This window comes from Vicia villosa, linkage group LG5 (assembly GCF_029867415.1).
Source record: "Vicia villosa cultivar HV-30 ecotype Madison, WI linkage group LG5, Vvil1.0, whole genome shotgun sequence".
Taxonomy (NCBI): domain Eukaryota; kingdom Viridiplantae; phylum Streptophyta; class Magnoliopsida; order Fabales; family Fabaceae; genus Vicia; species Vicia villosa.
Window position 1 is genome coordinate 32,849,082 of NC_081184.1, and position 72,089 is coordinate 32,921,170.

The window sequence follows — 72,089 nt, forward strand, 5'->3', positions numbered from 1 at the left end:
ACCTGAAGGTTGATTCTTCGCTCTTCCCCTCTTCGCACTTCTCCGCTTCTCTGTTCTTTCACGTTCAGACTTCTCTTCTTTTAGGTTCTATTCCTCTTTTCTCACAATCCTTTATTTTGTGAAAAATAAAACTATTCCAATTAGTAATAGGGCCTACCAACACACACCCCCTCTTTACTAATCACAGCTTAAGCCCAATTGCTTAATTCTCACAATTCTCAATAATTCCAAATAATTCTCATAATTCAATCAAATTAATTTAAATTAAATTACGAAAAATACGGAGTGTTACAACTCTCCCCCACTAAAAGAGTTTTCTTCGTCGAAAACATACCTTAGGCAAAGAGTTCCGGGTAGGAATCCTTCATCTGACTTTCTAGTTCCCAGGTCACATTTCCACCTGCTGGTCCTCCCCAAGCTACTCTGACCGGTGCTATCTCTTTGCCACGCAATTGTTTCAGCTTTCGATCTTCGATCCTCATAGGCAAAGCTTCAACTGTCATATTATCCTTTATTTGCACGTCATCTACTTGGATCACATGAGATGGAACTGCAATGTATTTCCTCAACTGTGATACGTGGAATACATCGTGCAAATTCGCAAGCGTTGGTGGTAATGCAATACGGTAAGCCATTTCTCCAACCCTCTCTGTAATCTAATACAGACCAGTGAAACATGGAGACAACTTCCTTGATTTCAGTGCTCTACCAACACCAGTCGTAGGAGTCACCCTCAAGAACACATGATCTCCTTCTTGAAATTCAAGTGTCCTTCGTCTTTTATCATAGTAGCTCTTCTGGCGACTCTGAGAAGCTTTCATCTTCTCCTGAATCATTTTAATCTTCTCTGTAGTCTCTTGTACAATTTCTGGTCCAATCACCGTACTCTCACCATATTCATACCAACACAAAGGTGTTCTACATCTCCTACCATACAAAGCTTCAAATGGAGCCATACCAATGCTCGAATGAAAACTATTGTTGTAGGTAAATTCAATCAACAGCAAATAACTCTCCCATGCACCACCTTTTTCCAATACGCAGGCGCGCAACAGATCTTCCAATGATTGAATTGTCCTCTCAGTTTGACCATCAGCCTGCGGATGATAAGCAGAACTCAACCTCAATTTAGTACCCAAAGCCTTATGCAAACCTTCCCAGAATCGAGATGTAAATCTTGGATCCCTATCTGACATGATACTCGAAGGGATACCATGCAGACTTACTATCTTCTCGATATACAATTGAGCTAACCTCTCCATAGGATAATCCATTCTCATCGGTATAAAGTGTGCAGACTTTGTCAACCTGTCCACAATAACCCAAATAGCTTCACAATTCTTCACCGTCCTCGGAAACCCAGAAACAAAATCCATAGATATATTATCCCTCTTCCATTCAGGAATAAATAACGGTTGCATAGCTCCATACGGCTTCTGATGCTCAATCTTTGACTTCTGGCAAGTCTAACAAGCATAAACAAATTCAGCTATTTCCTTTTTCATTCCAGGCCACCAAAACAGCTTCTTCAAGTCATAATACATCTTGGTAGCACCAGGATGAATACTCAATCCACTATGATGTCCTTCCTCAAGAATACTTCTTCTCAATTCGGCAACATCAGGAACACAAACACGACTGCCAAACCTCATTATACCATTCTCGCCGATTCTGAATTCACCTCCCTCACCTTGGTTAATCAGAGTCAACTTATCAACCAACTCTACATCAGTTTTCTGACCCTTTCGAATTTCCTCCAGAATACCACTAGTCAACTTCAGCATACCCAATTTAACACTGTTAGGAGTGTCTTCGCATACTAAACTCAAATCTCTGAATTGTTCAATTAAGTCCAATTCTCTCACCATCAACATATACATATGCAAGGACTTCCTACTCAAAGCATCGGCAACAACGTTTGCTTTACCCGGATGGTAATTCAGCCCAAAATCATAATCCTTGAGAAATTATAACCATCTTCTTTGTCTCATATTTAGCTCTTTTTGATCAAAGAGATACTTTAGACTCTTGTGATCACTAAATACTTCAAACCTTGAACCATACAGATAATGCCTCCATAGTTTCAACACAAATACTATTGCTGCCAACTCTAAGTCGTGAGTCGGGTAATTCCCTCATGCATTTTGAGTTGTCTCGACGCATAAGCGACTACCTATTGATTCTGCATTAGTACACCTCCTAATCCCATCAATGAAGCATCACAATAAACAACAAAAGATTCAACCGAATTCAGCAAAATCAAGATCGGTGCACTAGTCAACCTCTTCTTCAACTCTTGGAATCCTTCTTCACATTTCGAATCCCATATGAACGCTTGAACCTTCCTAGTTAACTTAGTTAAGGGAAACGCTAACTTTGAAAAGCCTTCAATGAACTTTCTATAGTAACCCGCAAGACCAAGAAAACTACGGATTTTAGAAACTGACTTTGGAGCTTCCCACTGAGACACAGCTTCTACCTTTGTTGGATCCATGGCAATACCATTCTTGGAAATCACATGCCCAAGGAAACTTACTTCTCTTAACCAGAATTCACACTTCAACAGTTTAGCATACAACTTCTTCTCTTTCAGCAATTCTAATACCACTCTAAGATGATTTGCATGCTCTTCTTCATTCTTAGAATACATTAAAATATCATCTATAAACACCACTACGAACTGGTCGAGATAAGGATGAAAGATCCTATTCATATATTCCATAAAAACACCAAGTGCATTGGTAACTCCAAATGGCATCACAGTATATTCGTAATGACCATACCTTGTTCTAAATGCAGTCTTATGAATATCGTCTGTCTTCACCCGAATCTGATGATATCCCGACCTCAGATCAATCTTACTGAACATGCACGCCCTAACTAATTGATCCATTAAATCATCAATCCTCGGCAACGGATACCGATTCTTGATAGTAACTTTATTCAGCTGTCTATAATCCACACACAGCCTCATCGAGCCTTCTTTCTTCTTTACTAGTAACACCGGTGCACCCCACGGTGAAACACTAGGGCAAATAAATTCCTTCTCAAGTAACTCTTCCAATTGAATCTTCAATTCAGCCAATTCAGATGCTGACATACGATAAGGTGCCATCGACACAGGACTAGTTCCTGAAATTAACTCAATAGCAAATTCCACTTCTCTCTCAGGTGGCAACTCTCTAACATCTTCTGGAAAGACTTCGGGAAAGTCGCATACTACCGGTAATTCACCACTCACCACTTTCTCTTTCACTTCCATAGATGCAATCAACATAAACACGGCAGCCCCGTTTTTAACCGCTTCATCTACCTGCCTAGCAGTCATCGCCAAACCCTCTACACTCACATCTTCAGTAAAAATAACCGTCTTCATGAAGCAGTTGATATGAACCCGATTGAATTGCAACCAGTTCATTCCCAAAATAACATCGAGTTGTTCCAACGGAAGGCACACTAAGTCCATTCCGAACTCTCTACCAAAAATATCAATTGGACAGTTCAAACAAGCAAACGAAGTAGTCACTGAACCCGACGCAGGAGTGTCAATAATCATACTTCCATTTATATTAGATATTTCTAAATTCAACCTTTTAGCACAGTCCATAGAAATAAAAGAATGTGTCGTGCCAGTGTCTATAATCGCAATTAAAGGAGTGCCATGGATAAAACACGTACCTTTAATCAACTGATCCTCTGGAGTAGTCTCGGAACCAGATAAGGCGAACACCTTACCACCAACTTGATTCTTCCTCGGCTTAGGACACTTAGGACTAATATGACCCTCTTCTCCGCAGTTGAAACAAGTTACAGTATTCCCTTTGCACTCAATAGCAATGTGACCTACCTTTCCACACTTATAGCACTTCTTTTCTTCACTTTTGCACTCGTGAATGCGATGTCCAGGTTCCCCACACTTAAAGCACTTAATAGGGGCACTAGAGTCTCCCCCACAAGGCTTCTTCCAGCCTCCAGCTTTCTGGTTACCTTTACCATATGGTTTACCACGGTCCATATGCTTCTCCCCTTTCTTGTCGACCAACTCGCGAGAGTGCGACGACTTCAGCTTAACATTGTCCTCTTCAAATATTCGGCTACATTCAACCAAATCAACAAACCTGCGAATCCTCTGATATCTGATACCCTGTTTAATCTCGTCGCGGAGACCATTCTCAAACTTAACACACTTCGAGAACTCGCTAGCCTCATCATTGGTGTAGTGGACATAATACTTCGTCAGCTCAACAAACTTGGAAGCATACTCCGGCACGATCATGTTACCTTGTGTTAGCTCCAAAAATTCAATCTCTTTCATGCCCCTAACATCCTCAGGAAAGTACCTCCGCAAGAATTCTCTCTTGAACACAGCCCAAGTAATTGCAACACCAGCCGCTTCCAGTTCATCCCTACTAGCCATCCACCAATCATCAGCTTCTTCAGACATCATGTGTTATTATAACATTGGACAATCTTCCATTCATGTTATAATAACACAAGTAGCCTAATGCAATGCAACTATATGCATGTGGTACCAAACATGGGATAACCCATCTCACCGATCCACCATCGTCAAGGATATGGCGACACCTACTCATTAATTCCACACAATGGGAATTAGCTACCACTGATCCACCATCGTCAAGGATCAGCCACATAATGATTATGAAATGCATGTATCAACCATAGCATGCTCGTCATTAACATTAATAAACCAAATGTCATAATCATCAACCAACACAATAATCAATAGCCACATATGGTTCATGCTATCCACAACCATACAAACACATATTTTACATCGATAATATATGTATATCAACCACCAGTTACAACCACGGCATCACAATAGATAAAACATTCACCATTGTACCTGTACGCATAAACTATCACCACCAATTAAAATCGAGAGTTTAATTATAAAATCGAGTCACTACTCAACACAATTTTATTGTATAAATCATTTAACTAGCTTCGCTATGCTCGAAACGGCACCAAAATCCGATTTACGATTTAAAAGTTAGGAGTTTTTAAAGTTAAGTGAAAGTTAGGAAAATCTGTGGAACCCGGTTCCTCCCCATCTGGGAACCGGTTCCTGAAACCCTTCAGAAACACATCTATGGTTTTTGTACCAGGAACCGGGTTGTCCCTAAGTGGGAACCGGTTCCTGCTGAACAAAATCACCTCGTTTTGGGTTTTTACTACGGGAACCCGGTTCCTCCCACATGGGAACAGGTTCCTGACGCTGCTGTAGCAGAAAAACTCCAATTTTACAGCATCGTAGTAACCCGAATCCATACCAATTCGCACCCGAATGTATTATAACATCAAACAGCAATCACAAACACAAATTGGCACATTTATAACACATTTCAACCATTCAATTAACACCATACATGATCAATACAAACATTATTAATCAATTCCCCAAAACCTAACATTCTACAACCTAAACATAACTCAATTGATACAAACAACATGTTCAATTCATCCTACTACCTATAATCTCATAATAGAAGATAAATGGAAGAGTCCCCCCTTACCTGAAGGTTGATTCTTCGCTCTTCCCCTCTTCGCACTTCTCCGCTTCTCTGTTCTTTCACGTTCAGACTTCTCTTATTTTTGGTTCTATTCCTCTTTTCTCACAACCCTTTATTTTCTGAAGAATAAAACTATTCCAATTAGAATAGGGCCTACCAACACACCCCCCTCTTTACTAATCACAGCTTAAGCCCAATTGCTTAATTCTCACAATTCTCAATAATTCCAAATAATTCTCATAATTCAATTAAATTAATTTAAATTAAATTACGAAAAACAATATGTACTTAACCTCTAGGTACATGGTTCGATTCCTGCGGGAGGCAAAAACAATATTTCCTGGGCAGCCGATAAGCGGACCTAGGGGGGATTATTGATTAAGCCGGTAACATGCTCGGTTGGCCGACACGGTTGATGCGTGCAGCGGATATCGGGGTGTTACATACCTTAAAATCCACTTCAATGCTTGTCAGTGAGCCTTTCCAGGACTCGCCATGTACCTGCTTACAAGACTTACTGCATATGCTATATCGGGTCTTGTACAGACCATAGCATACATCAAAGAACCAACTATATTAGCATATAGGATGTTATTAATATAGGATCTTTCAACATCATTACTGGGACACTGATCAATACTCAGATTGAATTGAGGGTTTGTCGGAGTCACAACTGGCTTCGAATTCGACATACCAAACCTTTCGAGAATCTTTCGTAGATATGCCTCTTGAGATAAGCATATCTTCGACTTCTTTCTATCTCTTCGAATATCAATTCCAAGAATCCTGGAAGCGGCTCCCAGATCCTTCATATCGAACTCCTTATTGAGTTCAGCCTTCACCCTCATTACATCTTCGACATTTTTGCTTGCTATAAGAATATCATCCACATAAAGCAACAAAATAACAAATGAATTACCAGGTCGAAATCTGAAGTAAACATAGTGGTCGAACTGACTTCTAATGAAACTTATGCGTGCCATGAACTTGTCGAATCTCCTATTCCACTGTCGAGGAGATTGTTTCAGCCCATATAAAGATCTCTTAAGCTTGCACACATAATCTTCCTTTCCCTTTTCGACATATCCTTCAGGTTGCCTCATCAGGATCGTTTCATCTAAATCACCATACAAGAACTCAGTCTTCACATCCATCTGTTCCAGTTCAAGGTCGAACTGTGCCACCATGGCAAGCAACATTCGAATGGACCTATGCTTCACAACAGGAGAAAACACATAATTGAAGTCGACACCTTCTTTCTGAGTGAAACCCCTTGCGACCAACCTTTCCTTGTATCTTTTCGACGTCACTCCTTCAATTCCTTCCTTAACTTTGAAAATCCATTTACAGCTGACTAACCTGGCTCCAGCAGGTTTCTTGATCAGATCCCAGGTGTGATTATCATGAAGAGATTTCATCTCATCATCCATGGCCTTCAGCCATTCAGTCTTATTTCGACTCTTCATAACTTCCTTATAATCTCTAGGTTCATCATCAAGAACCTCACTGGCAGAGATTAATGCATAAGCTATAAGATCTGCATACCCAAGTCTCTGAGGTGGCTTGATGACTCTTCTTGACCTATCTCTCGACAATAGGTAGTCATCGACAGTTTCCTCAACTTCCTCGGCATCTTCTGCTTCTTCTTCGACTTCATCAGGGATATGCAATTCAGCATCAACTTGCTCCACCTCAACAGGAATCTCTACATGCTCCAGCTCTTCTGCACTTCAACCATCATCATCATCATCAGTTTTCTTGAAAGCCATCTCAGCTTCATTGAAAACTACATCTCGACTGGTGATACACCTCTTGTGACCTGCCTCTAGGCACCATAGCCTATAAGCTTTGACTCCTTCAGGGTATCCCATGAACATGCATTTCAGAGCTCTAGGTTCGACCTTGTCTTGCCTAATGTGAGCATAGGCTACGCAGCCAAATACTCTCAGTTTGTCGAGATCTGGTGGATGTCCCGACCAAACTTCTTCAGGTGTCTTCATATCTAACGCTGTCGAAGGACATCTGTTTATCAGATATGTTATTGTCGAAACGGCCTCAGCCTATAACACCTTCTTTAATCCAGCACTAGTCAACATGCATCTGTCTCACTCCAAAATAGTTCAATTAAACCTTTCAGCCAAACCATTTTGCTGTTCACCTGCAGTAGTTCTATGTCTTGCAATACCAGAGACAGCACAAAAACTGTCGAACGCCTCATTGCAAAATTCAAGTCCATTGTCGATTCTCAACCTCCTGACCTTCCTGCCAGTCTGATTTTCTACCAGAGTCTTCCAACTTTTGAAATTCTCAAAAGTTTCATCCTTAATCTTCTGGATGAATACCCATAACTTCCTGGAATAATCATCAACTATGGATAGAAAATACCTTGCTCCTGAATGTGATGGACACCTTGCAGGCCCCCAAAGATCAGCATGGATGTAATCAAGGGATCCATGTGTTCTTTGTTTGCCTTTGTTGAACTTCACTCTGCAAGATTTTCCAAGTACACAGGGTTCACAAAATTTCAGCTTCTCAACTTTGTCTCCACAAAGCATATTTTGTTTCCCTAATTCGACCAGGCCCCTTTCACTGACATGGCCCAATCTCATGTGCCAGATTTCTGTCTTTGACAACGGTTTCATGGATGCAACATTTGTCGAACCACTTACAACTTCAGCCTCAAGGGTATACAAGCCTTGTTTCTTCACGCCTCTCAAGATTTCCTTCGACCCCTTCATGACTCTTAGGATACTTTTCTCTCCTTGGAAAACATATCCTTTCTTGTTGAATTCACCAAGAGAAAGTAGATTTCTCTTCAAATCAGGAACATACCTGACTTCAGTCAACAACCTTATTGACTCATCATGGAGCTTGAATCTCACAGATCCAACACCTGCAATTTTGCAAGCCTTGTTGTTTCCCAGCAATACTGATCCACCATCTTGATCACATAATTCCTCGAACAAGTCTTTGTTTGGAGTCATGTGCCAAGTGCAACCTGAATCCATAATCCACTCTCTTCTCGAGTCACTGCTTGAAACCACTAGAACGTCAGATGATTCAAAATCATCTTAAACAATGGTTGCATTATCATTATCCTTACCTCCATGATCTTTCAGGCGTTCAGGGCACACCTTTCTCGTGTGACCCTCTTTCTTACAATGATAGCATCGAATACCAGATGCTTCGCCACTATAAGACTTCGACTGGATTTTGCCCTTCTTCTTGTCGAACTTACCATCCTTTCGCAAGATTTGTCCTTTAACGACCAAACCTTCACCAACAGTCGAAGGTTTATGCTCTTTTTGTTCGTTCAAGTCCTTAGAATACAGGGCTGATTGAACTTCTTCAAAGGTCAGGGACTCCCTTCCGTACAAGAGAGTTTATTTGAAGTGAGCATGTGATCGAGGCAAAGAGCACAATAGTAACAACGCTTGATCTTCATCATCGATCTTCACATCAATATTTTCAAGATCCATAATCTGCTTGTTGAACATATCCAACTGCTCAACCAACACTTTATCTTCAATCATCTTGAATGAATACAAAGCTTGCTTTAGGTAGAGTCGATTTACCAGCGATTTGGTCATATACAAACTTTCAAGTTTCACCCATAACCATGATGCTGTCGTCTCCTTTGATACCTGTATGAGAACCTTATCACCAAGGCTCAACAAAATTGCATTGTGTGCTTTCTCGATCATATTCGTCTTCTTCGCTGCCGTCAGTTCTGCATTCACGGTTGCCTCTCCCTTCAACGCTTCCAAGCAACCCTGCTGAACCAGTAGGGCTTTCATCTTCAAGCGCCACAAACCGAAATCATTCACTCCGATGAACTTTTCAATCTCATACTTTGTTGAAGGCATCTTCTCCACGCTCACCACACCAATTTGTTGTGAAAAACGATGTCAAGAACAAAATATAATAGAGAATTAGGGAAGATAAGAAGAACACAAGAATTGGTTATAACTGTTATTCTTTTACTTTCTCTTAGAAAACAAGATTACAAGTTTACAAGAATAACCAATAACCTCTCTCACCCTAAATTAGGATTTGCTGTGTGCAATGATGAGAGACTAGTATGCTATTTATAATAAAACCTAACATACTAACTAATGGGCTTTTTCCACAAGGCCCATTACACAAGCCAAGTTAATAAACAAGCTAACTTAACAAATTAGGGTTTAAACACTAAACCTAATTTGACATGCTAACAACCCTAGCATCTTCGACACCAGCATGTGAGCAACCTTCGACTTCATGCTTAATCCTGTCAAACCAAGAAGCTACCCTTCAACCATACAAGAGTTCGATCCAATATCTCACAAATTGCTTATATTTTTTGGGATTCAGAGATATGCATTTGGATTTATATATCAATATTTACTTGTACTCGTCCATACTAATTTATAAATAAAAAACTAATATTTATATTTCTTATGAAAGTTTAAATGTTTGTTTTATAACAAGATGTAAAAATAATTTTAGTTGTATGTGTCAATAACATTGACACATCCTCTTAATTACATAAAAATAATTTTCACTCTTCCATGTCACAAGATTTTCACTTAAGAAAGTGCACAAACTAATGATGATCTATTATCTAGAGTTAACCTTTCTTAGTTGACTTAGTATAGGCTTCAAGACCCACACTCCCAATTTTTTCAAACAAAATTTCTCTACCACACGTTCCTTTCAAATATTGTACAATTTATAGTGCAACTAGTAAATAAGTTTATGCTGGTGGGTGCATGAATCAGCTGACTAAGCTAATAACAAAAGTAACATCAGGTCTAGTACGAGAAAAGTATATAATTTTTTTGGCTAATATCTGGTTTATTTCCTTATTAACTGCAATATCTTATTTTGCGTTTACTAACTTTACACTTGCATCAATTGGTGTATTCACTAGTACAAAAATGATTGAAAGTTGTATGACATTTATTAAGGAAATTGTCAAAGATAACACACATGTGGTTATAATGTTTGGCCGTTGTAAAGGTTGGTTCAGTGTACAAGAGACAATGGACCATAATGAGGAGAGACCAAGGAGATACTAACGGGTCAAACTAAATAGAGGTTGGTGCGATATCGGAAAGTTTCAAGCCTTTTGTATGCCTTGCACCCATGTCATGGCGGCATGTTCATATGCCGACCAAGACCCTTCCAAGCTTATATCCCTCGTTTATAAAGACATTAATGTATTCAATGTGTACAAGAGTAGATTCCGAGTGGTAGAAAAGAAGGTTTATTGGCCTACATATCAAGGGACATAGTTTGGCGCAACAAAAATATGTGAAGGAAGAAAAACGGTCACCGTAACAACACGCATATTCAAACTAAAATGGATACAACAAACAAAATGGTAAGATTATGTAGTACGTGTCGTAATCCCGGACTCAATCGAAAAAATTGTCCTAATGTTAGAGCAAGCTGCGAAACATAATTATTGTATGCACTCTTGATATGTAATTTATTTTTTGTAACCATGAAATTTCATATTGAATACAACTTTCGGTTATAACAAAACAAACAGAAGCATGCATAAAACAACAACACGAAAAACAAATAAAATGACTAAACACAAGAAAATATCTAAGAGATTACAACCATCAGAACAATATCATCTGAATGATACATAATAACACGACAATCATACTGTCAGTTCTTACTGACTCCCACACACGATGTACTTCATTACGTTTGAGCATTGAAACAAACCTATCAATTCTTCTAATCTTTTCACCGTCTAAGAATGTCTCTGTATAACCAACAGATCAAGCTCCTCTCAAGGTGCTCGAAAGTCCTAGTGTTTTAAAGTTGGATCTTCATCGAATGCTTTAATGGTGAACAAAAAAGATGAACACTTCTTTTAATAATGTGAGGCATTTTAAAAAAATATTTAAGAATAAAATGAAAAGGTGAATGGAAAATGGCGGAGAATGAATGACCTATTTATAAATTAAAAAATATTACAACATAGGCATCATGGGAATGACACCTCCTCTTAAGACAGCAATGCATGCGCCAGAGGGAATGGCGTAAGGGTATTGCATGCATAAGAGGCATAACATATGGGTTTAATTTTAAGTGCATGCGCCACTGTGACGCCTTCTCTTGGCTGCAAATTTTTTTATTTGAAATATGAATATTTTGATTATTATTAGAAAATGTTGGTTATTAAAATAATAAATTTGAATAATTTAATTATTTTAAAAAAAAATCAGATTTATTGATTAAAAGTTTTTAGTGCTGCAATTCTCCCTCGTAATATGTATTTCGTCAGCGAAATTCAAAAACTATCCTTATATCAACTAATATATCTACTTAGAGGCTAGAAAGTTTACTATAGTTAAAAAACTAAACAATTAAAACTAGTTCATTATCATAAAGACCTACACCCTAAAACATATATAAGATTCAACACAACCCATGGTTATTCAAAAAGCATGATTATGTAAAAACTATATAAGTCATAGTTTCATAACACACTCAACATTTGAATTAAGGGAAAATGAGTTATGCTTTTACACTGTCAATCAATCATGATCATGTATCTCATCAAGTTATACCGTTATTTTTAAATTACTGAGATGACATGACAGAATGATATATTCTCATTGGATGATAGTGTAAAAAAAATTTAGACTGTCAGTGCATCTTCATTAAACCCTTGAATTAATTTAGAAGCCTTATTATCAAAGTTAGTTCTTAGTAAAGTCATATTTACACTACTACGAAAAACCCAATTAATAACGGTTGGGAAAGATATATAACAACGCAGGCCCAGACATTGTCATGTAGAGTGTCGTTGAATGTATGATACTTACTATCACGACCCAATATCCGTTGTAATAAACTTGAAAGTGCACTACCTATCACAACGGTTTTCCAAAATACCGTTGTGATAAATTTAATGGTTATGAGTTCGATTCCCAGCTGCGCCGTGTTGATATTTATTTTTTTTGGAAAGCGCGTGAGATATTATAACGGTTATGATTATACCTGTTGTTAAATTCTCTGCATAATTAACAAATATTATCATGCTTTTATAATTAATCCCATTTTTTAACCAGTATTATTGTTCACCATATCACAACAGAAAATAAAACTCATATTTGTGATAAAGTTATTGGAATAATGTTAATTCTATCATATTCAATTGTACCAGAACAAACAATCTATAGTTTACACATTACAAAACATCACATAATTCTAACTTGGTGTTTTGGTGTCTTGTTTCTTGTTGTCTTGACTTTAAAGACCTATAATTTCAAAATAATTATACTTGTTAGTAAAAAAACTTGGAAACTATAACATACATGAATATATTATGAATAAAGAATAAATTATGTACTTGTTAATTTTTCTAAATGCCTTCTTCATGATCGATTCGAATAACATGGACAACATCTTCATCAACTTCATCATATGAGGTAGGAACTTGTGTTGTGTAAGGTGTGGACGAAATATCAAGACTTTCATCACTAAGAGGAATGTATTTTCCTTGGAGAATGATTGATTATTTCCCCGACATGTCCGATAGGTCGGTAACATAGAAAACTTGTATTTCTTAAGAAGCCATGATGAATGGTTCAGTCATAAAAGATGCCTTGTGTCATACCCCAAAATTTGCCCACCACATTTTTATACTCAAGCTCATTTGAGTATCAGAAGCTCAAGACTTGACTGACTGTACACTCTCCTAAACAACAACCCTCAAGTTAGGGTTTTGATCTTTTCAAAGTAAAATCAAGTTCTGACAATTCAAGTGGACCTCATAAACTCCCATATGCCTCAAAGGATCCTCATGCCAATTTTCAAGCTCTGATTCAAAAGATTGCTCACCCAATGGCCCAAACGATCAATAATCGACTGATTGACCTAAAAGTCAAACTATGGTCAAACCACAGTCAAAACTTCTGATTTTTGGTCAACATCAACATTCTAATTTTATATTCATCATTTGATCAAAGGTTGATCATCATTCATCAAGAAAAGATCAAAAATCCACAAAAGTACAAAGTTTCTAAATTAGGGTTGTCATAGGAGAAAGTCAACTAAACTTTGACCACCCATAACTCCCACATGAAACATCAGAAATTTTCCATCCAAAGCTCAATTTGAAGGAAATTGAATTCTCTACAACTTTTTCTCTCACATGCCAAGTCTAAAAATGCTTCATTTGAGAGGCATGGATCAAAAGATTATAGGTCCTTTTTGAAAGTCAACCAAAAGCAGTTTTTTGTCAAAGCCAATATCATCAAGATAAAATCCTCAAATGGAAAAAAGTTCCCAAAGTGGCTTGTAGAAAACATCTTGAGGTTTCCAAAAAGTCCTAGAAATCCTCCATATCTTAAAAATTGAGAGAGATATGCCTTATCAAAGTTGGGAAAATTTGAGTGAAAAATGTGAAACAAAAGTGGTTCAAAATGAGTTTTCTTGCAAATGGGCCCAAGTTTTTAAGATCCAATCTTGATCCTCAAGTTATCCAAGACATACAATCCAATTGCCACGAATTTTGGAAATTTATTTGATTTTGTAGGAATCTTTATTCATTTAAAAGTGATGAAAATCATGTAAATCAAAGGGAAAAATCAAATATTTGATTGGGAATTCACTTATAACCAAATCCAATCATCATCAATGCCCCATAAACAAAATAAATTCGTGCAAATTGGAATAGATATGATTGGAACAAAAGTTGGTTAGTTTTAGAAAGATTTCATGAATCAAATTTGCATAACTTGTAAACCAAGATTCAAGTGGATTTTCTTCAAGTTTGTTAACCTAAAAATACTTGCCTATATATTCACAACTAAATCAGAATGCAAGGGGAGGAGGATAAGGATTTGCAGCCTAAGAAACGCGTTCAAAAATTCTTAAAATTTTCTTACAAACTAGGGCAACGTTGTGCACCTCCTTGCTACCGTATTTCATCGTTCCTGGTAATCAACTGAGCTTCTTTGATACCTCAGGAAGCCATACCACTCATCCCTAAGCTTGGGGGCCTCGCGAATCATCCCTATTCTCCACACGGTTTGCATTTATTTTCAACGTTTCTTTTTTAACAAACTCATGCGTTTTCAATGAATCATAAGCATATATTCTGGCTCATAAGACCGTTTAGAACGTATTTGAATCACTTGTTTTGAGGTTGGACGCAGGGATAACGTGATGCCATGGTTAGGGCATTAAGCTCATGCCCTTTCGTTCTCTATGTTTCAAGGCGATTCAGACCATGAAGGTTCCATATTCATGATGAGAAGGAAATTGTAAGTGGATCCGGGCTTTAATATTGTTTAAATTCACGTGTTTTCTTGAGTTTTGATTCTGCAGGAATTCGAAGGAAAAATTCGCATGAAAATCTGCAACAAAAATCCCAGCAAAATCCGCAGGTAATCCCTGCAAAAAGGGGGAGGAAGAAGACGACACACGTGGAGCCACACGGTGGGTCGGTCAACCAAAGTATTCTCTCTCTCCCACTAACGCCACGCGTGGAGCTGAACTACTGGTTGGTCAAAGCGTCAACCATCTTTGCCCTCATCCGATTGGCTGCACGCGCACTACCCAGGGCCCACGTTGACTGGTCTTTTGATTTTTTTTGGGTTTGTTGTATTATTCATATATATATTAATTACAAATGGGCATAATAAATGAATGAACTTGTAGGGCAGTTGGCAAAAGGAGGGGGATGTTATCACATAGTGCCTGGGTTCGATTCCGCCCCAGGTGTGTATTTTTAACATTTGTTTGTTCTCGAATTCAGCACGTACGGCCAAGGAACGTCCACGATGCACCATCATGCGCAGACCCTTGGATCTCCAGCGATCAAAATCTAAAAGCCATCAATCTGCAACCCTACCATGGAGCTTCATGGAGCAGCCCCACTGGATCAGACGCAAAAAGAATGGACTCCTCTTGTTGGGCCTGGTTTTGTGTTATTCACATCCTCTTTCCATACTGCACCCCCAGGTTTATTAAAATCACTATATTTCTTTTTTTTTCCTTTCTATTTCTTTCTATTAATTTGTTTAATTTATTTTGCATTAAAATCAATTATTAAAAATACAAAAAAAATTAGGTTAGGTTATAATTAGTTAAATAACTTTAATTAATTTATTAATCCAACTTTGGTTTAATTATAATTAACTTTAATTTAATTAAATTAATAGTGACAATTTAGACTTAGAATTATTCTCACCTTTTTTCTAAAACTCTAATTTCAATTCGCGATTCTCTTCTCATCTCAAAACTCTTGAATGTCGCATGATTGCTTAAATTCCGTCTTTTATTTAATTATGTTGTTATGTAATTATTTATTTAATTATTTAATTTCCGTATTTTAAATTCTAGAAGGTGTATAGGTCGTCCATTCAATTTTTATGTAATAGTAACTAGGGTTTATTTTCTCGCACTTTAATTTTCGCATCTCCCATTTTTTGGTTATGTACCCCCCAATCCCGTAGCCATGTAATAGCGTAGGATTTAATTTCCGCACTTTATTTTTCTGTAAATATATTATCTGCGTGGTTAGTAAAATAGGGAGTGGCAAGATAATTAAATTGAACGTAACTTACTAATTCAAGATAAATTTCCGAATACACTCACATGATTGCTACACACACCCACCTCTAAGGTAACACCTCTTATGTTGCCTTCTCGATCAAATAGTCAAGTCCCTTCGAGCGTAGAGACTCCTTAGCCTGTTGCCTTCGATAAAATCATCATAGTCCCTCAATATAAAGATCATAGTCCCTTCGAGTTGCCTACGATAAATATGATCTCGTCCCTCGATGTTGCCTCGATAAATGATGATCTTCCCTTCGAATGCTAAGGAGTCTTTACATGTTGCCTAAATGACTATTATATCCTTCCCTTAGACTACCTGCCCTCTTTATGGCAAGGGACAGTCTTATGGCGAACGATAATTCTCGATGACCCTTTCACATCCAATTGAAAGACTTCCTGCCCTCTCATGGTATGGATAGACCCTTTCGCCCGAAAAGCTAAAAGAACGATCTTTCAAACTTAGGGTAGGTAGTTCTTAATTGCTTGCTCCACACTTCAAATTCCTTTTCATAATCTCTTTTCAAAATCAAATTCAAAAAGACTACGCTTATTTACAAGCTAAAGTTCTTCTTCAAAATCTTTTCCAAACGTACTTCAAACATTTCAAACAATTCAAAAGCGAGCTAAGAAATTAAGAGCCCATGGAAAACCATGGATGCAAAGGGTGCCTTACACATTCCCTTTATATAACTTACCCCCCGAACTCAATCTCTTTCAAAAAGGTTTTTTTTTCTGTTCTTTTAGCCTTTCTTTAAATTGGATAAAATAAAAGTCGGTGGCGACTCTTGCTATCCGCACATTTCAAGAAAGTCAGTTCACCGTATTACACCTTGCCAAGGTCGACCCGAGTGAATCCTAAGTTATCAATGTGTACACCATTACTATTATTGGGAACCCACTTGCATTTAAATAAAGCCACTTTAAAAATAACATAATCAATCTCCCAAATTTCATCAATGACACCATAAAACGCGATAGTTGCCAATACAGGATTCTTATCTTTCGAACTAGAGAAATACACCGATTCGGCTTCAATCATAACCCCACTATTTTTCATTGTACTACGATCATATTTTGATTTTGTATAAATGGTATAATGACCAATATCGTATGCAGTCCAAGTAATGACACAAAATTTTGGCTCGTACAACAATCATTTAAGTATCTCGGATGCACTGTGATCATTAGATACACTTTTATTAAACCAATCTATGAATCTCTTGTTATGCTCTATCAACAACAACTTGTCACTCATTCGGGGATATCTTTTCCTCAAAAGTCTTTTGTGAGTATCTATGAAATGTTGAACTTCATTTATACCATTCAATATATAGAAATGTGCTTGAATAACTACATCCCGAGCCATTGACTTAACATTTAGACCTTGAATACCTCTTCTATCTGTGTGATCAGCGTGACGAGACTTTGGAATGCCTATAGAATCGAATTCTGATAACTAGTTTGTACAAAGCTCGACAGCTTCTTCAGTGATGTACCTTTCAACAATCGAAGCTTCCGGTCGATGATGATTCTTCCTATATCCTTTAAATATCTTCAAATATCACTCTATTGGATACATCCACCTTAAATAAATTGGACCACAAAATATGATTTCTCTGACTAGATGAACAAGTAAGTGAACCATAATGTCAAAAAATGATGAGGAAAATACATCTCCAATTGACACAAGATTATGGCAGTCTCATCTTCTAATTCATCTAACTTTTTGAAATCAAGAACTTTATTACATATAGCATTGAAGAATAAGCACAATCTCGTTATAGTTACTCTCATATTCTTTGGTAGGATCCCACATATAACAACTGGTAGAAGTTGTTGCATCAATACATGACAATCATGAAATTTAAAACCAATTAACTTGAGATTTTTCATTGATACAAGTTTCTTAATGTTTGATGAGTAACCTTCCGGAACTTTAATACCTTGCAAACACTCGCATAAAATTTTCTTTTCCTTTTATAGATAGAGTGTGACATGCTGGAGGCAAATAAGTTCTTTTTCCTTTCTCAATTGGAGTCAAATGTTTTCGTATACCCATCGCCTCCATATCAAGACGAGAATTCTTACTATCTTTAGTCTTGTCTGGAATATTTAGAAGCGTGTTAATTAAACTATCACACACATTTTTCTCCACGTGCATCACATCAAGATAATGTCTAACATCAAGACTTAACCAATACGGAAGATCAAAGAAGATGGACCTCTTTTTCCATATATTTTTTGCAACTGCCCCTTTTTATCTCTTCCTGAAGACAACATTAATGTGTTTCTTCTGTTGATAAACTTCATCCCCGGTTAAAGGTTCAGGAGCCTTATCAAACTCTTGCTCTCCATTAAAAGCCTTCCGCAATCTACAATAAGGATGACCGAGTTTTAGAAATTTTCGATGCCCAAAGTAAACGATCTTTTTTCCAAACTTAAGTTGGTGATAACAAGTATTATCTTCACAAATAAGACAACTCAAGTTGGTGATAACAAGTATTATCTTCACAAATAAGACACACTTGATGTCCTTTGACACTATATCCATCCAAGTTACCGTAAGCAGGAAAGTCGTTGATTGTGCAAAATAACATTGCACGCATCTTAAACTTTTCCCCAGAATATGTGTCATCAACTTCAACGCCTTCATTCCACAAGAGTCGTAAATCATCAATTAATGGATTTAGATAAACATTTATGTCGTTACCAGGTTGTCGTGGTCTAGAAATCATCATACTTAACAGTATATACTTGCGCTTCATGCACAACCAAGGAGATAAGTTGTAAATAATGAGAAGAACAGGCCACAAAGATTGATTAGTGCTCAAATTACCAAAGGGGTTCATTCCATCGGTGGCAAGCCCAAGCCTAAGGTTTCTTGGCTCAACTCCAAAATCCGGAAATAACGAATCAATTTTCTTCCATTGCAACGAATCAGCTACATGGTGAATGTTTCCATTACAAGTCCTTTCATCTACATGTCATCTAAGATTCTTTGCGTCATTCGAATTAGAAAAAAGTCTCTTAAATCTTGAAATTATTGGCAAGTACCATAACACTTTAGCAGGAGGATGCTTCCTACTAACATTGTCATAGTCATTATCATCACCTTTGTTGGCCTTCAGCTTGTAACGCGACACACCATATTTCGGACATTGATACAAGTCTTCATACTCTTTACTATATAATATGTAATCATTAGGGAAAACATGTATTTTGATATACTCTAGACCCATTGGACACAATATCTTCTTGGCCTCATAACAACGATCAGACAAATTGTTATCTTCTGGTAACATTTGTTTTAGCAATTCAAGTAATTTCGTGAAACTTTTATCTGACCATCCATTTTTTGCATTCAGATTAAACAACTTTAACACCGCCAACAATCGTGTAAAATTTATGCATCCCTTATATAAAGGGGTGTCTTTATCACTACATAAGGTATCATAAATATGAGCATTCTTAAAAGAAAATTCCCCAATATCACGGAACATATCCTCTAGTTGATTCTCCATATATTCATCCATCCACTCTTTGACTTTGTGGCGCCCGACTTCCTCTTTATCCACCTCACTATGCCACATCCTTATTATATAATTTTGACATATACCATCACAACAAAGGTGCTGGAATATTTTGTTCTTTGTATATTTTGTTCTTTGTACCCTTATTGATATTCGTGCAAACAACAAAAGGACAATAAAAGATACCATTATTGTCCGGAAGATGTTTATCAGTGTATTCAAGGAATTCAAGAACTCCATTCTCATAAATCGGACATAATCTATCGACTTTCATTCAACTACGATCCATAACAACTTCTAAAATTTATTATACACGTATAATAATGTGAATGAAACAACCAAATCTAAACCTAAAACATATGAAAAATGCACTCTCATACTGACTTGACCATTTATACAAAGAAAAAAAGGAATGATGATGTTGAAGAGTACCGTACTTTGAAGCTGAAGAATCTTATGCACGTAAGGAATGAAGATGTTGTAGAGTACCGTACTTCAAAGCTGAAGAATCAAATGAAGGAAGAGGGTGAAGATTTGAGCATATACAACATAAACCAAGAAAAAACTAATGAAGATGTTGAAGAGTATCGTACTGGAAAGCTGAAGAAACAAATGAACGAAGAGGGTGAAGATTTGAGCTACAAATGAATGGATACGGAGAGGGTAAACATTACGCCACCTCTGTCGTCTCTGATTCGCTTGTTCGCCTAGGGCGTCTTATGAAAGAAATATGAAATAATTTTTTTAATTTATCAATAAACCCTTTAATCGCGGTTGGACAAACCAACTGTAGTGGAAACTTAAGTCCTCTAGCAATGGTTGGTGTATAAACTGTTTTTAAATCATTTACAATTTATTTTTTAAACAATGGAGATAGGTGACACACACTTAGGGCATGTTTGTTTCAGCTTTAAAAAAATAGATTTTTTTGTATTTTTTTAAATAGATTTTCCGAAACCGGTTTTTCAAAATATTACAATTTTTTTTAAATTCGATTTTTCTAAGATGAAACACTAATTTGGACATGTTATAACATAAACATACATTATTGAAGACCAAAACTTAGTCAAAATCGCAATTTTTTTAAAAAGTTGTATTTCAAAAATGATTTTTATGAAAGTCTATTTGAAATAGCTTCAAAATTAAGTGATTTTTTGAAATTTTGATATCTAATTTTTTTTCTTCCATAAATAGATGAAATACCAAAAATCGCATTTTAAGAATAACTATTTAAACTAAATTTTCATTTGAAACTTTTATAAAAAGTTTCTTTGTAATAAAAATTTTCACAAAATTTTGTAACACTATAAAAATCATTTTAAAAAAAACCAAAACAAACGGGCCCTTAATGTACTCGGAAAAATGGAAAAAAATGTAGTAGCTGAGAATCGAAGTGTGCTACACATTATTTTTTACTATGGTGTTTAAATTCAACCGTCATTAAATTACTGTTTATAAATCAAGCAACTCACTGAAACTCATTGAATACATTGTAAATACAACGTTGTTGTTTACGCGTTTTATAATAGTGTTAGTTATAGACTCTCTGGAAACAAACAACATAAGATACATAAAGTGATAAAGGACAAGAAAAGTTACACAATGCATTAACTCAATTTAATTTAGTCACTAATATAATATAATTGTAAATTTATGTACCATAATTCACGTTATGGATTATAAAACAAATTTGCATCTGACATTAGTACTACATGTTAGTATTTGGACAAATCAAAGAAAATGAAAGTTAACAAAAAGATATGAGACTATGCTTTGTTTTCTTTTAAAAAGAATAAATTTACAAATTGAAATCAAACTACCTCTATATGAAACCCAATAAATTGTATTGTTCATCGTGTTTCTAACTAACTACAACATTTCTTGCAATTGATGGAATAAAAAAAATCAATACTATTTAAACTAAATATTTATAGTTGTGCAAGAATTGCGCATCTAGGAAAACCAGTATCAAGTTTTACCTAAGGGTGTGTATGGTTGGTTATTTTCAAAAACCAAACTATAACCATTTTAAAAGTTTGGATTTATAACCATATCAAAAACTGGTTATAAAATCGGTTATAAATTTGGTTATGATTATATAACCGTTTTTTTAAAAAACAAATCCAATTTTGAAAAAAAATTCCGAATTTTTTTTTCAAAAAAATTTATTTATTTTGAGAATTAAAATATTTGGATTCGAATAATAACCGGATTATAACCGAATCCAAAATAATTTAACCGGTTAATAATCATTTAATTATATCTGGATTATATAAATGGATAACCAAACCATTAATAACTAAACCGGTTAATAACCATTCAATTATATCCGGATATTTAAAAGTGGTTTAGGTTTGATTATAAATTTAGACATCACAACCGAATATTTTGCACACCCCTAATTTTACCTATTTATCATTTCATACAAACAAAATCAAGAAGTAAAATCGTGACAAAAAAAATATTCAAGCAATATGTTTTTCTTAAGAATCTCATTCTCCAAAATATGAACTCATTCTCCTTGTGACATTTACTCTTTATATGATATTAGGTCTACATAGGATATTTTCAACAAGAATGAGAGCAATTCCATGGGTCGTGATGTTCGAGGTATGCTCCGATTCCTTCAAATTCGTGTTATAAATTATGTATGTGATAGGGAGATTAATAGAATAATTGATTATTAGTTAAATGAGTTTTATTAGTATTTTTATGTATTGGGAGTATTTTATATTATGATGTTTTCTAGAATTAGTTGGGCTTTAATTAGTTATTGGGCCTTTAGTTACTATTCACTACTATTATATATATACTCATTTAGAGATGGAAAAATTATCAATCAAATGAAAAAGTCTTTTATTTCCTTTAATTCTATTTTGTTATTTTAGTGTTCTTCCCCTTTCCTAGTTTAAACCCTAGTTTAGAGCCTTGGTAGGAATTGCTTCCTATCAATTGGTGTTTTCATCATGTACTCAAATCCTCCAATGAATTACCCTTATCTCACACATTCATCTCATCAATGGAGCATTCCTCCTATCTATCCCACAAATCCCTCTTTCACAACTCCTACCACACCTTCATTTCCATCCTTTCCATGGAAACTTTTCTCACCCTATTACACAAATTCATATGTTCCAACACCATCACCAAGTTTGTATCCAAATCATGGGTATTCACCACATCCACCTAATCCTAACCCATATTCATCATCTCCTTATTCATACTACTCCTATAATTATCATCAACTACAACCAACAAAAACCTTTTACACAATTAAACCAGATTTTGAAAAACACTTGCAAGTGTCTCACCCCTCTTTTAAAAAAAGAAACTAAAAAAACAAATTATGCTTAGTGCTGTCAGAGGAGGAATGACAACACATCTTCCATTTTCAAGGATTCTACCTGACTCAGCCCTTATTCAGTTAACTCTTTTCGTCACCAAAAAGACCAAACCCAGAGTCTTTTCTCCTTCGAGTACAAATCAAAACCAAACCCTAGCGTTCTGTTCGATGATGGCCGAAAAAGGAGAAGGTCCAGCTATCGCATCCTATCTCGACATAGCATCTATAGAAGAACTCCAGAAATCTGAAGAAATAGAGTCCGTGAGAGAGATCTCACCACTGGAGCTACCACCGGTGTCAATCTATAAACCCCAACCACCGTTCACCGCCACAACCATGAGAGTCTCATCTCCTCCGGCGGCGTCGCCTCATCTCGACGACCACCGCATTTCCACCACCGGCTACCGTGATGCCGAGTCTCTCTTCCGCTCTAATCCCACTGTCGAAATCCGAAACACCGAATCTGCAACTCGTAAACAGATCGACGACAAGAAAGAGGAGCTCCTTCAACTCGTCGGTAACCGTTACCGTGATCTCATAGACTCCGCGGACTCCATCGTCAACATGAAATCTTCATGTAATGCGATTTCCGCCAACATCACCGCAGTTCACGATCACATCCGTTCTCTTTCTCAATCTCAATCGCAAACTAAGCTCCATTCGCAGTCCCGAGCCTGGACATACGAAATTGTTTGCCGTGTGAAGTATCTCGTTGATACGCCGAAGAATATATGGGGTTGCCTTGATGAAGGTATGTTCCTCGAGGCTGCTTCCTGTTACTCGTGCGATAAACAAGTGCATCAGCAGTTGTATATTGATTCCGATGAGCATAAGATCTTGTCCAATTTTCCTCTTCTTCAGCATCAGTGGCAGATCGTTGAGAGTTTTAGGGCTCCGATCTCACAGCGGAGCCGTGACCGCTTGCTGGATCGTGGTCTCCCCATTGATGCTTATGCTGATGCCCTTGCTGCTGTAGCTGTTATTGACGAGTTTCAGTCGGAGAAGGTGTTGAACTTGTTTATAGAATCAAGGAAGTCGTGGATATCACAAGTTTTGGGTAATGCTGGTGCTGGTGATAATTCCTCTTTGGTGTTTTCTGTCTTGTGTGATGTGTTGGGAATAATTCAGGTCAATGTGGGTCAGGTGGGTGAGTTGTTTTTGCAAGAGTTGAATAATATGCCCCTTTTCTACAAGAGTCTTACAAATAATTGGGAAGAGCATTTGGCTGTCAAGTACTTCTCTGTTGAGGGTCAGCTTGAGTTTAAGGCTGTTCTCTTTGTACCCAAGAGGGCACCCTTTGACCTCTTTGACACCAAGAAGAAGCCAAACAACATCAAGCTTTATGTCCGCAGGGTCTTTATCATGGACAACTGTGAAGAGTTAATTCCTGAGTATCTTGCCTTTATTAAGGGTATTGTTGATTCTGAGGATCTTCCTCTTAACATTTCAAGAGAAACATTGCAGCGGAACAAGATCTTGAAGGTCATCCGCATGAACTTGGTGAAGAAGTGCCTTGAACTCTTCTATGAAATTGCTGAGAACAAGGAAGATTATAATCAGTTTTACGAGGCTTTCTCTAAGAATTTGAAGCTTGGTATCCATGAGAACTCTCCATTCTTGAAGAAGTTGAAGAAGAAGGATTACAAAGTGAATGATGATGAAACAACAACAGAGAGCTATTGGGAAAGCATTGATAATGAAGAACCTGAACAAATTGGTGGCAAAAAGAGGAAACCACATAGGATAGAACTTGTTGGAGTAGTATGTGATGCTTACCTTGCTGCTACTTTTGTCAATGCATTTGTTAATGTTGGGTTTGGTCAGGATAAGTTAACGATTGTTGCATTTGTTCTAAAAGTGGTGAAGCAGTGTGTGAGCACTGAAGTTGTGGAAACTGAGTATATTAGATTTGGAAGACATCATCCGTTTAAGCAATGGGATCCGGGAGTTATTTTAGAACCTTGAGGACAAGGTTCATGTGAACCCCGCGGCAATGATAGGGAGATTAATAGAATAATTGATTATTAGTTAAATGAGTTTTATTAGTATTTTTATGTATTGGGAGTATTTTATATTATGATGTTTTCTAGAATTAGTTGGGCTTTAATTAGTTATTGGGCCTTTAGTTATTATTCACTACTATTATATATGTACTCATTTAGAGATGGGAAAATTATCAATCAAATGAAAAAAGTCTTTTATTTCCTTTAATTCTATTTTGTTATTTTAGTGTTCTTCCTCTTTCCTAGTTTAAACCCTAGTTTAGAACCTTGGTAGGAATTGCTTCCTATCAGTATGTTTTATCATAATCGGTACAATTTTACTTACTAACAGATGACACAAATTTTACTGAAATATTATATTGTGTTGCAGATATTTCCGAATAATATTAAAGGACGAATCGGAAGCATAGCCACATTGGTGACCTGATTTGATGCATGACTATGCTCCTATTATGTTTACAATTTCTCGTGAGTTGGAGCTCATGTGCTAAATATATTATTTTTTAGATTTATTTATTTAAAAGAGTAATGATAAGTATTAGTATAAGATAATCATTTTTCCATTTTATTTCAAGAAACTTATATGTTTACTTTGTAATTATAATTTAATTATAATTAAATATTTTGATCTTATTTTTAAGAGAAAATTTATTTTTTAGATTTAATGAATAATCAATGTATTTTGACTATATGATGGATCATATTCATTGATATGTTTTCGGTGGTGGCAAAGGAGGATTATTGGTCTGTTTATCAAGGGGATATTGTTTGGCACAATGACCAGATGAGAAGGAAGGAAAAAGGCTGCCCTAACAACACCTGTATTCGAACCGAAATGGATACGACAAATATAATGATTCGATTATGCAATACATGTCGTGAAACCAGCCACAATCGAATAAATTGTTTCAATATCGGGTCTAGCTCTGCAACATAATTTTTTCTGTCAATTTAAATATGCATTTTATGTTTATTGTAATGAAGCAATTTCAATTTTAATTTCAATTAGACTTTCATTTCATATTCCACTAATCATTCAGATACAACTTTCTTAATGCAACCATACAAACAACAACAACAAGAAGGAAAAAAAATAAAACAACTGAATACATCATAATAACTAAGAGATTACAACCATTAAGATAATTTCAGCTAGTCCAAACATCATCATAAGAACGTCATAGTCATTTTCACGGGTTTCCATGCGCCAGATAGTGTGGCACCTCCTGTAACACCCCTTTTCTAACCTCAAATAAATAAATATTTATAGAGTATTAACATGCATATAATAAAAGGGCGTCACATGTCGTTTTCACCGCAATGAAAACCCATAACAATTATGCAAACATGCACTGATCATTCCATAACACAATTTGAATCTTCATGTTTTCATAAATATGCATATCGCATGCAGAATAAAAGTAACTTACGAAGTTTAAATGAGTATATCCCATGCTATATTCATCTACCAAATCATATAACATAATCAATCCAGAATATATATACATGTCATATGAATTCAACATTTGGCAACACAGTCATCCACATTATATCCAAAATATCAAGTCAAATACCATAAAGACAACATTATCCAAACTTTAAAACATGAGTTCAAATAAAACCCCCTAATGTTACATGACCAAAGCATTTGACTCACTACCTAATCAAAACGATAAACCAAAAGCTCCTCGGCTAAATCCTCGGACAAACTCACAACTCGTCGAAACCTGCACGGTGTCACAATGAACATCATTCAAACAGATGGGGTGAGAATTCACATCATAATGAATATATACAATATGTACAATGAATATATCATACAATAATATTATCACATCCTCACATTTCATAATTGAATAAGTTCCACAATTATTACACAAAGCGCAATTTCCAATCATTACAAAAACAATTCACATCAATTCAAGTAATCACATAACACATGCAATGAATGTGACTCAATGCATGTGGTACCATGTGAGTATTAAGCTCAACGCTTCCGATTATAAACCAGAGCCACGCTTTCGATCAGGATAAGATCAAAGCTCTCAAAATTATGAACCTTTTAGTTCACCGCTTCCGAACCACAAAGGAAGAAAGCCACGCCTATGTTTCCACACAAGGATCAAATTCACCCGCTTATGTTTCCACACAAGAATCAAAGCCACCATGAATGCATGTACAATTATCACAAGATATATGCAATTAAAATTATCCATACAATCCTAACATACCACATACCATAATAATTCACACATTAAATTATCCATCAATTGTAAAAAATACATCAAGTACTCATTCACAACGAATGCATCCAAGTAACCTACGTTCATTCACACAATTTCACGAATATCATATCACATACATATCAACAAATGTCATCCACAATTCATCGATTCATAACTCACATATACATAATTACATGTTATTCAGACAACAACATCATAATTAATTCATCAAGTGCTAACTGTTTCATTCTTATTATATAGATAATCACGTTAGCTCCCTAATACTTCGAACGACACATAAAACGGAGTTACGGATCAAAAGTTATGACATTTAGAAGTTTCAGAAAATTTTGCATAACAAGGGTCGTTTAGCGGGCTCTTAGCGCGCTAACTATAAATCCAGAAAGTTTCATCTTCGCAATCTCTCTTAGCAAGCTCGCGATTTCTGCAAAATATACACAGAACTCGCTTAGCGATCTGAGTTCGCTTAGCGAGGTAGCGATTTCTGCATTTTCTGCAGAGCACACCAGACCTGTACCAGTGCATCCAAAACCCTCTAATTACATGTATGGCTCATTTATTAGCAATTAAAGGTTTTGATCATGCATTTTACCATTGATTAACAATATAAGCATCTTAGCATCATAAATCATGTCAAAAGCACTCAAACCCTAAACCCCAAAAATCCCAATAATTAGAAAGTTATGAGAAAGAAAGAGATGAACACATATCATAATACTACACATTGCATAAGTATATAATCAAGATATTGAAGATTCTCCCCTTACTTGATTCAAAACTCCTTCCTCTTCAAGTTTCTACAAAATCCTCTTCTCTCTTATACTCTCTTCTATTCCTCTTGTTCTTACCAAAGCCAATGTTATGAAAATGAAAATGACCTAACTCTCTCTTACTATCTCTTTTCTCTAATTTGGGCTTAACTCAATTATTGTCCACCATCCTTATTTCACTAATTAGACCCAATAACATATTATCTCATTAATAACTTTATCAACCCAAATAGCACAAATACACATATAATTAAATACTCAAATAATTATTATATCACATAATAACTAAATAAATAAATAATTAATAAAAACACAAAATAAAATAATTACTAAAATAATTAAAAAAATTAGGATGTTACACCCCCCCATAAATTATTCCTCCATAAATTAAATGCATGTGTCACACAGCGTGGCGCCTCCTCTGTCTAACGATTTTTTTTTTTAAAAGTGGTTAGATTGGTAAATTTTTTGAAAGTGTGGTTATTTAGAGAATATGTTTGAAAAAATTAGTTATTTTAAAAAAAAATCATTATTTTCTTTTAAAATTAATATATATTTTTTATTAATCAAGTTTTTTTTTTAAAATATCAAACAAACTAATATTTCAAAAAAATTACCTAACTAATCATGTTTGAGGTGTTTTTCACGTAGGCGACATCCCAGTTATTTGCGAATTTGCCTGCGGATTTACCTGCAGACCAAACATTAAATATCTTCGTTGGTAAATTCGTTGGTAAATCCGCATAAATTTAAAAAAAAAAGCGCCATATGAGATAATTTTTTTGAAATATTAATTTGTTTGTTATTTCTTTTAAAAAAGTTGGTTATTAAAAAAAAATCTTAAAAAAATGTTTTTTTTTTTAAATTTATTTTTTATTTTGACTAAAAGAATCTTCTTAGAAAAAGACACATGTACTTATACGTGGACCTGTTTCTCTTTCCCCGCAGAAAAATATCCAGATGGTATGGAATCGGGTGCGGCAGCCTGTAAAGTCGATATCTCTCTGTAAATTACAAATCAAGCATCGCGCACTCACATTCGCAACACGTCACTTCTCCACAAACAAACCTTCTGATAAACCCATCCAATAACCGGTCTAATCCGGTCCATCCCGGTCCAATCCAATCCAACCCGGTTCGGTTGGGTTTTACAACTGAGTAATAATAAAGCAACCGCACCACAGCGTATAATAGCATCTCCTTCGCCACACACTATTTCATTTCCTCGATTCAATTCAGTTTCTCTCGCTCTCTCTCTACACCCTGGAACCGTGCAACGAATCTAGGTCACTTCCATCGGAAATCTCGCGGCGGAAATGACGGACTTGCCGGAGAATCGCCGGCGTTCTTCTTCCGATTCGTCGAGTTCGAGCGATAATTCGGTCAGAGTGGAGCATGATCAAGGTGCTGGGAGCGTTAGTACTAGCAAGGAAGTTGAGGAGAGTACTATCGATGTTGTTTCCAATGGAGTTTCCGTTAATAACGGTAGCAGCAGTTCTTCAACTTCAGGTTACTGAAATTCTCTTTCTCTATGTATGGATTTTGTTCTGTTTTGTTATTTGAATTTGTGAGTTTGTATAGTTAGTTGCGGTTAATTGAAAGTTGAACTGTTTCTCGTTCTTACTTTGATACGCTTTTTCTATTGTGCTTCGTTATATATATTTTATTATGTTCTATTGTGTAATATTTGTTTTAATTTAATCTGATTGTTTCAGTTTCTTAATATGTATGTTATCTGAATTTATCTAAACTTTAGATTCAATGTTCATGTTGTTCGTTTTTAAATTTATTTTTGAAAAAAGAATGGTATTCTTAAAGACAATTTCGGATGAACGGAAGTCCAACCAGAGTTGGTTATTTGATCTGATCTTATCATTCAGCTTTCATTTTTATTATTATTTTTAAATTTTGTATGTAATATTGTGCCTATGTCCATATTTTATTACACGTGCTTACTAAATTAGAACACTACCATTATTAGATATGTCCTTGGATTACACAGCATATTAACAGAAAGTTGTTGGATTAATCACATAATTTTTGCTGTCGAAGTGTGTTGGTATCATCAAATGGTTAATCCTTCACTAGGCCTTTATGTCCCCTCTTCCTTCGTCAGTGTTTGATGCACTAATGTAGTCCTCCTTTCCCCACAAAAAAAAAAAAAACACTCATCAGTTACTATCTCATACCCATGGCATGAGACATTACGGTGGTTTAGGTGGTGCGGAGAAGGCGTGTATATGTATCATTAAGGTGAATTGACTTGTTGGAGGATAGTAAAATAGTTAGTAAGTCTTCTTCATTTGGAGTATCCAAACCCAAGTTATAATTATACATGTCTAAATCTTCCATGTTAGATGAACTTTCATCATCATCCATATCCAATTTCTACCGGATGAAAAATCTTCAATATTATACTTAACTGTTTTATCCAGACTTTTCTTCTTCATGTGGAATTAACAAATGAAAAAGCAGTTAACGTATAACGAGTAGTGTTTTAAATCACAGTTCACATTTCCAATTTTAGCTGCAATATTGCAGTTTATTATTATTTGCTGCAGTGGTTTCATGGAATTTGATCCTCTATTCGAGAAAGTGCCTAATTAATTTCATTCTAAAATGTGCTCCCTTATGATCTTGACATTTCTTCCTCAACAAAACCTTGTTAGTGCTGCTACACTCATTCATGTTTTCCTGTTTTCTCCATGCTTCCCTGTGAAGAAATAAATTTATTTAAAGTAGAGAAACAGGGAGATTCAGTAGGAGGATAAGATATCCTCTTAAAAAACCAATAACAAACCAGAGGCCGAGACACATGAAAAACTCAGTAGCCAAGCAAAGCTTGTCAATGTCTTTGTATATCCAAAACTGAAAGCCACCTAACTTGATAAATATTAAATGCCCCATGTCTGCTTAGCAATTTAATATACCTTATTTTTCTCTCTGAATATTTTATTTGATACCATTGTTTTGTTTGATTTCATTGCTTATTTTTAGGTCTAACTATGGGGGTCTTGTTTTCTCCCTGTATTTAGGCATTCCAAGCAGGGGGTTGCCCAAAGTGACCACATTGCCAGTAGATATATGCCATGGAGATAAATTAGAGTCAAGTCCAAGTAATTTTAAGTTGGAAAGGTCAAAAACAGAGAGGCAGAGACATCTAAGGCCTGAGGAGGCAGCACAAATTTTTGATGACAAATGTCCTGTACATGAAAAGGTATGTTATTGTAATCAGCGATGCTTGCTAGCTTTTTGTTTTCCCCTTTTGTCTGTGAATAATATCTATATGATGGCATTGGTTCTCTAAGGCTCTGGTTGGCTCGAAAGACGGCTATATATGTTGTCATTGTAGCAGTCTTAACATTTGAAAAAAAGACAGCATAAATGCCACTGAAATTTGTAACTTTATATAGATGAAATAAAACACGAATTGAATTCTGAAGTCATTCAAGGTGAAGAATTTTAATCCTAAGACTGAACAGAATATCACAAAACACAGCATGTAGATCACTGGTAAGGCAAAAAAAACAACCATATGAAATCATCCAATATGGACCACCCCAAGACCATGCATTTTCATCTTGTTTCTTAGTTTTTGTTGCTTCTCATAAACCAGTGATGTCAGATCTATTGGAAAAAGTTGCAGGACAACCCATGTAAAGAACAGACCCCCCAGGAGAGAAGCTATCTCAACCCTAAATAGATTCCAGATTTTGGTGCTGAGTTCTTGCAGAAACTGCAGAAAGCTTAAAAGCTTAAAATATTTGTATGCTTGCCAGTAATGAAGAATATTTTGTTCCTCAAAAGAATAAAAAATTATTGTGCTATGTTTGGATGAGGGATATGGTTAGGAAAGTGAGGGGTGGGACGATGACAATCAAATCTACAACTAAATCCCTTGATTATAAAGATAAAAATCAGCAACCCTAATCATAGAGATATTTACTCAATATAATTTAATATAATATAATTTAATCTCAACAGATTTTAAGTGAACCTAACGTGTGCCAGGGAGTTTTTGGGAAATGGGGGATTTTGACAAGGTAATTTTAATGCAGAAAAAGATGTAATGCTTCGTCAATGCTTCGTCAATGGGTAATGAGACTTATAATACTGAAATAGTATCGCAGGATAAAGAAATAAGAAACATGTAGCATGCTGATCTCGAAGGTTAGTTGTGTTAGTGACATGGTAAGAGGTTCATCTTGTAAGCGAGACTATGTGGCAAGTAGTATTAGGAGGGGATCTGCTGAGCATATTAGGGGGATTATGACGGGCATATGTTGCTTGTATACGGGCATATTTTCTCCATGGGAGCTCGGAGATCTAGAAATAATTGCAGATTTTCTTTAGTATTGAATAATACAGCTATTTATGTTCTTTAGTTCTTTTTCTTGGAATTTTATCCTTCAATCAGCCATCTAGTTTCTTACCAGATTTCATGTAATGCTCAATTTCCCTATCTTTGTTACTACTTTATGAGGATTTTAAAGCAGCCATATTTGGAGGACTTTAGAGGATTAACCAATGTATTAGTGGTTTGTTTTAAAGACTGGTAGTTAACTTATACACAATCAACTTGTACCGAGAAATATTCTATTGTGTTGATATTTAAATATAGGAATATTTTGTATATATATGAATAACATAAACATATGCCATTGTAATTAATGTTGCTGAATGTACATTGATTTGTTTCTGAGCCTGTATGATAAAATTGTACTCTCACCATATTATAATTTATTTATTTTCTCACTCATAATAGACATGGTTTCTTAGAAAAAGAAATTGAAATGATTTCTTAAGATACATTATTGCTTTATCTGATCCATGTAACTTACCTTATTGAATTATTATATTATGCCATGCCTTACTTTTCTTTTTTATGTTTCTATTGACTATCATCTTTATTTTTGCTTTTAATCCCGCGGTTTAAACTTCAGTTAACATTTACAACTGTGCAGCTTAGATTGTTGAACAGAATAGCTACTGTAAAAGATGACGGAACTGTAGAATTTGAGGTTCCAATAGATGTTGAAACTGAAGCTCTTGGTGCTAGATCCACTCATGTAAATAATGTTATTGATGATTCACTTGGTACAACAGACCTTGATTACATTCCTCCATTGAATATAGTGATGCTTATTGTTGGTACAAGAGGAGATGTACAGCCATTTGTTGCAATCGGAAAACGCTTGCAGGTATAGTAATGATGCTTATTATATTTTTGGCTGTATCTTTATTTAGCTTGGAGCTCCCATTTTGTCCTACAAAAGTTGTTACTGATACCACTATTCTATTTTTATTGAATGAATACATTGTTTTTAACAATTCTATTCAAGGTATATTTGTATACGAATTTGAGGCCCTTATTCAAATTTACATGCAGGATTATGGTCATCGTGTTAGATTAGCAACTCATTCCAATTTTAAGGAGTTTGTTTTGACGGCTGGGTTGGAGTTTTATCCGTTAGGGGGCGATCCAAAAGTCCTTGCTGGATGTATGTACTACGTGTTCAACTGCAGTTTCTTTTTCTGTTGTTTTAATGCATGTTTTCTTAGTTTCTTCTGTCCCATAATACTTTCCAATGCGTTTTATTTGGGAAAGTGGCAGGGGAAGAAACTTGCAACTTTTAAAATTTCATAGTTAGAAATGATAACTCCAGTGCTTAAGCAAATAAATAAGTCGGTTATTCTTCATCTACTCATTGCACATTCTTAACCATTAAGTTACTGAAAACAGTTGGAAATATGTCTTAAATCACTTCAAAATGTGTTGTGTCATGGATAAACTATTTACTAAGTTCAGACCATGACATTTATTATCGTCCTTTCTACAACTGCGTTATAGGTTTTTACTTTGACTTTTTATGTCGGTGCAGATATGGTTAAAAATAAGGGCTTTCTGCCATCAGGACCCTCTGACATACCTACTCAGAGAAATCAAATGAAAGAAATTATTAACTCTCTGCTTCCTGCTTGTAAAGAACCTGATATTGATTCTGGTGTCCCCTTTAAAGCAGAGGCAATCATTGCCAACCCCCCAGCATATGGTATGCTTGCTTGTTACTTACATTTTTTATGATATGGTTCATTAAATTTGTGCAATTTTATTTAGTAACGATTCAATGTGCAATAAAAAAATCCGATGGTACTATGGAATATGGGAACAGAACCAACTCCAGTTATTGCCGAAATTGGGCCATGTGCAATTTTAGTTTTTCTGTTGCTTATACAAGGACTGATTTAGGATAATCTATCATGTGATCAGTTGCATGCTATATTAAATGACTCATGGAGTCTGTGGATTCAGTTTGGTACTAAGAAGGGCCATGGTCAAGTACCATTTTATTTTTGGGGAAGGATAGTTGTTTCAAGGTTGTGTGCTATGTCCATCCAGATGCCATACTTTTCACCAATTATCCAGTGTCAATTTTATAGGCCAGCCATTCAAATTAGTTCTTTCCATTGGGATTGTGAATGATGAGTTGCACAACGGAATTTTGAAATAGGGCCTCATTTAAAACACAATGGATGTTTGGGTTGGTTTCTCTGAAAAGTGCTGTGAATGTTGTTGTCATTTTGTCGACTGGTTTGGGGTTACCCTACATAACGGTTTCTAAATCAAAGTAATGCCTGTTACCAAATACAGTTGGATAGGAAATACTAACTAAGATGCTAGAAAAGAAAAATACAAAGGGAATAAAGATGCCAACATTACAATTTAAATCAGATAATTCAGATCTTAATATATTCAAATTATTTCTTTTACACAATTTTTTCATGATAAAACATTTTGTCATTTCTCTATCTAAATTTTGAATTACTGTTTCTGATAATGTCATCCTTTCACATTTCTTGCTGGTTGATTCTATTTTTCTACTTTTATGATGACAATGGAAGATAATACTCTTAATGCATATCATTGTTTTTGCTGCTGACACTGTTATGCTTTTAAAATAGGGCATACCCATGTTGCAGAGGCCCTAAAAATTCCAATTCATATTTTTTTCACAATGCCTTGGACGTAAGTTTCATCTTGATGATATTATCATACTCTTCCATATTTCTCTAGTCTTCTGTTTACTATTTTTTCTTTTACTTTAAAAGTTGGTCATTTCTTGTAGTTTCCCTTGTGATTGAAGTGCATTATATGTGTTTTATCTTTTTCACCCAGGCCAACAACTGAATTTCCTCATCCTTTGTCTCGTGTGAAGCAACAAGCTGGTTATAGGGTGAGTTCATTAATCAAATCTGGTATTTATCATCCACCAAATTTGTTGCAACTATGTTTGAGACTTAATATTGATCATTCATAACTTTTCAGCTTTCATATCAAATAGTTGACTCATTAATTTGGCTTGGAATACGAGACATGATTAATGATCTGAGGAAGAAAAAGTTGAAGCTACGTCCTGTCACCTATTTAAGCGGCTCACAAGGTTCTGAAACTGATATTCCTCATGCATATATATGGAGTCCGCACCTTGTTCCTAAACCAAAAGGTGGATACTTTAGATCATAATCTTTATATTTTGTATATTTTCAATGCAATTATTCAGATCATTCTACCAAGGATTAAATCTATTATTTTTTATTTGCAGATTGGGGACCGAAAATTGATGTAGTAGGATTTTGCTTTCTTGATCTAGCATCAAACTTCGAACCTCCGGAGTCCCTTGTAAAATGGCTTGAAGACGGTGACAAGCCGATTTACATAGGGTTTGGCAGCCTGGTGAGTTTAACTATTTGAATCATACATTTTATCTTATCGGCAATATCTCTCTATATGATAATGTTAGATGTAGGAACCTTCGGAACCAGTGCAGTAAATAGCGCCATATAACAGCGTACCAGAGCGATTCTGGCTGCTACAGGATACATAGTAGTAGAGTGATTTGGCGTAGCTAACACAACTTAACATGAGATCGAAAATTCCAAAATGCCCTTGAGAATAAACAAATATCAGGGCTTTTGGTTAGGGTATGAAAGTCACAATTTGGTTAGGGTATGTCAGTCACAACTAATTGCTTACTATGTTGCGGTGAAGATAGCTTGACATTCAAATGATCAATTTTGCAAATCATTCTTGTACAGCTTAACTCATTCTCCAAATAGAGTGAACAACAGAAATTAAAAGTGCTCTTGTATGCTGCAATGAAGGTAGCTTGGCATTTATATGATCACTTTTGCAAATCATTCTTGTATAGCTTAACTCGTCCTCCAAATAGAGTGACTTGCCTTGAATGATTAAATTTGGAAATTCAAAGCACCTTCTTAGTTGAGGTCTTTTTTTGCCTTGACTTTGATTGAATAATTTGATGCAGACTCGAAGTCTTAAAAAAAGGGCATCTCCACTGAAACTTGTGTTATGTTTACAAGCAATCTTTAGTCTGTTATACTTATACATACATATACTTTTCACTGTTAGCTTGTTAACTGCTTATGCAAGTTTGTTGTTTTTTGGGCTATATTGGGTTGTCCTAACTACCTGGAAACCTTTTTGTAAATAAGATTTATAAGGTTTGGAAAGAAGAGGTTAGGATTCTGTGGAACTGTCCTACGTTCACTATTTTCTGGTCTTTTTGGTTAGAGGAGAATGCTTAGATTTTTCAGGTTGTTTAGATGTTTTAAGCATTATTATGGGATGGAGTAAAGATCCTTGCATCTCTTCTCTTTGATTCTTGGCTCATGGTCTCTCAACTCAAAGGGGATTTTCGTTTAAGACGGCCATCCAAATTGTGCTTTGCAACTGTAGTTTTCATGAGTTTGTTTGATGGTTCTTAGAAATTTGCTTTAGTTATAGTTTTCTTGTCGAGGATATCCTCTCCTTCGTATATCTCTAGCACAATTTCTTTTTTATATAAAACAATTGATTTCTCCATACTTTTTCATCTCATGGATTTCTATCTCTCTTACCACTCTCTCTTTATATATACTTATATCTCATTTCTGTTACAGCCGGTCCAAGATCCAAAAAAGATGACACAAATAATTGTAGAAGCACTGGAGACCACAGGTCAGAGGGGCATCATCAATAAAGGATGGGGAGGTCTTGGGAATTGTAAGGATACTGCTTATTCAAGCTTTCAGTTGAATAGTTCATTAGTTTTTTTGTTTCTTTAACAAAATGTTCTTTCCCAGTGACAGAACCAAAGGACTCTATATACTTGTTGGATAATATTCCTCATGATTGGTTATTTTTACACTGCAAAGCAGTGGTAAGATCATCTAATTCAATACTTAGTTCAGCATTTTATTAAATGTAAAAACCACATTAAAATAACAACAAATATAATAGTTATATCAAATTATTAAATTTTGCTATCTAAATTTTTGGTTGCATTTATTTAGCTCTGCAAATTCTAATTGTTTTACCATGTTTTTGCAGGTGCATCATGGAGGAGCAGGAACAACAGCTGCAGGGTTGAAAGCTGCTGTAAGAAATTAATACCTTTTCTAATCCTTAGTAAATTTCATATCATTTGGATTTGTTTTTAATAACTTATATTTTTTGTGGCAGTGCCCAACAACCATAGTTCCTTTTTTTGGCGATCAACCCTTTTGGGGTGAGAGAGTGCATGATAGAGGAGTCGGTCCTCCACCTATCCCAGTTGACGAGTTTTCTCTTCCTAAGTTGATTGATGCCATAAATTTTATGCTAGATCCCAAGGTAAATAAAAAAAATAATTTCCTTAAACCTTTATTAGCCAAATGAAATGAACTTGCTTCTTTCAGAAGCACATGCTTTGATTTAATTCTTGTTTGTACTACTTCCAGGTAAAGGATCACGCAATTGAACTTGCCAAGGCCATGGAAAATGAGGACGGGGTAACTGGAGCAGTGAAAGCATTTTTTAAGCAGCTTCCTCAAAAGAAACCCGAGACTGATACAGAGCCTTCTTCATCTAAAATTTTCTCTTTAAGTAGATGTTTTGGTTGTTCCTGATCCAATGCAAGCTGATCAACCCCAGCCTTTTCTCAATCTATATGTACATCCCAATTATATATGTTACTGCATCAACGAGATGTGCTCAACTTGTTAGTTGTCACAGTCACGTGATTGCATAGTTCTGTGCATGCTTCTCTATTCTGTGTAAGCTTTAATATGTATATGTAAATTTTCTGTTGTGTTTAATATTATTGACTCTCTTGGTGCCTAGGTAACGGTTTTGTTCTTTTTCTCTTTTGTACAAGGCAAATATATCAAACATATACATGGTCTAATTTCGAAGTATGGAGTTATGATGCAAAATATTGACCAGCTATATTATTTGTATAAACAAATGAGCTGGCTAAACTAAGATTCTAGATTGTTAAATGTGTGGTACTTTTGAGGTATATTTCAGGCCGGTTTAAGAATTAAGCAGCCTAAACTAAGATTCTAGATAAAAAAATCAATCAATCAGTTTCAATTAAAAAAACATAGATCCTAACCAATTTGTCTAGTCGCTCCATGCTCTGAAAACGAAGTTTCTATCTTAAATTCAAAACAATAGCAGTCATTAACTTGAAAAAAGTGTAATACTTTGAATAAAAAAACAAAATCAAATAATGTGTTCCTTTCTAGAATTGACGACTTTCTTCATTTCAGATGAGCATTTGACATTTTCTTTTTTCTGTTTCCATTCCTCTCAGCCCCCAAATTTGACAACTTCTCTTCATATCTCTCTCCATTATATTTCTTCATCATTTCTCATTTTTGTTAAAAAAAACAAAAACTTGTTACAGAGAGTTTTGATCGTTGATATTCGATGGGACAACAGTCTTTGATTTACAGTTTCGTTGCTCGTGGCACGTTGATCATAGCAGAACACAGTGACTTCACAGGAAACTTCACCACCATAGCTTTGCAGTGTCTTCAAAAACTCCCTGCTTCTAACAACAGGTTCACTTACAATTGCGACGGTCACACCTTCAACTTCCTCGTCGATAATGGATTCAGTAATTAATAATCTCTTTTTTTATTGATATATTGTTTTTTTTGTTGATTTAGTTATATGATTAATTGATTTTTGTAGGTTACTGTGTTGTGGCCGTGGAGTCTGTTGGTAGACAAATTCCAATAGCTTTTCTTGAACGTATTAAGGATGATTTTAACAAAAGATATGGTGGAGGAAGAGCTGCAACAGCAACTGCTAAAAGTCTTAACAAAGAATTCGGGTATTTAATTATGTTCTATTATCTCGATGTTCAAAGTTTATTTATGTTTTAAATAATTCCGGTCCATACAGGTGAATTAACCACAATTTGTTCCTTTATACGTTTGCTCTCTATAATACTTATGATATATATGCTTTAGCCCAAAGTTGAAGGAACATATGCAATATTGTGTGGATCATCAGGAAGAAGTTAGCAAACTTGCTAAAGTCAAAGCTCAAGTTTCTGAAGTCAAAGGAGTTATGATGGAAAATATTGACAAGGTATTATATTAGTTGTATTTATAGATATACACACTTCAGATTGAAGACGTGTATGGTGTCTGAATGTGTATGCGTTGGTGCTTAATAGTTGTTGATTGTCTATGAACTTTTGGAATTCCATTTAAAATGTGGAAAGTTATAATATCATTATACCTTATGTGCAGGTTATTGATCGGGGAGAGAAGATTGAAGTTTTGGTGGATAAGACGGAAAACCTTCATTCTCAGGTTAGATGCTTTATTTTATTGTTTGTTTTCAATCACATCAGTGAAACTACCCGTTTTATATATGTGAAATCGAATAAGGAGATGATTATGGAAAATATATTGTTTTTATATATGTTTAATTAATTAATCTCATTCGTAGTTTAGCACGAGTAGTTTAGTTTATGTGCGGAGTTTGTGAGTGTTGTAATTAAACTTCACCGATGTATAGTGCAATACACATGGAGTGTGCGAGTATTGTAAAACTTGAACTACGAAATTTGATTCAAACCCTAGTATTTGATTAATTAGTTATCAATTATTTATAATCATGGTTAATCTTTGCAGGCACAAGATTTTAGGCATCATGGAACCCAATTGAGGAGAAAGATGTGGTATCAAAACATGAAGATCAAGCTCATAGTTCTTGCTATCATAATTGCATTGATTTTAATTATTGTTCTTTCTGTGTGCCATGGCTTCAGTTGTTAAATATTGTCACTACATTTTGAGTTGTTAAATATTCTGATTATTGAAACTTTTTGATTTGTTTATTAGACATTGAATGTCTTCATGTAAAAACAGTTAGGAAGGGAAATGAATAAGGTTTGGTAGGATGTTTTTCACTTCTTTTGTTTCTCTATAAACTTGATTATTTCATTTATGGAATTGTATATCATTTTTAATACTATCATTTGCAAGCCACCTTAGCTTCTTATAACTATATGTGACATTATTTTTCTTAGACTTAAACCCACTATAAGTCTCAAGAGAACCATATGATTTCAAATCTTTGTTGTAACACTTGTCGACACACAAATAATCCATAGAACTGGCGTGAATAAGCTAAACCATGATTTATCAATGCATTACATATTCCTAACTAATAAAAAATGCAACAAAGCACATGTCTTAAAATAGACTAAGAAAAAATGATTAACTGTTTTCACAACACCATAACCACTCAAATAAACTTGAGAAGTCACCTTCAAAATACTGCATTTAACCAAGCTATCATTGTGTATTGTTATTTGAATATAATTTATTTAAGCATTTGATATAATAATGTATACTAAGAATTTGAGTAATAAACACATAAACTTTGAGAAATTTGATGACAATGTGCATGAAGATGGCACTCAAGATAGTATCATCAAGTGAAAAATACGAAAGATCAATCAAGTTCGGTAAAACTACGAAGCTCGAAGTATGGGTAAGAGAAGACCAAAAGAGTAAGCGAGTATAAAATCAATAATCTATGTTTTACTAAAGTTGATATGTTAGAAAAATTTTATATTAAAAAGTTGTAGGACAAACAAGTTAAGTTTTATTGGATGTGCATGATAATTCAAACATTTTGTATAAGTTTCTGGGAGCAATTTGATGTGAACAGATTAAAAAAAAGCACTTTTGGAACTGTTATTTTCAAGGGCGTAACCGGTTACGTGAAAAGGCGTAATCGGTTACAGAAGGAGTTTTCAGTTATTTTTTTCTATTATGCATAGGCGTAATCGGTTACGGCCTTTGGCGTAACCGATTATGAGCCCGAGTTTGGACTGTTTAACTTATTTTTTAAGTTGTTTTGTATTTCACTTGTTTTATATAGCTTGTATAAATATCTCTCAATTGTAACATTGTTGTTAATGCCAAATTCACATCCCATCTCAATTACTCTCTCTCTCTCTCTCTCTATTATTTTTTCACATCCTCTTCTTCAATTACTCACTTTTCTCCATTGATTAACCAACATAGTTTGTGTATGTTCCAATATTTGGCATCAAGAGCCTGATTCTGATCCATAATCCGTTGCAAAGATGACTACCGTCTCCAATGATCGATTTCCCACCAATTTTCCAACCCTTGATACGAAGAACTATGATAAATGGTGCAAACAGAGGAAGATATTGTTTGACTATCAAGATGTTCTTGAAGTGGTTAACAATGGAGTTACTTTACTTGGGGGCAGAAGCTACAGATGATCAGAAGGCTACACACAAGGATGAAAAGAAGAAAGATTACAAGACACTTCTTGATTCATTCTTGTGTTGATGGTGACAACTTTAAAAAAGTTGGTGATTGCAATTCAGCGATGCAATCTTGGGAGATCTTGAAGAAAGCTTGTGAAGGGGTTGATAAAGAAAAGGTGATGATGTTACAAACTCACAAGTGATAGTTCGAATTGGTTCAAATGGAAGAGAAGGAGACAATTAATGCGCATTACGCGATTAGTGAATCAAATTAAGTCACGCGGAGAAAATGTTTTTGGAGCAAAATGTTGTGTCGAAGATAAGATTCGACAACATTGTAGTGACAATCGAAGAATCAAAGGACTTTTCAACATTGAGCAAAAAGGAGCTTCAAATTTCTCTTGAGGCTCATGAACAAAGGATGGATGAAAGGGAAAATGATAAAGCTTAAGCATCAAACTCATAAAGACAAGAAATCCACACAAAAGAAAACTCTCAAACAAATCCTAACGGTCGTCAATATCCAAAATGCTTGTCACTGGGTTTTGGGACAACGACAATCAGTTCCTCATCAAGATGACAAACGTCATTTTTTCCAGAGGCATGAGGGTCAGCCTGTCATAGTGGTGACGACCGTCACGGCGCACCAGATGTGTTTTTTTTGTGTGTGCATAAAATGCAGAATAAACCCCCAAACCCTCAATTTCTCTACTTCTAAGCATCATACATAAAATACATAGCACAATAACAAATTTATCAGAATTAAAACATGCATTCCACACATATAACATGCATTCATAAGTTTAAGCATCAAACTCATAAAGACAAGAAATCCACACAAAAGAAAACTCATGAAAATCCTAATTTTTCCCAATCATGCTAAATCCGAAAAAAAATTAGATTTAAAGACCCCACTGTTTAAGAACCCCGCCTTTGAGTTAACAGAACCTCCTGGAATCTAAATAATGGAGGGGATATTGTTGAAAAGCTTTGAATCGTCTTCTTTCTTTAAGCTTCAAGAATGTATGCAATCTCCTTCTTTTACTCTTTCTTTCTTCTTTCCATGTTCCTTTTTCATCCCAAAAGATAATGAGAAACAAGTAAAAGAACTAGTAAGAGGGCTGGCTCCTCATGGAAAAGGACCATTTTCCCTCCAACTAAGTCCAATTTATTAGTTTTCTAGTAGTCCAAAACTAACCAATTCCTTAAAATTTCAATCTACTAGAAATGAGGTTCCAAGTGAAAATGACAAATGTGTGCTTCAATTACCATGTATTCAAAAAAAAATCTAGTAATTAAATACTAAGCATCTGTGTTACATTTTCCCCCAAATTGAAGTTTGTTCTCAAATTTCTTTTATCATCAAGGTGGAAAATACTTTTACATGTACTACTCCAGCTAATGTGGCTTCACTTAGTTACGACTCTTCCACCACTTTCTAAAGTGTCCTTCATCGAACACACAACTCTCAAAGTTGGAATAAAGTTGGTTTGTACCATATCCTTTAGGTTTTGATTATAACAAAGTATTTAAAGAACAATTGAATATGCTAATGTTTGTTCAACTGTGCAAGAACATATACTGTAATTTTGATTCAAAGACAGTTCAGATACTACGTTAAACATCCAAAGAAAAGTTTAAAGTTGTAGATTCTGAAGAATCAGCCTCTAAAGAGGTCGACTTTTGAATACCACAGTCTGAAGAATAGTCAGATCCTAGACTCTGATCAAGTCAACCTCTAAAGACTCGGAGTTTGAAGGACCAGAAACTAAGACTCATCTTCTGAAGACTCGGAACCTGAAGTAGTCAAAGATCAAGGATCAAAAAACTCTAATAGGTCACTATCAGACTCCAAAGACATTTTGTCTTCTTCTGATCACGTGAAAACTTAACATAAAATATGCAGAAAACAGAAGGAATGCAACTGATAATTTCTCTTGTAGCAAAGGAATTTCAAATGGTCCTTCATCGACATTAACCATACTTTTTTATGTATGACAATACTTTGTAATCTTTTACGAGAAGAGTGTTCTCATCTTCTATCATATCACACATCTCATGCTGGAACATATATAATTTTGAATCTTATCTTTCATATATTAAATATCATCTTCATTAATTAACAGAGTAAGGTCAACATAATCACTAGAACAATCATTATCATTATCAAAATTATATATATATATATATATATATATATATATATATATATATATATATATATATATATATATATATATATATATATATATATATATATATATATATATATATATATATATATATATATATATATATATATATATATATATATATATATATATATATATATATATATATATATATATATATTGCGTTATGCTCAACCTAATCCCCTCATGCTCTCTATAGTTTATTTATATATTTATTTAATAATATTAATCGTGGTACTCCAAATGATAAGTGGTAGCTTTGAAGTGCCAACGTTGATTGAGATACTCCTTTTTTTTTTTTCACTTCAATTTTTCTTTTAAAAATCTCAATGATGTTTTAAATATTAAAATTTAACCTATATAATTTAAGTCAGTCAAACGAAAAAATTATTTAAAAAATTGAGGAAAAATTATACATAAAACGGGAGATAAATGTTGCTTGATAAATGTGTCTACATTTTTCTCTAAATATTAAAATAGTTTTATATTATATTTTCAACATGTTATCAATAGATATCAATAAATGTTTTTTCTTTTAACATTTACTTTTAAGAAAGTGAAAATTTCATGGCAAAGACATAACATGACATGAATGACATTCAAACTAATTTGATACCTCAAACTATCACGTATTATTTTCTTTTTGTATTCAATAAATTTATTAAATAGAAAAAAAAAATTAAAGCGTTTTTTAAAAAATAGGTCAAAATTCAAGAAAACAACCATAGTTACAAATAATCAGGCTCTGTTTGGTAAAATTAGCAGTTGGATGATAAGATAGCTTATAGCTGATGACTGATAGCTTATAGTTGATGGCTGATGGTTGATAAGCTAATTATAGTGTTTGGTAAAGTTAACGGTTTAACTAATTGATAAATGTAAAATAACATAAAAAGAAATTTATTTATTAATAATTAAATGCACATTTAAATTAATTAAAATTTATAAGGGTATTAATGGAAGAAAAAATGATAAGTTATAAGCTATAACGCTATTTAAAATAGTCTGAAAAATAAGCTATAAGCTAGTAAAACAAACTATAACCTCGTGATGAAAAGACTGTTATCAAACTGGTCTTTTATTATCATATGAGCTTATAAGCTATAAGCTCAAAATATGTCTTGCCAAACAGAGCGTTAGTGTTTCATTAAAACCTTATTAAAAGAATTTTAAAAAAATTATAATAAAGAAAAATAATAGTAATAAGGAAGAAAACAACTAATTTAAAGATCAAATTTATAAAACCTAAATATTAAAAAGCCAATTAATTCTTAATTACAGAGCATAAAAACAACCGCGTAAAAAGATATGATAATCTTTATTAGTCAAAAAATCAAAAGATAATATAAATTCAATCCGACAAAATAACCAATTTTATATTTTCTTAAATTTTATTTTTGTTGCCGACATTTATTTTTTTTAAATAAAAAATATATTTAAGAATTATAGTTTAATCATTTATAATATTTTTTTGTCCATATTATTATATTTTAATCTTTACAAAATTATTTATATTGAAATTTATTTTAATAATATATAAAATATAAACTTTTTATTTAAGAGAGTTAATTAATACTTACATCAAAGTTTTTAGATAATAAAAAAATTATTAAAATTGAGATTATTTAAAGACAAGTGATGGTGGACAAAGAGATATGAGATAAACTAATTAACAAGAGATAGAGAGAATGTTGTTTTCCATTCCATTGTTTGTTTTCTTTTCAAGCATTTGCTTTTTAACCGAGCAAATGGAAAATGAAGACATTGAAATAGTGAAACTCTCAAGTCATCAAGGTGAGCAACCTCTTTTGAACGTTCAAAGAAAAGAGATATTTAAAGAATGTCGAAGAAATCATGCTTCTAGCATTGGAGGCTTCGCCGTTGATGGTTGTTGCGAGTTTTTACCCGCTGGAGTTGAAGGTACTTTCGAGTTTTTTAAATGTGCTGCATGTAATTGTCACCGAAATTTTCATCGTAAAGAATTTGTCACAAGAAATCAAACTCATTTTCCGTCCAATACCATTTACTACCCTTCCCCAACTCCAATCTCCGCATTTTTTCCAACTACCAATAGTTACATCCATATGACTGGCACGTCGAGGGGGACTACAACATCCCTCGACTTGCCTAATGATATTGTCCATGTTACTGAATGCGGTGATACTAGTGGTGGTGGAGAAATGCCGACTAGCTCTAAAAAAAGATTTAGAACAAAGTTCACTCGTGAACAAAAGAAGAAAATGTTGGATTTTGCTGTGAAATTAGGTTGGAAGATTCGCAAAGAAGATGAGAATGTTGTCGAGAAATTTTGTAGTAAAATTGGGGTGAAGTTTCAAGCTTTTAGAGTGTGGATGCTTAACAATAAACGCACCATTGGAAAACAATCTTAGAAAAAAAAATTATAATAAGAATTAATAAATTGATAACAATAATATTTATTGTTATGTGTTCTTGTATCAATCTGTCTATGTAATTGTTTTCCATTTTATGTGAGACAATGGAGGATATTTATAGTATTTCTCTGTTGTTTCATGTTTAATTGGATTTCAAGAAATATCAATAAACTATGTTTTAATTTATTTTCAATTTTTTATTTTAATATTTATTTTTTATTTATCATTTAATTTTTTTAGCATTTTGAGTTTGATCAATATTATTGAAATGCCAGGATGATATTAGCTTCAGGGGTTAGGGGTTAATTTGTTTGTAGCTCAATTATTTTTTATAGCCAAACAAATTAAATTAAATTAAACGGATTAAAAGAGATACTCATTTTAAATTTTTTTCAACTCTGCAGTCGCACATAAAAAAAATTCTAGATTTATAAAAATAAAATAAAATATATATGTTTTTATTTATTATTTTTTAATATTTAAGTTTGTTTTTAAATTTTTTATAAAATTATTAATTTAAAAATATTAAGAATTTATTTACATTAATACATAAATATAAATAAATATTAACGTCGCAAATTGAATCATATTTAAATTTTTATTTTCTTGATCTTAAAAGTAAATATTAAAAAATTTTCGCTCCTCACATTCACTGGAAATATATAGAAAATGTTTGAGTTGTAGTGGATGTTTTGGTCATCTCCTTCACACATTTTTCTTTTGACGAAACAAAATAAATATTTACATTATTTTAATAGTTTAATGAGTTTGATTTTATTTATTTATGTATTTATAAAAGGAGTTAAAAAGTATCTATTGAATTATATTAAATATTTTTACATTTTTATATGTGAATTAATTAACAAAATTGAATGGTGTTTATTAAGATCATTTAGATGGTCAATATGAATGGTTTATAGGAAATTGTAGTTGTAATTACGTCATAGTAATTATTTCTCAACTTTCTACATAATTAATAAATACAAATAAAAGAACACTTGAATGAGATGAAGAAGTCTCTTTCGTTTTAACCAAAGGTCTTATTATACCTAAATCAAATATAATGCTCTAATTTCTTCTATTGCAGAAGCGGAGATCTCTCTAATTCAGACTCTCCTTTTAAAATTTAGTATTTATTTTCCAATGGTATGTTGTGTTGGTAACGAAGTTAGATAGCCACTCCATTTCCAATACCATATCCATTTCTCATAACTAAAAAATAACAAAGTCTTTTTATATTTCCATCCATTGCATGGGGATTTTTAGTTTAGGGCACATTCTTTTGCATGAAACCCATCTTCCATCTACCACTTTCACATGATATGGTGGAGTTTCTTCTATGGTCAATTTTTCTTCTTTAACCAACATAGAAGATATTAAATTATATGAAGCTCTACAATCTATAGCACTATCATCTTTTCCATAATTCCTACAATTTGATGATTTTTTTTAATGGGTCTTATCTATACATAGAGGGTTGTACATTTTTCATCTCCAACTTAGAATTTTCTTCCTGTTGCTTTTCCCCCTCGTTTTCTTCCTGTACATCTACTTCCCTCAACAACACCTTAAATACATAAATCATCAATTCATTCGATCTTTCTATTGTATGGAGTTTGATTTCAGTCCATGACACATCCTTGAATACATTAAGGAAAATTCCCTTTCAATTTGGCAGTCCAATACATATTAAGGGCTTTGTATACCATTCAAAATGATCATGATATTCTTCTACTATCCCTGTTTGATTAAGATTAAGCAATGGCTCAAAAGGGCTTTGAATCATGGGGCACTTCAACATTTCGAGGATACTAGTTCGAAATTCCTCCCAAGTTGAGTTTGAGAAGAGAATTCCAATAATTAGTTTCAAGTAAAAGTTATCCCTTCCATGTCTACAATTAGGGCCTGCATTTTCTCTCCCTCGTTCATACTTTTCAATTCAAAATAACGATCCACTTTGTCTAACTTTCTCCATTGCTCTTCGTGTGGGCGAGCTTGGGCAACATGAACTTAAATTCCGTCGCTATTGGTCTGTTCACACCATCACCATAAGGATTCCTCTGTGGCGTTCGTAGTGGGCGGTGCATAATAAAAGTTTACGATGACCAACTCCTATTGCCTTTTTATATTTATTCTAACTTGGGTTAATAAACAAGTAGTTGCTGAATTGTAAAAACTGTAACTATTAAGAAAATAAATGGTGCATAATAACAAATGTGAGGGTCATTCCTTGTTATTATTTTCAGTGATACTCAAGAGACAAAAGAGTTGATTCCACAAAACTCAGATGAAACAAATTGTCTCCCAAAACAGTCATAATCTAAGTATTTCTAAAACAAAACTAGTCACTCAATTTATTACAGAACATGTTGCATTAAAGGACTCTCACATACTGCTGATTTTCTTCATGTAATGTAACCCTCGTGCACCTGTTCCATCCAAATATAATAATCTGTTATTTCACCTAATATTAAAATCGTGTCACAAAATAAGATACAACTATGCTGATGGTATTTTTGTTAAAATCTGTTACATTCAATCACTCGGATTTTTTCAAATTATTACTGACGTTTTGTGTCTGTGTATATGTGTGTCTGTGTCAACGCTTTATACATGATAAATCAAGAATTTTTGTTTAGTTCTAGAGTCCAGCAATTTGGTTTGAACTGCCAGTCACCTTTGACAAGGATGGACTCAAGTAGAAAGATTGGTGAAACGTGGAAGACATGATTCGAATGCCAAGATGCAGAGTTCCAATTCCACCACAAGGATCAGATGCAAGATTTTGGAGAAAAGTGTGAGAAAATTAACAATTTGGATGGCGTTCTTCGATTGTTGAAGGATTTAGCTAAGCAAAAAGAGGCTGGCTAGCAGGAAGTTCTAACGATGTTAGAAATAATTAAATGCATGATCAAGGACATTTCAATGTTCATTCAATGAACCTTGAAGATGAGATCCCGATTTCCAAATGAGTATAAGAATGCTTTGAGAATGTTTAATTGCCTAAATTTGATTAAAATGGTCTTTTGGGTAGATGGATATTTAAGGCGGAAACTATGTTTGTTATCCAAAATAACAAACAAGAGGTAGAGGTTTAACTGGCCTTCATATGTATGGAAAGCAGTGGCTATCGCTATCCATGGTGGATGACGGAAAGCCGAAAAATCCACCATTTGAAGAGGGACAACAAAAGTTGAAAACAGAAACAAAAATAAAACAGGCTTTTAGAAATACAAGTAGTTGCTAAGCATCTCACTTCAGGCCATCCAATACTTCCAAAAATAGAGAATAGAATTTGATTTGGAGAAAGTGGGACAATCGAGTGCCAAAAAAGCAAAGAAAAATGTAGAGGCAACTAGTTAGATGCAGAAGTGGATCAGTGAACACACAGAAAATACAAGATTGAACCAATGAGTTCAAGAAAAGTATGGAATAACACTTGGTGAGGAGAAGAGCAATGAAGGCATTATTGTAGTCGAGTCAAGTTTGAATAATCTTTGATCACATGAGAAGAAAACCAATGGAGGCTCGAATAAGAACAATATGATCAAACAGAAGACAGTATAGTATGGAGGCTCGAAAAGACCTAGGAAATAATTAGGAAAACGAATCGACGGTATGTTTAGACGATTTTTTTCAAAACAAAATGGCTTTCTTCTTGATTGACCCCAACATAATCACATAACTCATGTAGCTAATCCAGCCAAATAAAACAAAACTTGGCTGTAATTTATGCATCGCTTCTGCACCACTAACAGAATTATCCCAACGAAGGCCTATGGTTGTGGCATTCTTTGAAAACAATGAATACTAAATATTCTTTATCGATAAAATACATCGCAGTACATAATTGGCCCCACAACTGAAAACTTTCTTCATAAAAATTACCTACTACTATGAGTTAATATGTTTCAAAATGCTTTTATTTACTTCCATAACTCAAGAACTCCCAACAGTTTCTCTCAAATACATATACAAAACCTGTTAAGATTTTTTCAACCCTACACCATACAAGGAAAATCCCACATTTCTGCCGATTGAATGAAAAAAACTAGGGCTGGTCAAAAAATCTAAGAATTGAACTGAACCGCTGAACCGAACTGAAGTTAAAATAACCAAACCGTTATGTTTGGTTAGTGAACCAAACAATTATGCACAAACAGTTCTACAACCGAACAGTAACTGAAACCGAACCGAGCTGAAACTGAAGCCGAACCGAACCAAAACTGAAAATGAAAAATGCTTAAAACAAGTTAATTTTTTTATAAAAAAATTTGAAAAATAGCTTGACGGTTCGGTTCTTTGATAAACGGTTCGGCTTGGAAAAAATTGTCTTCTAACGGTTTGATACGGTTCGGAATTTCAAAATGGTATACCAAACCAATAATTTTGGTTCAGTTCAGTTCTTAATAAATTGAAACAATTCGATTCAGCTCTAGTGAATATTTACTACATGTTCGGTTCAATTTTTTCACGAACTGTACCATGAATAGCCCTAATAAAAACAGTAAAGACATAAAGACAAAGAAAGCACTGAAAACATAAAGTTATAGAACTATAAACCCTCAAATTTTTCCCTAAATACATCATGCAACCAAATTAAAGGCATCAAATACATCAATTTAGATTGCATCAATACTACATCTCAAAATGATATTCATTCACATCGCAACTACCGCAATCAGTGTCGCAACACCTCTACCGATCAAAAATCGCGAAAGCGTGACCGTTATTTAAAACCTAAAATCACTATTAACTTGAGACTATCTTATGATTTCAGGATCAAATTCGATATTCATTCAATTCATACAATAAATCGGTGATTCAATTACATAGCGAATTCACAGAATCAAACAGAATGCATTACTGAAGAAACGATTTACCTAATTGGCGGTGGCGGAGGAGTGTTTGTCAGCGTAATTAGGAGGAGAGTAAACGAGCGCCGCCACCATGGCTCCTGGTAGAACACCGTATCTCGCCAACGCTGCAATTTTGGTGATTACTGGTTTACCCTTCATGAACGCCATAGCTGAAACTTCACGGAGTCAGATAGATCGGGTTTTCTGTTTTGAAAGATGAAAATCGAATTGTGAAGAAGACGAGTTTTTTTTTTTTTATTCTGGTAGGGAAAAAAAGTGGGATTTTGAATAGAATATTAATTAAGATTTTATTGGGCTTAAACTTGCACAATGTTAAATTTGAACCCTAATGTACTTATATTCCCACCCCAAATTTAAATTTATCCTTTTAATTAAGTTGAAGTAAAAGTTTTGATTTTTTTACTCATGTGCCACAAAAATGAAACAAAAATACCAATATGCCATGAAATGAAAAAAAAATACCAGTTTGCCACACATTCCTTTGGGGTCCGTCCAGGGGTTGGCCGGACTGATGAAGCACTTTTTTCTCCTGTTGGGGTCCGGCCAGGGGTTGGTTGGACTCTAACTAGTCCGTTTTTTTTTTGTTTTTTTAATTGATTTAAATGTTTTATTAATTATAATAAATTTTTTTTATTAGTTATAATGATTAAAATATAATTAAAAATGTAAAAAATATTATAATAAATAAAAAAATAATTTTTTTTATTATAAATAATGATTAAAATACAATAAAATATAATAAAAAACATTATAATATAATAAAAAAAAATTTTTGCCAATAAATTTTTTTAATTGGATTTATTAATTATAAAAATTGTTTTTTATTATAATTAATGATTAAAATATAATAAAAAATTAAAAAAAATGCTTTTTTAATTATTAAAAATATGAGTAAGTCACGGGTAGGACGAACATGTGTAGGTTCGGCCAATAGATGGACGAGCATGTGTAGGTTCGGCCAATAGATGGACGAGGACATATATTTTATTAATATTTTTTTGCCTATAAGTAAGATTGTACAGCCACATTGCCTATAAGTAAGATCTTTCAAGCGACGATTCTCCACAAAGGCAACTTCCACCAAACAATGATCAATCGTTACGTAGGGGTACGAGATCAAAGATACCTAAAAAATGTCTCACTGGGGGACATATGGTTCAACCAAAGAAGAAAAAATAGGCTTTTTTTCCTTGTACCCGTTTATGTATTGAATAAAATAAATATTGGCTTTTTTATTATATTTTAATCATTAATTATAATAAAAAACAATTTTTATAATTAATAAATCCTTAAATTCAATTAAAAAAATTTATTGGCAAATAATTTTTTTTATTATATTATAATGTTTTTTATTATATTTTATTGTATTTTAATCATTATTTATAATAAAAAAAATTATTTTTTATTTATTATAATATTTTTTACATTTTTAATTATATTTTAATCATTATAACTAATAAAAAACATTTATTATAATTAATAAAACATTTAAATCAATTAAAAAACAAAAAAAAACGGACTAGTTAGAGTCCAACCAACCCCTGGCCGGACCCCAACGGGAAAAAAAAGTGCTTCATCAGTCCGGCCAACCCCTGGACGGACCCTAAAGGAAAGTGTGGCAAACTGGTATTTTTTTTCATTTCATGGCATATTGGTATTTTTGTTTCATTTTTGTGGCACATGAGTAAAAAAATCAAAAGTTTTTAAATTTTCACTCATGGTTAAAAAAGTGATTTTTTTGATTAACTATGTAAAAAAAAAAGTGGTAAATAAATTTGTAGAATAAAGAAGTTACTTCCAAGATATTTAGAGACGTTAGTGAGAGACATGATGTTTGTGTTTTAAATGTACAGGTAGAATGATTTAGAGTCATGAAGATGTTATAAAACATTTAGAAAAAAAATTAATTTTATAGAAAAATATTGAGTGTAGATTAATTATGATTAATGACTTAAACATATTAATATTAAGTTCGATGTTAATAACACACTTTAAGAAGTGAAACGCGTATAGAATACGGTGAATAGTTTGACTTGGTGGATGATATGGTTGGTAATGCTCTTAGGGAGTGTTGTAATAATTCAAAATGGCTTAGAAAAGTTAGTTAGTTAGTTAGTTTGATGGTTAAAAGTCTGTTACTTAACCCGCAAGTCACCTAACTATTTATAGCTTAATGTTGTCTTCCATTCAAATTAATGCATAAGAGTTCTAAGTCATTACTAGTGACTCGAACTTCATTCTTTGATTTTATGTTTTCATTTTTATTTTTCTCTTTTGTTTTTGTGTTACTTGCAATGCAAGTAACAACTTTGTTGGGCCATTAACTGGCTTCTAGAGCATGGTTGCTTAACATCAAAGGGTTTGTGTTGATTTATAGGAAAACACAAATGATTTTGTGAGGGAAACACGAGTGATTTTGTGAGGGGACAGTTGGGAAACATTGAGAAAATAGTGATTAAAGAATTTTTTGCAACAAAAGCAAGAAGAATTTAAATGGTGGGTTTTCATCTAATATCCTGATTTTTAATGGAAACATTTGGGAAAGGTTGAGTGTCTTGATGAAATCATTATTTAGAGCACAATATGTGCTTGAAGTTGGGCAAGATGGCTATAAATGATTTGGTGAAGATTTTACAGACACGCAAAGAACCACTTTCAAATAATCAAGAAAGAAGGATTGCAACGAATTATTCTACATTCACCAGTATGTGGATTCTCACCACTTTGAGAAGATCTTAAAAGCCACTAGATCAAAGGAAGCATGGGATGTGTTAGAAAAGTATCATGATGATGGAGTAAAGGTGAAACAAGTGAAGCTACAATCATTAAAGAGAAGATATGAGTTAATGCAAATGAAGAAGAACCGAAAAATCAATGCTTATTTCTCAAAGTTGATTGCTTTGGTGAATCAGATGAAGAATTGTGCTAGAGGTATCACTGATCAACAAGTGGTAGAAAAGGTGATGAGATACTTGACATCAAGATTTTATTTTATTTTTTTTGCAATACAAGAATCCAAGGATCTTAAGAAAATGATGATTGGCGATCTACAAAGTTCATTAGAAGAACATGAACTTATGGTAATTGATAGAGGCACTGAAAGAGAATGTCAATAAGCATTGTAGGCACAGGTGATGAAAAATAATGGAAATGAAATGAACTTCAAGTAGAAATGAAAAAAAAGGCTTCAAGAATTCAAACTAATTCAATGTTGTCAAGAATTCAAACTAATTCAATGTTGCTAAACTAAAGTATGAAGAAAAAGTTGAATCCTCTAAGAAAAAGTTCAATGTTGCTAAATTTTAAAAGCTTAAGTAAGTTAAAATCTAGAATTTAGTGTGTAACACCCCGAATTTGATTAATTTATTAAATTATATTTTTATTTAATTACTTAGGTGATTTAATATTCATTTAATTATTTATTTACATGATAATATGTGATATTATATGACTATTTTGTCAATGTGGATAATTGTGGGAGAGAATGGTAAAAATTAATTAATTTTACTTAATTTTAAATGGATAAAATAATAGAAGAATAATTAACTAAAAAAAAGATGTTATGAGATTTGGGGGTAAAAACTTGATTAATGAGAAAATTAGAATGTGGAATTGTTAAAAACTTTTCTTTGGAAGTGTTCTAAAGGGTATAAGAGGAGCCTGTTGATCATGACCCCCGCTCATTGTCATCTCTCTGATGGTTAGCATCTTTTCCAAGGTATTTACCATACTCGTGGAGTTTCCACGAGATCCCATGATCAATTTTGGTGCTCATTCTCCCAATTTATGTACGCCTGAGCCTTGTTCAGCAATTTGTTCATGTTATTCGCATCTTCTAGCCCTAATTTCTCCTAAAACTTACATTATTCTACCAAGCTCATCTTAGACATCCAACACTTTAAGTTATTTTCAACACCTCATACCACTATAACCATTTTGGTGAACTTGTTAATGTGTTCCTGCAAGGTCTCTTTATTACCTTGTGTAATTCCACTAAGTATCACCATCTTGGTCGAATGCTTCTTCTGGACTATAATTTAAGAGTTAAACACATCACAATGGTCCCCTATGAGTTTATACTCCCGTATGGGAGAGACTTCTACCACTTCAAGATAGTTTCCATGAGGGTTAGTGCGAAGAGTTTGCACTTGATAAGTCCTCTAGTGTGATAATAATCTAGCCAATTATTGACATGGTTGATATGCTCGGCATGATCCTCATTTCAATAGAGGCATAGAAGAGGAACAAGGTTTTTGGAGAGGAGCAGTAAAAATCACGCAGAGACAAATTGGGGGATTTCGATCGGAGAAAGAATTTAGAGCAACCTTCAATCTAAGGTAAGGGGGTTCTAGCTCTATAACCGGGATTATGATAAATGGTATGTGGGAATTTTGGGTCGCTAAAAATTATAGTTGTGTTGAATTGTGTTACAGGTAATACTAGAATAATAATTTTTCCCCTATTTGAATGTTATACTGCTGTGAGTTGCTGTTCTTGGAATTGGTCTTGACACTACTATAAATCCCTAATACTGTTGCATTATTAATTGATATTTTCTGGTAACTATGTTAGGAATTAGAATTAACCAATCACTGAGATTATGTGTTGTGTTTGGCTTGTTTTTTTGTTTGTATGTGATGTTGTTGTGTGAGGTATTTTCTGATATCTGTGAGAAAAATGATCCTGATGAAATGTTGCAAAATTTAGTCATTTTGATTTAACTGGAATTGACCCTATAAACAGTGGGTATTATGTAAATTGATGGATGAAATTATGAGTGGAAAATGGATCCTGGAAAAATAAATAGAGAAGAGAAGAAATTTAAGTGGAGGAAGAAGAAGTGTGGCGGGGGCCCCATGTGGCTAATTTCATATTTTAGCCTTTCTTTTATGGGACGGGTGCTACAGGTAGAGACGGGGTCCACTGATTTCATGTTTAGTATTCCTTTTGTTTGTTTTAGTGAATAATCTCATGACTTGGCATTAGCATAATTTCCACTTAATTTATATAATAACAATGATAATAAGCATGATGTCACATGAAATTAAGACAGTAATAGAAGCTGGATTATGAGGGTTTAATTATAGCAGAAAATAGCAGAGAATACCAGAAGTGAATATCTTGGTTGCAGAAATTGTATGTTAATAGCAGAATAGTAATCTGATGACAGACTCAACAAAAATAGCTGAAGCAGTATAAAGGATAACATATAGCATATCAGTAGCATAAAGAAATTAGTGTAGTATGCTTTAGAAGGATAATGGAAGGGACAGGTTTTGGTGATGAGGGTTGAAGCCCTGGGTACCACGTGCATGTGCATTGTTAGTGTCGCATTTTATATTGCATAAGTGTGACTTGTATTGTGAATTGTGATGTTGGTGTTCTGAAGTGGTGATTTTAATTACTCGAATTCTAATATATATTATTTATCATACACATGTCTATGTAGTTAGACATCTCACCCCTTCTGTTTGAATGTTACCCTTATGTTGGTAACGCGCAGGTTAAGAAGATTAGTGCGCTTTCGGAGTGGCTTGGAAGATATTAATCTTCCATTGTTTATGTCGGGTAGGGTCATGCTCTGATATGTAACACTCGAGAAGGGATGAACGATAATTGTTTAGTTATTGCCTTTGTTTTACATTACTGAATTATGAGTTGAATTTTAAGAAGTATCGTGATGTTTTCAAGTTGTTTTAGTTGAACAAGATGATATGTTATTTAACATTGAATACTGTGATTCCGTTGTATAATTAATATAAAGTTGTTTGGTTTCAAAGACTAAAGTATGACGTTATCGGTTCATCCGAATGTGAAGTGTTATGTATTTATTGAATTAAAATGAGCAGATTGTTTTATGATGTATGATTTTATTGTGAAGTGTGACATCCCGTTTGTTTGTTAAAATTTTATAACTCTGATTTTGATTATAATTACCGGGTAGAAATAGGGTGTTACAGACAATGGGTTTCTCCTTCATTCGGCTATTAGAGAAGCTACCTCAAATATTTTCTTCTCTCTTGTATTGGGAGCCACGCAACGAGTTGGATGAAGAGCTTTTGACGGAATGTAGCTTCTGATTCTCTCTAACGAGTCGAGGGAGGAGTCTGATGCCTCTCAGTCTCGCGAGGTCGGGGAGAACGTGTAACTTCTTGGTGTATTATAGGTGATTTAGCCGGAGTTAGATATGGAATGAATTCAAGATGATCTCGAGAAGCCATATCATATAGTGCTTCCCCGAGGAAGAGCAAATTATATGTTTTCTTCCAATCTCATACTCCTCTTAGTCAAGAGTTGAGAATTCTGCTACAGTATCATATTGTACATGGTAATTGATCTTACCAAGCAGATCAGATGACCAGCAACAATGAAGGCTTGAAGTTCAGGATGACAAATATGGAGAAAAAAGGTGTTGTACCTGCAAGGCACTCCGATGCCAAAGTAAGTGCGTATTCCACAAGGTATAGCAAAGTAATAGGGTTTTAGTGGTAAGAAAAAGATTACCTTGCCCTCTGTATATAGAGGGCTATTTATAGGATGTTTAGAACAGATTGGACGCCTTCTTTTAGGGCGGATATTTAGGAGACGTGTGGACTGGTTGTGTACCGAGCACGAGGGGTCTTCGTGGTCGGTTACTTTGCACGTTTGCCCAGTCCGGTCGGATGGAAACCACCACGTGCGTTTTGAAGCGTATTGGCCGAAGGCGGGAGTGGCCCAATTGATTGGATTGGGCCGGTCTAGAACAGGAGCCCCCCAAGTTGTTGCTTCCGGGCAGAGGAGTGACGACTTATAGGAAGTTGATCCAAGGGTCCGTGCCCTGTCTATCCGAGGGAGGTAGGCCGTTTATTTCCAAGGAGAGGAAGAGTCAGGTCGGGAGTGAGGAAGCGTGTTGTTTCTGAAAAGCTGGTGATTGGGAACGTTGCATTAAATGCGAAATGATAGGTAATCAATTACCTAGGCAGTAGGATTAATGATGACCATCCCTCTGCACAGTCTGGCACGTGCGGCGCGTGAGGGGATTTAAGTAGCCTATAAATAGACAACAACCCTCATTTTTTCAACTTTTCAAATTTCAGTTGCTTCGTTCTCTCTTTGCCGGCCTTTCTTCTTGCAGTGGTGTTCGTTACATATTCTTCAGTCTTTCCTCAAAATCGTACCTGTAAGTTACCTTTTAATCCTTTCGTTTTATATTTTTATGCTTCGATCACTGTATAGAACCTGATTGCAGGTGGTTAGGGTATGTTTTTAGGAAGATTTTGACGAGGATAGATGATGAGTGTGGTGGCGTATGGTGGAGATATGGGGTTTCTCCGTCGTCCACGGCGGCGTTTTGATGATTTTATCTTTAGATTCCAGTTTTTTGTACTGTCGAAAGATGTTTGATTATGCTTTTGGTATTTTCTGCGTCATAGTTAGATGTTCTGCATTTTTGCCCTTTTCTCGGGCGCGAACTTTGTCTGTCTCGGAATTTTGTGTTTATGGAGGGGCAAGGACGTGGTTCATCTGGTCTATGGGCCGTTGACGTGCCCTTTCACTCTGGACGATGGTGGAAGGGTGGATTTGATTCGATTGTCGAATTCACTGTTCTCTCATGTGTTTCAGGTGAAAATGGCCGATGAGACTCGTCCGATGGCGTCGGACTCGTCGTCCTCAACCCCTCCTGCCCAGCAAGAGGCGCCTCAGCGGGCCTGGGTGCATCAGGAGGCACTGGACGTAGAGAGTTACTTTCTGGAGGATGATTCTGATATTTTCATCGAGGTGGGTGAAGGGTGGTCGGTTCTTATTCCGGCCGAAGATGATCGAATCTGTGATGTGTACACCCTCGATTTAATTCCTATGTATGAGGTGGTGTTCTGGGAAATGGGTTTTCGTGCCCCTTTTACTGAATTCCAAGTGGCGGTGCTCAACCATTTGGAGGTGGCCCCCGGGTAGCTTCATCCTAATTCAATTGCTTTCATTCGAGCCTTTGAATTGGTTTGTGCTCATTTGAAGATAGCGGCGACGCTTTCTCTGTTTTTCTATATATTTTGTGTTCAGCGCACGGTGAAGGACGACCGCTATGGATGGGTGTCTCTGAAGCAGTCCAGAAAGGTTTTCAAGCCTTATTCTGACTCTTTAAAGGGGTATAAGTCCCGCTTTTTCCTCATCTGCCCTCACCCTCGGGAAGCTCGGGAAAGTGTCTTTGATCGCGTGCCGACTATGGATGTTAATGGTCGTCCGGTGCTCAATGATATTGGGGAGCCCGTCACCTCTCGTCGGTATAAGTTCAGGTTTTTCTGGTCGCGAGACCACTTTAGGTATGGGACCGACCAATACATCACCCGGCTTTCGGACTTAGATGATGATGCTCGACGGGATTATGTTGCTCTTCAGCAGTTCGTGCAGGGTCTTCCCGTCGTTGCAAAGGTGGACCGCTCGGGGGTTCCTGTCCTTGGTGATGATGGGGAGCCGATCAGAGATCCATGGGTGATTAGTATTAAGGAGCTTCTAGCCGGGGGTACCGACGAGGGAGCGTTTGCTTATTTGGGTACCATCTTTATGTTGTTTTGTTTTTTGTTTTAGCTCTGTTGTTTTAGTGGCTTCTCTCCTTACTGGTTTTATGAGGGGTAGAATTCTCACGTTTTTGCATTTTCTTTTCGTAGAGTCAATGAATCGTGCCCGTCATGACCGGATGCTGAGGCAAGCCAGCAAGTTGAAGGGAATTGTTAAGAAGAGTGCAGGTCCTCGTTTGGCAGCTGTGCAAAGGTCCCCGGTTGTTGGGTCGGGTGCTTCTTCCTCCTCTGCGGGCGTTCCTGGTTCCCCTTCCAGGACTCCAGATCAGGGTGAATCCTTGAGGCCAGTCACGGTTCTTCCTTCTCCTCTCCGCCCAGAGCCTGATCCGGATGCCTTGGTCTGCCGCAAGCGCCAGAGAACTGAAGCCATGGATCTTACTCAGGATGAGGCTGCTGACATTTTCACCCTTCCTTCTTGCTTTCTTCAGCCCAGGTTCTTCGAAGGTGGTCCTTCGTTGACTATTCCGCGTGCTGAATCTTTGCATATTGAGGGTTTGGATCCTTCTGTTCGTCAGAGGTTCCTTGTGCAGGATGCTTCGGCCGTGGTTCGTCTTCTGGAAATGGCCACTCTCTATGCTCGCTCGGCGCCTTTGTCAGCGGAAGCGGCAAAGTTGCTTCAGGAGCAAGTCAAGATGAGTGCATCTGCCTTGGAGGAGAAGGACCGATTGCTGAGGGAACAGGGCGAAGAACTGGACGCGGTGAAGGCTCGGCTGGCCCAAAAGGAGGCTGCTCTGATGGATGTGCAAGGTTAGTACACCTTGCTCTCCAGGACTTTGTATGGAACAATGTTGTCTTCTTCGGTTAAGGAGGCATCTCTTCGTCGTTTTCAGACTCCTACTGAGGATGAATCGGAAGAGGAGAGGGCTCTTTTAACCCGGGCAGAATTGATTCACTATATCAGAGTCTTGGGGGGCAATTGTGTGGCGGCTGCCGAGGATACCTACAACTCTACCGTAGCCCAACTTAAATTGAAGAATCCGGGGGTGGAGTTGGTGGTCGACGGTACCGGGCCTTATCACCATGTGGAGGGTAACCAGATTGTTTCTCCGGCCTTCGGGGAGGGGTCCGTGATCCAGGGAGCCGAGGAAGCCCAAGTTGAGGAAGGTGTTTGAAGTTTTTCTGTCTAAGTGTGGGGCCTGCGTGCCCGTTATTTTGTAATGTTGTTTTTCTGAGGGGTATGCCCCCCGTTTTGATCCTGTACGTACAATATACCAGCTCGGTCTACATGGCCGTAGGTTGGCACATTTTCGGGCAGTTTGCCCGCTTTTATTTTAAACGTACTTAGTTTTTAACGCTTTTGTGATTTTCTTTGGGACTTGTGCGCGTGCGTTATGAGTTTTTTGGGAGATGCGTTATCGTTTTCCAATGTCTTTATTCCTTAACGGCACATTTGTTTCCCAAGATTATTTTTCCCCTTCTTCCCTTATAAAAGGAGGTCTTATGGACCTCTCTTTCTTCATTTCTTCGCAGGGATGGGTGGAGCTAACAAGAAAAAGGTATCCTCGACCTCGTATTCCCGTGGGGTGAAAAAGGTGAACGAGAAGAAGAAGGCTTCGATTGGCTTTGCTTCTCGCTCTTGTGGCTCTTTGAGTTCAGATGCTCGTGCTCGGGAGACTGGTGTGAGAGTTGTGATTGACGCGGATGGTTTCGAGACCGAGTGGGATGAAGACTGGTATCAGTACTTTCACTCGGAGGATTTTGCCAATAGGGAGGAATGAAGTGTTTTCTTTTCAATTGTTTGTTTTGTAATTTCCCATTAATGGATGAATAAAACACTGTTCCTTTGTGTGTTTGCATTTTTATGAAGATTTGCTCGACTTATGATGTATTGATTGCCCACTGTATGGAACTGTGGTCGATTGCCGGGAACGTGGGCCTGGCATATGGTGAGTCTCGGATTTCATTGTATTAAGTTCCGGGGCTCATGGCGTGAATGGTCCCTTCGCGAGCAGGGTGTTCTGCCATCATGGTACTTGTTTACGACGGGGATGCTCGGTATTCGGGTCCCCCTCGAAGGACAAGGAGTCTGTTCGATTAATAGAGCAGGCTTTTGTCGTTTCATTTCATCTATAGGTGCTCGGCGTGTACCAGGCCGCACCTGTGGTCTTAATTGTAATATTGTTTAAGCTTTTCGGCGTTCCAGGGTCGAGCGAGTTCTTCTCCTTGTAAATTCTCTAAGTAATATGCCCTGTTTTTCGTCTTTGCCCGGACACGATAGGGGCCTTCCCAATTCGCGGCCAGTTTGCCTTCTCGGGAATCTTTGTGGTTTCTTTTTAGCACTAGGCTATCTATTTTAAATTCCCATTTAATGACCTTAGCATCGTGTCTTAGGGCGATTTTTTGCTTGAGTGAAGCTTCGCGTAGAGCGGCCCCAGTGCGAATTTCTTCGACCAGGTCGAGCTCTTCTCTGATTGCCTCAGTGTTACCCTCTGTCTCGAGTGGCTCTTCGATGCGTCTAGAGGCCACATGTATTTCGACGGGGATCACGGCCTCCGTCCCGTACGTTAGTCGGAAGGGGGTTTCCCCGGTAGTGGAATGTGGGGTAGTGCGATAGGTCCATAGGACGCTGTGCAGCTCTTCTACCCATCCCCTTTTTATTTCGTCTAGTCTTCTTTTGAGGCCCCTCAAAATCACTCTGTTGGCGGCCTCTGCTTGCCCGTTCGTTTGTGGGTGCTCAACTGACGCGAAATGTTGCTTCGTACCTAATTTCGTGACGAATTCTTGGAAGCGCCCGTCTGTGAACTGGGTGCCGTTGTCGGTGATGATAACTAATGGTACCCCAAACCGGGCGAGGATGTTTCTTTTGTAGAAGAGGAGTACGTTCAAGGATGTGATTTTGGCCAGTGGCTCGGCCTCGATCCACTTGGTAAAGTAGTCGACCGCAACTATGAGATACTTGTTCTGATTGCTTCCGGTCACGAACGGACCGAGGAGATCCATCCCCCACCACGCGAATGGCCAGGGAGATGATAAGGATTTGAGTTTGTTGGGGGGCGCGAGGTGCATGTCCCTGAAACGTTGGCATTTGTCGCATTTCTTGACATATTCTTTGGCGTCGTCCTGCATTGTTGGCCAATAGTAGCCTGCTCGGAGAGCCTTTCGAGCGAGTGATCTTCCTCCTAGATGTTGGGAATTGATTCCTTCGTGTATCTCTTAGAGTATGTGGGGGACTGTGCCCTCGTCTACACATTTGAGGAGAGGTATGGAAAATCCTCGTCGGTAGAGGCGGTTTTCGACTAAGACGTACGAGCAAGCTCGTTGTCGGATGGTGGAAGCCTCTTTAGGATCGGTGGGCAAGAGGTCACTTGTTAAGTAATTGTATACGGGGGTCATCCAGCAGGACGCGTCCCCAATTGCGCTTACGAGTGAGAGGGAAGATGAGGTTTCGGTACTGGGTTTTGGTAATATCTCTTGTATTACGGATTTGTTACCTCCCTTCTTTCTTGTGCTCGCTAGTTTTGATAAGACGTCTGCCCAAGCGTTGTGTTCCCTTGGGATGTGTTTTACTTTGGCGCTCCTGAATCGGGCTAACCTTTCTTTCACGAGGGCCAGGTATTCGGCGAGGGCTTCGCTTTTAACCTGATATTCGCCCGAGATGTGGGATGCGACCAGTTGAGAATCGGTGAATACCTCAATGTCTTCGGCTTCTAAGTCATTTGCGAGGCACACCCAGCTAGCAGAGCCTCATATTCTGCTTGGTTGTTGGTGAAGGATAGAAAAACACTAGAAAGGGGGGGTTTGAATAAGTGCAGCTTTAAAACTTGTAAGATAAAAACAATTTGCACAATGATTTTTATCCTGGTTCGTTGTTAACTAAACTACTCCAGTTCACCCCCTTGGAGTGATTTACCTCACCTGAGGATTTAATCCACTAATCATACAAGATTACAATGGTTTTCCACTTAGACAACTTCTAAGTCTTCTAGAGTATCCTGTGTTAGAACAAGATTTGTTCTTATCAATTATCTTAGTTTTGATGATAACAATAATATGAATTTTGCTTAAGATAATATGGTACTCTAATTCAATGCAATTTCCCTTTCAGGAAATATATATAAAGAGTACGCATAATTCAGCGCTCAGAAGATGTGTCTCAAATGGTTCAGCATGCAACATCAGAACATGGTCTGGCAAGACATCAGAAGATGGTCGAAGCAGAATCAGAACATGGGTCTATGGAAGCATCAGAAGAACATGAGATCAGAAGCACTGAAGATCAGAAGATGGTATCACGCTCAGAAGCACTTCAAGGTCAGAAGATCAGAAGATGCTGTGCACCAAGCTGTTTGACTCTGATGATATTCAAACGTCGTATTCACAAACATCAGATCAGAAGGAAGTACACGTGGCAGACTACGCTGACTGACAAAAGGAACGTTAAAGCTACTAAAGGCTACGTCAGTAGACACAGCGTGAACAAGGCTCGAGGTAGTTGACAAAAGCGTATAACATTAAATGCAAAGCTGTACGGAACACGCAAAGCATTAAATGCATTCAACGGTCATCTTCTCAACGCCTATAAATATGAAGTTCTGATGAGAAGCAAGGTTAACGATTTTCGCACCAATACAATTCAAATTAACTTGCTGAAACTCTGTTCAAATCAAAACTCAGAATCTTCATCTTCATCAAAGCTCACTACATTGCTGTTGTAATATCTTAGTGAGATTAAGCTTAAATTGTAAGAGAAATATCACAGTTGTGATTATCGCTTTTAAGAAGCATTTGTAAACTCTTGAATAGATTACATTAAGTTGTAAGGAACTAGAGTGATCAGTTGATCAGTATACTCTAGGAAGTCTTAGCAGTTAGCTGAGCAGGAAGTCTTAGCAGTTAGCTGAGCAGGAAGTCTTGGCAGTTGGCTGAGCAGGAAGTCTTGGCAGTTGGCTGAGCAGAAAGTCTTAGGAGTGAACTAAGCCTAGAGTGATCGTGTTGATCAGTAGACTCTAGAAAAGTCTTAGGAGTGAACTAAGCAGTTGTTCCTGGAGTGATCAGGTTGTGATCAGAAGACTCTGGAAGACTTAGTTGCGGCTAAGTGGAAAACCATTGTAATCCGTGCGATTAGTGGATTAAATCCTCAGTTGAGGTAAATCATCTCTGCGGGGGTGGACTGGAGTAGCTTCGTTAACAGCGAACCAGGATAAAAATAATTGTGCATTTTATTTTTATCGCTCAAGATTTTAAGTCACACTTATTCAATCCCCCCCTTTCTAAGTGTTTTTCTATCCTTCAATTGGCATCAGAGCGCCGGTTCTAAGGTGCAAGCACTTAACCGTGTTTAGAAAAGATTCAGGAAGAGAAAAACGCTTTATTTAAAAGATGGTTGATGAAAGTGAAAGGACTATACCTACACCTGCATCTACATCTGGCTCTGCTGAGCAATACAACGGTAACAATGGTTATACTAGACCGCCGGTATTTGATGGTGAAAACTTTGAATACTGGAAAGATAAACTGGAGAGTTACTTTCTGGGTCTAGATGGTGATCTATGGGATCTTCTGATGGATGGTTACAAACATCCAGTAAATGCCAGAGGCGTGAAGCTGTCAAGGCAAGAAATGAATGATGACCAAAAGAAGCTTTTCAGGAATCATCATAAATGTAGAACTGTTTTGCTGAATGCTATCTCTCATGCTGAGTATGAGAAGATATCTAACAGGGAAACGGCCTATGACATATATGAGTCCTTGAAAATGACTCATGAAGGAAATGCTCAAGTCAAGGAGACAAAAGCTCTTGCCTTAATCCAGAAGTATGAAGCCTTCAAGATGGAGGATGATGAAGACATTGAAAAGATGTTTTCGAGATTTCAAACTCTGACTGCTGGATTGAGAGTTCTTGACAAAGGATACACCAAGGCTGATCATGTAAAGAAGATCATCAGAAGCTTACCCAGAAGATGGGGTCCGATGGTGACTGCATTCAAGATTGCGAAGAATCTGAATGAAGTTTCTCTGGAAGAGCTTATCAGTGCCTTGAGAAGCCATGAGATTGAGCTGGACGCAAATGAGCCTCAAAAGAAAGGTAAGTCTATTGCATTAAAATCTAATATCAAGAAATGCACTAACGCTTTTCAGGCTAGAGAAGAAGATCCTGAAGAATCAGAATCTGAAGAAGAAGATGAACTGTCCATGATTTCCAGAAGGCTAAATCAACTCTGGAAGACCAAGCAAAGGAAGTTCAGAGGCTTCAGAAGTTCAAGGAAATTTGAACGTGGAGAATCTTCTGATGAAAGAAGATTTGACAAGAAGAAGGTCATGTGCTATGAATGCAATGAGCCTGGACACTACAAGAATGAATGTCCAAATCTTCAGAAGGAAAGTCCCAAGAAAAAGTTTCATAAGAAGAAAGGTCTTATGGCAACCTGGGATGAGTCAGAAGATGATTCAGAAGATGAGCAGGCCAACTGTGCGCTGATGGCGACAGAAGATGACGGATCAGAATCTACATCAGAATCAGATTCTGAAGAGGTATTTTCTGAACTTACTAGAGATGAGTTAGTTTCCGGTCTAACTGAACTTCTGGAACTCAAGTCTCAGATCAGTCTCAAATACAAAAAGCTGAAAACGCAATTTGAATTTGAAACAAAGAAGCTTGAGTTGGAGAATTCTGAATTAAAGGAAAAACTTTTAAAATTATCCAATAATGTTGGATCTCCTTCGGATTCAGAAAAATCCACTCCCAGTCTGAACCATATTCTGAAAGAATATGATTTAAGTTTCAGGAAGTTCCTATCTAGAAGTATTGGCAGAAGTCAGCTAGCTTCTATGATATATGCTGTGTCTGGAAACAAAAGAGTTGGCATTGGTTATGAGGGTGAAACCCCATACAAACTTGAACCTGTTGATGAAATGAAAATTACATACAAGCCATTGTATGATCAGTTCAAGTATGGCCACTCACATGATATTAGGCACACTTCACATGCACAAAGTTTTCACAGTACACACACTAAGAAGCATGTGACACAACCTAGGAAATATCATGAAACTCACATTAAGAATTATCATGCTGTTCCTCCTATTGCTTACAATGTTAAACCCAAGTTCAATCAGAACTTGAGAAAATCTAACAAGAAAGGACCCAAAAAGATGTGGGTACCTAAGGATAAGATTATTCCTATTGCAGATATCCTTGGCTGCAAGAAGGACAAAGCACAACATGTCATGGTACCTGGACTCTGGATGCTCACGACACATGACAGGAAGAAGGTCTATGTTCCAAGACCTGGTGCTTAAGTCTGGAGGAGAAGTCAAGTTCGGAGGAGATCAGAAGGGCAAGATAATTGGCTCTGGAACTATAAAATCTGGTAACTCTCCTTCCATCTCTAATGTACTTCTTGTAGAAGGATTAACACATAACCTTTTATCTATCAGTCAATTAAGTGACAATGGTTATGATATAATCTTTAATCAAGAGTCTTGCAAGGCTGTAAATCAGAAGGATGGCTCAATCCTATTTACAGGCAAGAGGAAGAACAACATTTATAAGACAGATCTGCAAGATCTTATGAGTCAGAAGGTGACTTGTCTTATGTCTGTTTCTGAAGAGCAGTGGGTCTGGCACAGGAGATTAGGTCATGCTAGTTTGAGAAAGATCTCTCAAATTAACAAACTGAATCTTGTCAGAGGACTCCCTAATCTGAAATTCCAATCAGATGCTCTTTGTGAAGCATGTCAGAAGGGCAAGTTCTCCAAACCTGCATTCAAGTCTAAGAATGTTGTTTCTACCTCAAGGCCATTAGAACTCTTGCACATTGATCTGTTTGGACCAGTCAAAACAGCATCTGTCAGAGGAAAGAAATATGGATTAGTCATCGTAGATGATTATAGCCGCTGGACATGGGTAAAATTCTTAAAACACAAGGATGAGACTCATTCAGTGTTCTTTGATTTCTGCATTCAGATTCAATCTGAAAAAGAGTGTAAAATCATAAAGGTCAGAAGTGATCATGGTGGTGAATTTGAGAACAAATCCTTTGAAGAATTCTTCAAAGAAAATGGTATTGCCCATGATTTCTCTTGTCCTAGAACTCCACAGCAAAATGGGGTTGTAGAACGAAAGAATAGGACTCTTCAAGAAATGGCCAGAACCATGATCAATGAAACCAATATGGCTAAGCATTTCTGGGCAGAAGCAATAAACACTGCATGTTATATTCAGAATAGAATCTCTATCAGACCTATTCTAAATAAGACTCCCTATGAATTGTGGAAGAATAGAAAGCCCAACATTTCATATTTCCATCCTTTTGGATGTGTATGCTTTATTCTGAACACTAAAGATCATCTTGGTAAGTTTGATTCCAAAGCTCAAAAGTGTTTCCTTCTTGGATATTCTGAACGCTCAAAAGGCTACAGGGTATACAATACTGAAACATTGGTTGTAGAAGAATCAATCAATATCAGGTTTGATGATAAGCTTGGTTCTGAAAAACCAAAGCAAGTTGATAATTTTGCAGGTTGTGATATTGACATATCAGAAGTTGTTGAGCCAAGAAGCAACGCATCAGAAGCAGAGCTCCTCAGAAGCAAAGAATCTGAAGATCAAGTAACAGCTTCTCTGGAGGATCTAAGTATTTCTGAAGAACCATCTGTCAGAAGATCATCCAGACTCATCTCTGGTCATTCAGAAGATGTCATTCTTGGAAAGAAGGATGATCCAATCAGAACAAGAGCATTCCTTAGGAACAATGCAGACTGTCAATTAGGTCTTGTATCTTTGATCGAGCCAACTTCTGTTGATCATGCTCTAGAAGATCCAGACTGGATAATTGCTATGCAAGAAGAACTAAATCAGTTTACAAGGAATGATGTTTGGGATCTTGTTCCTAGACCAGATGGATTCAATATAATCGGTACAAAATGGGTCTTCAGAAACAAGCTTAGTGAGAAAGGTGAAGTGGTAAGGAACAAAGCCAGACTGGTGGCTCAGGGTTATAGTCAGCAAGAAGGGATTGACTACACAGAAACCTTTGCACCAGTGGCCAGGTTAGAGTCTATTCGTCTATTAATTTCTTTTGCCACTCAACATAACATCATTCTCTATCAGATGGATGTTAAGAGTGCCTTCTTAAATGGTTATATAGATGAAGAAGTTTATGTCCATCAACCTCCTGGTTTTGAAGACTCTATGTCTCCTAATCATGTTTTTAAACTTAAGAAATCATTGTATGGATTGAAACAGGCTCCCAGAGCTTGGTATGAACGCTTAAGTTCTTTCCTTCTAGATAATGGTTTCACTAGAGGAAAAGTGGACACTACTCTCTTTTGTAAAACCTTTGAAAAGGATATTTTAATTTGTCAAATATATGTAGATGATATTATTTTTGGAACATCTAATGCTACACTTGGAAAGGAGTTTGCTAAGTCTATGCAGGCTGAGTTTGAAATGAGCATGATGGGAGAACTCAAGTATTTCCTTGGAATACAAATAAATCAAACATCAGAAGGAACGTATGTTCACCAAACCAAGTATGTGAAGGAACTTCTGAAGAAGTTCAATCTTCTAGACTGCAAAGAAGCCAAAACTCCTATGCATCCAACATGCATCCTAGGTAAGGATGAGGTAAGTAAGAAGGTAGATCAGAAGCTATACAGAGGTATGATTGGATCTCTTCTATATCTGACTGCTTCTAGACCTGACATTCTGTTCAGTGTTTGTTTGTGTGCTAGATTCCAATCGGATCCTAGAGAATCTCATTTAACTGCTGTTAAGAGGATTCTAAGGTATCTGAAAGGTACTACTAATGTTGGTTTAGTTTACAGAAAATCTAAAGAATACAACTTAGTAGGATTCTGCGATGCTGATTATGCTGGAGACAGAATTGAAAGAAAAAGTACTTCAGGAAGTTGCCAATTTCTTGGAAGTCACTTAATCTCCTGGTACAGCAAGAAGCAAGCAACCATTGCTCTATCAACCACAGAAGCAGAATATGTCGCAGCTGCTGGTTGTAGTACACAGATGCTCTGGATGAAAAGTCAGTTAGAAGATTATCAGATATTTGAGAGTAACATTCCTATATTCTGTGATAATACTTCTGCTATATGTTTATCTAAGAATCCTATTCTTCATTCAAAAGCTAAACATATTGAGATAAAACATCATTTCATAAGGGACTATGTTCAGAAGGGTGTTATATCTTTAAACTTTGTTGATACAGACCATCAATGGGCTGATATCTTTACAAAACCCCTGGCTGAAGATAGGTTTAAGTTCATTCTGAAGAACATCAGTATGGATTTATGCCCAGAATGAGAAGATGAGAATTTCTCATGTATGAGTATCTTCTGAAATGAATGTGGAATATTTTTTTTTAATCAGAAGTTCTGATTGAATTCGTTTAGAAATTATGATTCGGTTATTACTAACGTTTCATTGTCTAAGTTGATTCAGAACATCTTGTAAAGCAAAACAGCTGTTACGCTTTATCTCGGGATGGTAAACCTGCCGTTACTATTCATGGATAAGCGCGCGTGCAGTTGAAGGGACGCCGACCATAGGTAACTGTGCTAGTCACCTCATTCGTCTTTATTATCTCTCCTCACGTCACGTAACATTAAATGCTTTTCATCATTCGTTTCATTTTATTTTCCTTTAAATACTCTTCAAAATGGTTTTCGGTTTCCTATCTCTTTGTTTTCCTCTTAAAATTTTTTTTCTCTCTCTCTCTCTCTCTCTCTCGTTTTTCTTTTCTTCTCTCAAAACCTAGCATTCACCTCAAGCCTGTTGAAGCTCCATGACTCAAAGGCTACAGATCTCTGTGCATCTCGGGATGGCTCTTCTAATACCGCTCAAGTCAGATCCTTCTTTGATGTTGTTATCAACTTTCATCCAAAGACAGAAGACTTTCTTGAGTTGTGGGAAGATAGGCTCAACGTCTATGTTGAGGGAAAGCCCCGTTTGCAACATTAGCTCTCTGTCTGTGAACTGTCCCTCACTTCCTCCTTGGTTCTGGGATCTCTCCTACAGTGGAGGTTTCAGTCTGGAAGACAAGAAGTCCTCCGGGATTCTTGATGGGTTGACACAGAGCGTGTCTTGCTAGGGCTCTGTTTTTAATTTTTGTAGTGATTTCCTTTTTGGAAATCCTTTTTTTGTATTTGCTAGGAATGTTTTTCATCTTGTTAAACATAGGAACCTTTTGTAATATCTTTTGATTATCAATGAAAAAGTTTCCTTGTGTTTTACATTCCAGTAAATGTTTTCTTTTGTCGTTTTATACATCTGAATCTTTTTATATATACTTTTTGATGTTATGACAAAAAGGGGGAGAAAGATAAATGATAAATGATTTGATTAAATCTATCAGTTGCTGGGTAAAGGCTCCCACACATTCACTAACAAGAACTGCAAGTTCTATATGGTTTAAGTGTTTTGCAGGTACAAAGAAGTGAAGTGAATCTTCAAAGCAAACACTAGAAGCAAAACCATTGAAACTGAAGCAAGCTGAGTGCTGTCAAGCTTCAGAGATCAGAAGCAAGAAAGAAGAATGAATCAGAAGCACTGATAATAGAATTTGAATATCATTGTCTATCCTGTTCTGACAAAATTCTATTTGCCCTGATACACATAATGTTATGGCTCTGATACATTATTTGCTTTGATACATGTTTTTAGCCTAAAATGCTCTGATACATTTGGCTCTGATACATATCATGTATTTGAATATACATTTTATGTTCTAACTCGTTCATGCTGACTTTTGTCGTTTAGTTTTTGTTCTGTAACATTTCAGGATGTAGAGATGCTCAGATGATGCTCTGGTACATTCAACAATGTTCTGATACAAATCTAGCATGAAGTGATGTTAGTAGAAATTCAAAGTTCTGAAGCTATCCGAGGGAAGCAGAAATCAGAAGATGTGAATGTTCTAAAAGATCCAGAAATTCAAGTTCTGAAGCTGTCCTGAATGGAAGCAGAAGTCAGAAGCTGTGAATGTTCTGAAGATCAAAGAAATTCAAGTTCTGAAGCTGTCCAATGGAAGCAGAAGTCAGAAGCTATGGATTCTCTGAAGGCAGAAGCTCATATGATCGTCTCTACCGAAATAATCAGGGAAGTCTTTTATTAAAGTTCTTCGAGTATTTATTTCAGGGGGAGATTATTTATCTCAGGGGGAGATTGTTAATCTCAGGGGGAGACATATTCATATGCTTATGCTATAGCTGTGTAATTTGTCTTTTGCCGTCTACTCTTTCTGATCGCAAATTCATATCATTTATATATGTTTTTGTCATCATCAAAAAGGGGGAGATTGTTAGAACAAGATTTGTTCTTATCAATTATCTTAGTTTTGATGATAACAATAATATGAATTTTGCTTAAGATAATATGGTACTCTAATTCAATGCAATTTCCCTTTCAGGAAATATATATAAAGAGTACGCATAATTCAGCGCTCAGAAGATGTGTCTCAAATGGTTCAGCATGCAACATCAGAACATGGTCTGGCAAGACATCAGAAGATGGTCGAAGCAGAATC

General features: G+C 35.8%; 3 protein-coding genes and 1 long non-coding RNA gene across 4 annotated transcripts; 3 read left to right on the plus strand and 1 right to left on the minus strand.

The window, feature by feature from the left end:
* The first annotated feature begins 28,999 nt into the window (after positions 1 to 28,999).
* On the plus strand, positions 29,000 to 38,054 carry LOC131601538 (sterol 3-beta-glucosyltransferase UGT80A2-like). Its single transcript, XM_058873389.1, has 14 exons — positions 29,000 to 29,510; positions 31,037 to 31,218; positions 32,966 to 33,202; positions 33,391 to 33,502; positions 33,884 to 34,054; positions 34,965 to 35,028; positions 35,179 to 35,236; positions 35,329 to 35,506; positions 35,606 to 35,736; positions 36,963 to 37,065; positions 37,146 to 37,222; positions 37,393 to 37,440; positions 37,525 to 37,674; positions 37,782 to 38,054. The coding sequence occupies exons 1-14, from the start codon at positions 29,318 to 29,320 to the stop codon at positions 37,947 to 37,949; spliced, it is 1,872 nt and encodes a 623-aa protein (XP_058729372.1). The 5' UTR covers positions 29,000 to 29,317; the 3' UTR covers positions 37,950 to 38,054.
* Positions 38,055 to 38,225: 171 nt separating this feature from the next.
* Positions 38,226 to 40,240, plus strand: LOC131601540 (vesicle-associated membrane protein 721). The gene is made up of 5 exons (XM_058873391.1): positions 38,226 to 38,944; positions 39,022 to 39,163; positions 39,303 to 39,423; positions 39,588 to 39,650; positions 39,975 to 40,240. The coding sequence occupies exons 1-5, from the start codon at positions 38,755 to 38,757 to the stop codon at positions 40,116 to 40,118; spliced, it is 660 nt and encodes a 219-aa protein (XP_058729374.1). The 5' UTR covers positions 38,226 to 38,754; the 3' UTR covers positions 40,119 to 40,240.
* A 5,221-nt stretch (positions 40,241 to 45,461) lies between these two features.
* Positions 45,462 to 46,364, plus strand: LOC131601539 (zinc-finger homeodomain protein 2-like). The gene has a single exon (XM_058873390.1). It carries the CDS (start codon positions 45,474 to 45,476, stop codon positions 46,173 to 46,175), a length of 702 nt encoding a protein of 233 aa, XP_058729373.1. The 5' UTR covers positions 45,462 to 45,473; the 3' UTR covers positions 46,176 to 46,364.
* Positions 46,365 to 48,383: 2,019 nt separating this feature from the next.
* Positions 48,384 to 51,342, minus strand: LOC131601541 (uncharacterized). The gene is made up of 2 exons (XR_009283675.1): positions 51,062 to 51,342; positions 48,384 to 48,607 (listed from the first exon to the last, which is right to left on the minus strand). It is a non-coding gene; the product is annotated as an uncharacterized LOC131601541 (long non-coding RNA).
* Between the last annotated feature and the right edge of the window lie 20,747 nt (positions 51,343 to 72,089).

Bases quoted from the DNA above. Each gene is read 5' to 3' on its own strand.
- LOC131601538 (XM_058873389.1), top strand. From the start codon at position 29,318: ATGACGGACTTGCCGGAGAATCGCCGGCGTTCTTCTTCCGATTCGTCG. The intron at 35,237-35,328 runs GTGAGTTCATTA...ATAACTTTTCAG, and splicing joins AGCAACAAGCTGGTTATAGG to CTTTCATATCAAATAGTTGA. The intron at 37,675-37,781 runs GTAAATAAAAAA...TACTACTTCCAG, and splicing joins ATTTTATGCTAGATCCCAAG to GTAAAGGATCACGCAATTGA.
- LOC131601540 (XM_058873391.1), top strand. From the start codon at position 38,755: ATGGGACAACAGTCTTTGATTTACAGTTTCGTTGCTCGTGGCACGTTG. The intron at 39,424-39,587 runs GTATTATATTAG...CCTTATGTGCAG, and splicing joins TGATGGAAAATATTGACAAG to GTTATTGATCGGGGAGAGAA. The intron at 39,651-39,974 runs GTTAGATGCTTT...TAATCTTTGCAG, and splicing joins CGGAAAACCTTCATTCTCAG to GCACAAGATTTTAGGCATCA.
- LOC131601539 (XM_058873390.1), top strand. From the start codon at position 45,474: ATGTTGTTTTCCATTCCATTGTTTGTTTTCTTTTCAAGCATTTGCTTT.